Raw genomic sequence first — 60,948 nt, forward strand, 5'->3', positions numbered from 1 at the left:
AGCTACAGCTTATCTTACTTCAGGCTTTTTGGAACATGTTGCCATGTATGTATGTAGGCATTAATTGTGCACAATGTTGTTTGGTATTCAGACTTATCAGCAAGAACACAATCTGGTTCTTCTCCTTCCTCTCTCTTCCCATGTGTCCCCAGGGTTTCACACAGGGACCACCACTAACCTCACTACATATAAGTAATCTTTGTTTTTATCAAATACTATGTTCCATGCTGCCATGCAGATGAACAGATGGCAATTTTCAATGTCTCATCCCTTCATTTGAATCCCTGCTTGTCTTTACTGTGCTAGTGTCAGATTTAATTCAGTAAATGCAGACGAGGTCAAGTTCATGTCATTCTCAAATAGAAAGGGGTTAACATCTGTGAATGTTACATTTTTATTAATGAATTAACTGCCGCTAATAAAATCTGCTACCAGTATTTTAGCATTTCAGACAGAAATGATAAAATGACCATGGTAAATGTGGTCAGTAAATGCAACTGAGAATCATTTTAACCATTATATCAAACAAAAATCCAAAAATCAGTATCCCTTGGTTCTGGACTGTGGTTACTTTGAGTTTTCAACTACACTGCGGCCACCAAATCGATCAATCACCTGATGCCAGTAATCATTACCTGTAGCCTTTGTTGGCTCATTTGACACTTACTTGTTGGTCTCCTCCAACCGGTGGATCTTTCTCTGCAGCTCCAGGTTGTGAGCATTACATGCGGACATCCTACAGAACGAGACGAAGGACGGAGATAAATAGATATTGTGTTATGGTTTGCATTGCATCTCCTCTCTCCGCCAATATCCGTCCACTGGCTGTTATCTTGCTCCCTATTCTGTCGTCCAGGGACACCCCCCACCGTCACCCTTTCGTCTTCTGCTGATGCCTTTCTTGCTTCTCTGTGAGTCAGCCTCTATTATGGGCCTCAGCTGATAATGATACACAGTTGATATGCTCTCCTTACAGCCGGTTTAATTACCAACAAGTGCTGACTCCGCTCAATGGAGTCACACTTTCATCCCGTCGTGAAACTTTTATCTTCCAGAGGCAACAAAGCTCAAGCTCGAATGAGATGTGAACTCAGTGGCACATTATCAAGTGCTAATACATCGTTAAGGATCTTTTTAAATAACATGGGTATACACACATATGTTTGCCTAGTGGTGTTTTCGTCCTGTTGTGAAATACACAAACTGTTCAGAGATTTTCTGAAAATTAAAGTAAATTGATGTTTATCTGTATTTAAACCCCACAGCTTTTCACTTTAACCGCTTGATACACCTGCGGTTCACAACAACTCAGTGCTTTCTTACAACTCCTCTATTCTGAGTTGAATAACAAAGGAACCATCTGAAGGGCCGCCCGCATCAGATCTAAAATCCAACTAATGCACTGGGAAGGCTGATGAAAACTGAACCTGTCTGACAGAACAGAAGATTTTGGGAATACTGCTGCTGTGCCATTTTTGAAGAGATTTGATGTGACTCAAACTACACCCTCTCTCAGGCTGCATTGTTTGTGGATGTGCGATGGGATGGAGGAGCCAGGATGTGGGAGGCAGACAGGATTAATAAATTTGGTGACAAAGCCTCGCTGTGTGGTAACGCTCATTCTGTGCACGCCTGGAGGTAGAGGAGGAGGAGGAGGAAGACTAAGACAAGCTCCATCTCAGCAAAATCTCCTGCCACCCTATTGTCAGGTGCTGCACCGTCTTTAGGTTCTTTTTGGTCCATCCTCCAGCTGTGACACAGAACGATTCAGCTGTTCTTTTGTGCTGCAAGTTATCGCAGAGAAGTATGTTTTCTGTGCAACTGACCTCAGGTTAGAAACACAAAGAGCTGCTTGCACTGTTTGTGCAAAATACTCGATCGATGTGCTAGAAAGGCTTCTGACCAGTGGCTCTGCCGTAACATAATTATTTTTTTTTGAAATGTGTACTTCTTGTGTATCCTGTAGTTTTCTTTGTTGTAGAAAAGTGTTATGTTATAGCCACAATCATTTCTCTAAAAAAAGCTTTTTATAAAAGCCATTTCATCACGTACCCACTAGTACTATGTAGGAGTCATTTATAATCTGCATTTACAGTTCTATTAAGCAGCAGTTTGATCAAATTTTTAATTCTGTTTCTTCCGATGTTATTGGATATTATATATAAAGTAATAATCTCCAGGTTTTGTGTATTTTGACATCAGCGTTAACTATCCATTATATTTGTGGAGCTGTGACACTGAACTCTCTTGATGTCAAATCATTTTTCCACTTGAAAAAGTCTGTGCCTCTGTAAGTATCTGATCTTTCATTGTTTGGCCAGCCATGACAGATACTGCTGCTCAGATCTTTGACTCTTCACTCCAAACAAACAGCATACTGTGAATTTCCTGAACTGAGCCTCCTGTGACAAGGTCTTTCACAAAAATACCAGATAAATACCAGCTTTCAGCAGATGAAAATGCTTTCAGGAAACGCGTCAGTGTCGTGACATTTACTCCTTTAAAAAATGTTCGTTTCAATGTGTTTTATAAAGTGTTTCAGAGCATAAACAAATGAGAGCAGATAAAATTCCTTCTCCGTCGAATTGCAGAGATAGTGTAACGTTGAGTAAGAATGCCGTGTTGAGTGCTGCTGGCTCCTACCTTCCTTCCAGGCAATCAACATATTCCCTTTTCTTTTTCCGACTTTCTTGAGCTGAGCGCTTGTTGCGGATTTTCCGCCGGATCTTCTTTAAAACCCTCTCTTCAAACTTGTCAGGAAGATAAAACACATGGGAGGATAGGGACAAGAAAGAAGAAAGAAGAAAAGGGTAAGTAAGATGAAACTAGGCTGGGAGGTGTGGCAACAAGGTTGTGTAACTGGGGATACAGATTTAGATTTAGAAGCGTGCATGAGTGTGTGAGTGGATGTGTATGACACCTCTGGCCTACATATGTTGTGCATCGTGCTCATGTACCTTGGACAGGGGCAGTTTGTTGGGCAAGTTTACCCCTTCTTTAGCCAGAAGCTTCTTCTCATCCTCATTAAGGACAAGCTCCTGCAGGGAAAGCTGGGGGTCTCGCTGCGCCTGTGAACCAGATGGACAGAATATTCGAGTTACAGTGACTCTCTCTGCAGCTTCCTCGAAGAAGCCACTCAAGTGGACTAATAGTTCATAAAAGTTTATTTGGTGCAAAGTGTGCTCTCTTTCGACTCTTCTTACTTTCTGTCCAATGTTTGATAACAGCAGGTCCTTCACTGAGAGGCTATTGCCGGATGGTAGCAGAGAGTTTTGGTTTGGAGTGAGGTAGTATGCGATTCCAAGCTCCTCCTGGAAGCCACCAGACTCCCAGCCTGTACATCAAACCAGAAAGATGAGCAAACCAGCAGGCCATGATTCACAAAATGGGCTGTATATGCAATTCGAACAAAACCCACCACAATACCGTTGTGGCTGATGCATATGTCCGTGCTATATGGACACTCTACAAAAAAAAACATACTGTATTTTGTGTGGTCAGTCCCAGATTCATCCTGCAACAGGATGACAACCTTAAACATAAAGCCAGAGTCCTGCAGCAGGCGTGGTATCCCTTACAGGGCTCTAGTGTCAAAGTCACAACAACAGTTTGTGATTACATCAAGTGAAGCTGACGCATCCTAAATCTGCAGAAGAACTGGGGCAAGTTCTCAAAAATAGTCTGCACAACCAACCCGCCAAGTTCCTTGTAAAACTCTGAGTGTACATATAACAACTGTCATAAAGACAGTTATCACTCAAATTATGATTTGAGTGATAATTGATTTATATCATCACTTTAGTTTTACTACCTAAACCTTTTAAACAGTGATTTACATAACACTTTTCTCCATGTGTGACATCTTTGTGTTGTTTAAGATCTGGTTTACATTTGGTTTACAAGTGTTTTTTACACCCAAAGGTCACGATTTGGCATTGTGAAAAGGGACCATTATTCAAAAAAGACCATTTCTTCATGTGATGAATAACAATTGCTCAACCTCTTACCCTTACAAATGTTCAGAAATGGGGAAAACAAATTATTTGCACTCTGAAAGGGCCCACTGTCAGCATCCAGTCAGCCCACTCAACAGCAATCATTATTCCACAACAGAAAGTGCAAAATGATAATTTCATCTTCATTCATTTTTAACCTGGCTGTCCAGTGCCCTGGTTCACTTAGTTACTCTCATCTCTTAACCTGTCACTTCAGTTTGCTTCAACAGCAAGCACAGGCTTGATATTTATGGTAGACTCAGTAGCTGTAAGTTTCATAAATGTTTTCTTAGTGTTTCTTTTCAATGTTTCTCTAACGTGAGTTATTTGCCCCTTTCTTGTTTAAATCTAGTCTTACCTAGATCAATGGAAATGTCAGGCTTTTTCTCAGTTGCTGGTTGCTGGTAGTCCAGGGAGGGAAGCTGAGGGAAAGCCTGGATATCAAAGGCAGGAAAAGCAATGCAGGAGTTCTGGTGTAGGCTATCTGTGGGGTCTGACAGGGGGTCCTCGTTGATGCCACTGTCAGTGGTGCAGGGTGACCACAGAGGGGACGCTGGCAAAGATGAGGAGTCGCTCCCCTGTAGCAGGGCGTCCAAGAAGTCGTCTGCACCACTTGTGTCAGTGCTCTGCGTCTGAAGGAGAAGGAGGGTATGTATACATCTCAACTACACATCACCACCAGTGGATTGACTGACTTAATCAGATAATCATATTTCCACACACAAGCCCAGACAGGAACATAAACATCTTATTGCTGTGCAGCCATACAGCAGAATATAAAATTGAAACATACACTATACACATGAGATTAAGCTCAATCACACCTGACCCCACTTCAGAATGCACTAATTTGTTCTTAATGGGACTCAAAACATTTATGGTTCTGATTATATATAGTCCCATGAGCATCCCAGTTTAAGAGGAGACAATGCAGAAAGACTACGCATACATACATCATTAATTGTGATTGTCCACGGTTGGTTGCTATGGCAACTGATGGATTCATCGGTGTTGTGAAGCAGGTCAATTATATCCATCCCACCGTTCCCCTGAAACTAAGAGCAGTGGTTTTAAAACAGAGATTTTTCCTCAGTCTCTTTGTGGAGAAGCTGTTTTTCCAGCATGAGTTGTATTCCTGTTTGCTATTTTAAGAATATGGGTCCATGTGACAACTTTGGTTCATATTCAGAATTGTGAGCTAGAACGCAAACATGTCCACTCCGCTTTGTCTTCTTTTCCTGTTCCAAAAGGTGTGCCCATGGGTTCTACACTAGGGCCACTGTTTATCTCCATACATTTTTATTTTTTTGTTCAGAAGACACAGATATCTGTGGCTCATGCTCTTTATTTGTACAAACACTTGAATTCCTGTTTGGGTTTTGATGTCGTTTAGTCACATTTAACTCAACTAACGGTGTTAAATGCAGACAACTTCAGGCGGTAACATCTATTTTTCTGAAGATCTCAAGTGCTCAAGGAGTAGGAATTGAAATGATCATGACATACAAGTCAGATATAAGTGTTGGTTAAAAGTTATAATTTGAATCACAGAATAAAAACTAAGCTGTAACTTACATTTTCTTACATTTTCTGTTTAGGAATCTCCAGGCAAGGAAAAACTGTATTTTTATAACTCTCTTTCATTTATATCTATGGTGATATGCTCTGTATGAATGCACCTGATCAGTACCTAAAGAAGGTACATTGTTTTGCTATAATTTTTTTTAACTGACTTTAGAAATTCCTTACCACAGGACTAACAGCTGCTAAGTGACTCTATTTTTATGTCCACAGTCTTTCCTTGTTTGACTTTTATAAATAAATATTTTATATACATAAAGGTCTCTATCTAAGCTTAAGTATGTGTCAAATGTGTCTCCAGAGACAAACAAGAATGAGACAAAAAGATTCTTACACTCTGCCTTTTTCCTAAAATAATATATAAAGGGATCTGAATCTCATACTTCAATTGCCTTTGACATAATCAATTAAATTAAATCAATCACATCCACTTTTATCTTCTTTAAAACAAGTTAGCTTTCTTGCACACAATTTCTGAATGATTCTCTCACACAAAAAGCCACAGCTTGCACTCAGTGATCTTACCTTGTCTGTTGTCAGTGTCATAATTCGGACATTAAAGCAGCTGATGAAATATCGATGAAACTCTCCAACAAGGAGACAAACACAACTAAATCAATACGTTCCTGAGACACGGCTGAGTCTGTCTCAAGTGACAAAGTTGAAATTGCATATCACACAACAGCATTCCCCCAGCCCACCTTATCACTATCCAATCCAGTGTTCAGCACACGGCTGAGCGAGCCAATTGGCACAATATGAAGGCTGACTCATGGATTATTACTCTGAGTTAGTCACAGGTTACCTAGTGTGGCCTTTAATCTTTTATTTGTTGTGTGCTTTCACATTCAGTTTTAGCTGCACAGCCTTGATCGCTAGGGATCAGCTATAGGCAACGCCAGAATTAAAAGTTTTAAGGTGAATTTCAGTTCAGTCAGAGAACCTGATTAGTTGAGAAGTAGAGTAACGATGTGAATGAAAGTGAGACATGGTCCCAAGCCACTGAAGCACATTTAAACCTGCAGTAATACTTTAAACTCTATTATGTGAAACACTGGAAATCAATGCAGAGGGCAGCTCTGGCTTGTTTGGAGCACCTAAAGATGTTTGAAAGTTTTTTTTTTGTTTTTTTTTGTGAAACCAGGAAAGCTGAAAATGATCTCTAACTGAAGAACTTTCACTTCACTTTTTAAAGGAATAATGAAACAATGTAAATGTTAAACTGCAATGAACTGGCGATCTGTCCAGGGTGTACCCCCGCCTCTCGCCCGATAAGCAGGTATAGAAGATGAATGAATGAATGAATGTAAATGTTAAACAGAAGAGGACCAGGAACTGGTCTTAGGTGACCATATACACTTTGCTGGGTGTATTATATCAGATGCATAATTACCAGTTGAGACAGCACTGTTGTGAGCCTGAAATCCAGCATGAAACTTACTATAGTAAACACTTGCGGTTAAAACGTTATCCAGTTGCTTTTTCAGTACTTTTATTTACAAAGGTGGTATTGGTCTATAGTTGGTAATCACAGCCAAAATACTCTCTTGTAGGAGAGGCTTGATGATTACAGAAAATTACCCAGAGACTGATTCACTATCTGTAGCAATCAGCGAAATATAGTTTTGAAGAAGATGGTTGGTAAGACCATCAAGACAGCATGAGGCCCAATTTACATGCTGGACAGTTTCTTTCAGCGCTACTGGGATCACACATATCATTCATTGTTATAGTAAATGTGAATTTATTCTTCACATTTATTTATCAAAGGCCAGCAAACTCATCACAGTAACCAGTATTTTAAGAGCACTCAATAGTACTAACAATGAATCACTGCATTATTGGCACTGTTGGTGAGGATGTATTTGTATATAGATGTGTCAAGGTAAGGGAATCAAAGCAAAAGAAAAATACAATCAGTGTTTGTCAAACCAAACTTTTTTCTTAGCTTATTCTCGATTGATTTGCCGCTTCTTTTTTTTTGTTGTTTTTCATAAAATTGGTCAAACATTATTTGGAAAACTTTTCTTCAATGGCATAGTTTAATAACAGAACAAACTTGCTGCACCTCTTGCTGCACCTCTCATTATCTTTACTGCCCTAATAAGTAGCATCTGTTTAATGGTATTCCCAAGTATCCACACCATAAAGCAAAACACATTACATAATGTGTTCTCTGAGTAGTAGCACATGGAAAACATGCAGACTTGCCAAGACGCATGTACACCGTGAAACGTTACAACCCTGTTAAGTTATGTGAACGTTTTGCTTTCTCTTTATCTCCAGTAGTCATGACAAGTTTTTGATACTGACTCAACTTTATGAGTATTTAAAAATGAAACTTAAAGTAATCCAGTGACTGGAGTTTGTGTGAGTTTTGTCTGTTTGGATGATGTTCATTTAACTCATGTCTTTAAGTTTTGAGTTAAGAAAAGCAATAGGGGAGGAGGAGGGGTGATATGATATTAATACTCGGAGATATAAAGGATTAAATTTTAACGTCCTTCTCACTAAACGGCATTAAGTGAGGGCATTGTTTTAAATGCCAATACCAACCTTTGTATATCACAATATATTTTTAAAATAAATGTCCAATTTCTGAACAAACAGGATGTGAGTTCAATCTGTCTGAAGTTTGGGTAAACTTCAAAACTTGCAATTAGTCGTCAAGATGAGAAATCAAGTACAAACAAAAACATTAGGGCCCTCAGCTCAACAAGGCAATTGATATGTTAGTTTGTTTAGTTGAAACAGTGAGGAATGGTTGAATTCATTTGACAAAATAAAATGAGTTTTCTTCTGTGGATAAAAAAAATAAAAAAGTGGTTTTTAACTCATAGTATCAAGTTGAAACAAGAAATGATCATTAGTTATGACTTAGCTTTTTGAGTTTAGTCGCATTTTTAAGACAGCGGGTGAAGTTTTACCGACTTGAAATGTTTTACAGTGTAACTATTATCACGGTGGGGAAGAGATTATTTCAGAGCTATTACAGTCCTCTAGGTTCCAGCATGAATATCATCAACACAATCCTCCCGTCAGTGCCTCAACTTCAAAGCATTGTAACACCTCTGAGAAAAGAGAGAGCCTCAGCCTGGTAGCTCAAATAATTGAAAGCCATTTTCTTTTCTCTTCTGATGATTTCTTTTGACATTTTTAGCTTTATCAGACAGCACAAGGTAGGCGGAGATGTGAAATATTTTCTTTTGATTTTTTGGCAAGTTTCGTTTCTTCAGGACATTGTCAACTTCACTAAGTCGTTCAAAAGTTTCAAAGTGGCGAGGGACACGCATGTATGGGAAGAACAAAGATTGAACCCTCGCACCACAAAGGTTCTTGGGTTTATGTGGTGCATTGCTGAGACCGCAGTGAGTCATTTTTTTGTGGATAAAATATGAGGATAGGAAGGACCCAGTTCTTTCTAATCTTTTCTAGTTGTGTGCCAGGCCTGTCACATAATGTGAATAAATCAAATTCTCCGAAGCAGGTCTGAAGGGTTTGATTTCAACACATGGTGGAGACATGCATTAATTTTACAGTTCATGTTGGGTTTTCAAAGGGATTTTTAATAATAAAAATACAATTCATTTCAAATGTTCAAAAAGCCAGTATATATATACTGTATATAAGCTCAGACAAAGGTTCAAGATTACTTAAATTCATTCTTATGGTGCCATAGTTACTTATGGTTACATTAATATTTCTTGAAAGAATTATTATCACTACGCCTCAGTCTTTCAAGCACTTGCTTCTCAAGTGTATTTGTTGCATTAAACCCCACTTATCTATGACAGAGGACCCAGTATTATCAGCACTGCAATACGCCCAATTACATGACAGAGAAGCTTGGCTATCTTTATTGTTGTTCTAAGTGGAGATTATCAAGTATCAAAGTACATTCTGATATTATCTAACCAGGGCATTTTAAGCACATCTCCAGATACAAAATAGGTTGCGCCTCAGGACATATAATTGCTGTGCCTGAGCACATGATATTGCATTGAAAATCCATTACTATGTTAATTTAGATGCACACTGTAGAGGGTCACAAAGAGCTACACCCACTCATTAGCATGTTTTGGACTGAGGAAAATAACATATATGCGAGATCTTTGGAAGTGACTCACCAGATGATATTAAATGTGCCATTAAATCTCAGTCAAAATGATCAGTTCTCTTTCAGTGACATTATTACCCCTGCACGGGTTTTTACTTGAGTGTGACTCAAGTACACACAAAAAGGACCTTGCAGTTCAGTCTCATTTCTGGACAAGGCTGTATGAAATGAAAAAGACAAGCGTGTAAAATACATAGCTGGGCTGAGAAGAGCGAAAAGAGTTCTGGTAAGTAAACAACAAAATAAACTTTTTTCAGAAAAAGTGAGAAAGCTGAGAGCATGCTCTAAGCATACAGCCTTATCCCTTCACCAGTCATGAAATGCATGTTTAATGACTCTTATCTGGAGCTCACTGATAGCTCAGATGTACACAAACTGATTCTGTACCTACATGAGATAATAGCCTTCCTGCCTAGAAGTTTCTCAGTATCCTCATAGCTACAAGAATCACGTACGGTATTACTTGGTGTGCAGGCCTTAGGAATGTCAAGATACAACTGGGAATTTTTTGAGTCACTTAAGTTTTTAGTCAGCTCTCTCAGCTTGATCTCTGGTGACCCCATTATACAGTTTAGGTCTAAATCCAGATCGTTCCCTGCAGAGAAGAGGTGCAAAACACATCATTGGTACTGCTGGCACATATTCCATGAGTATATGTCCCATTACTATAATAACTGAGTGTTTGTATGTATAGGTATGAATTTCCTGTACGTATGTTTACTTAAAAAATCTTATCTTTTGGTTTTTGATTTATTTTTATTACTTAGTTTTAACACTCTCTTCGGTTTAATTTAGGAGCCAGATCCATGCATTTTTAAAATCCCTAATATTATGCCATAAATCATTACCTATGTTTGACGTGAAATAATATCTGCTTATCTCCTCGAGTGACTGCAGACACCTGGAAACAAATTGATTCTGCTCTGAGCATAATGGGTTTTAGTAGGTCAGCTCCACTGGAGGAAATATGACACACTACACAACTGTACTGCAATGAAATGAAAAATATCGTCTGTATGATTTGAAACGACCACAAAAAGGATTATTATTTCTCACCAGAAACTTATATCTCAACTCCCTTGTGTTTGTAAAGGCTGAAGTGATAAATAAACTTTATTTTTTTTTCCACTACTAAAATTTGATGTAGTTTTAATTGGCTGCACTTTGGAAATTAAAAAAATAAATAAAAACTAACATTTTCAAGTAAGAACTGTGAATTTTTACATTTAATCAGTTGTGATTTAATTGAGTTATGGATATTAATTGCAAATTTTAGGTTGCCAAGTAATAAAAAGCTGATTTTTCTGGTCAGCATTTCCACCATACATTGCTTTGTCTGCAACTTTATTCCAACAAAGCAAAATACCTTCCGTTATCATCTGCTCTTACGAGGGCCCATTATATGCCTATATGGTACATCCATGGAGACCAGAGAAAAAAAACCATCCTATTACGCTTTACACACTCGTACGCTCATATGTACACATACACACAACATGCACTCATTTGCTGTTTCCCTCATTCCATTTTCATTTCCAAGTCCTATTTCAGATTCTCCTTACCTGCCTGAGATTTTGTCCTGCTCTGCCCTCAGCTGGTGGACGACTGCTACAGCGTTCTAAAGCAGCACAGTCTGCTTTGACGGTAGAGGGACACAAACAGCAGCAATGTTAGTACTCTAAGCTGACTATCTTCAGCTACCCACTTACACAAAGTTGTTCTAATTCTCTCACTCAAATGTAGCCACAAAGTAAAATGTTCAACGTGTGCCTAACTTCGTTTTTACACTTAAAAAAACTGTTTAAGGTGCAAAATATGCACTAATGCATGCACATTTATATGCAGCTGCATCACTGAACCCTCATTCATGGTTTGAATTACAGTTTTATAGCTCGGATAAGACCAGAGCAATTCATTGTGCTTGTGATAAGCCTACTGAAAGGCTACTAATAAATAATTAATATTCTGTAAATAATACATAACTCAGTAAGTGAGTGAACCTTGGCCTTGTAGTTATGTGGACTGCCGTGATGTTCAGTAAGCACTGGTTGTTTTGAAGGTCTTATCCTGTTAATACAAACGTTTTTGCATGAAAAATATCTGCCTCTCAAGTAAAGTAAGATTTTAAAATTTCTTACTTTCTCACTGTATTTGAAATGCATTGTAGGTTTATATCATCCTGCTTGCTCTTGATTCACAGAACATATTTCAGGACATGGTAATATTTGCATTAAAGTGAAATTCATTTCATCCTTTACGTCTGGGAGAAGTTGATCTGAGGCGCCTGAGAAGCAAAATCTGACATGTACTAAGATAACCATTGTGTGTAGAGGGTCAATACACACAAAATTATCACAAAACCAAATGAGGAATATGTGTGCTATTTGTCTGAGTATATCTAGATTTATACCTGTCAGCTGAAGAGTCAAGACTGTATGTATCTGAACATTCACCGTCCGCTTGGCAGAGACTTTGGGCATCCCTATAGTTAACTTCTTAGCAGACAAGATAAATAGACAAGTTATACACTCTTCCTACATTTAGAAAAAAGACACATAAACATGTTAAAGCAAATTCAGAAGGCTTTATAGATACAGACAAAGCTAATATTATCTATTATGATAATAGATATTATTACATATATAACATACTAAATAGAGGAAGTGGAATTGGCTTAAAAACTATAGTTTTTGTGGGAACATAAAACTTAAACAGACTTTGAGGTAAAAAAAAATAAAATAAAAATAGTTGTATGAAGAGAAATTAGTCTCCAAATACACAGAATACTGTATATATGACTTTCAAAGCATTTACTAGATAACTAAAAAAAAGAAAACAAGAAAAGAAAAACATCATCATAATAAGATTCCACTCTATCAATCCGCTCATGGATAATGAAAACAGTTTAGCCAAGCCTTAGCCTACCAACTTAGTTTATGACACTAATAAAATGTGGTATGTTAGATTACCTTGTTTTACAGTTGATTACTTTGGACATGTAGCAATGCAAATAAAAATACATACTTAAAACATAATCAAAACAACATGTTAAAAGCGGCATTTAGTGACCACGATAAACTACGATGTTATTGACTCTTATTGATGTGGTAAGGACAGTTGCTTTAAAATCACATTTATAGGTGTATTAAAGCATTTATTCTTATCACTTTTTGTTATGTAATGAAATATTTAGGAGTCATGTGATTAAAAAAGACATAGGCTACTATGGCAAATTGATTAAAGCTACATTTAGCCTGACTGTGTTTTTCCTCTTAGGCGTTTGTTGAAATTTAATAATTTATTTTTGATAGACCAACATCTTGGTGACCTAGTTTGTTGTCCAGCAGGCAGTAACTTCATCCACATCACTCTGAATAAAAGCTGCTACATTTGTACAACTAAAGGAGCAGCTAGCCTGGCATATATCTAACAGAAGCTAGCATCTTAGCATTTGACTGTTGAAGTTACTTTAAAATCAAACTTATACATATTAAACCACTTATTTGCCAAATTTAGTTATTTTACAGGTATTAAATGTTATGCAATGAAAGTGGCAGGAGCTGTGTGATTAAGACACATTGTTGAGCCAAATGTAAAGGTCAGCTCAATATAGCCACTGCTAATTAGCTATTGACTAAAGCTATATTTAGCAGCACCTAATTCAGATGCTTGTTGTAATTAACAAACAATATCAATTTTATGGACATCCCGGCGGATGCAGGCGTCATATGACTAAACATACATGCTATATGTAAAGACATGTCTTTCTGTCTCTCACTGAGGACTTAGACCAGAGACTCGTCGACACTGTATTTAAGTATTAAGGCCACATGACATCAACAGAAACGTGATATGGGACAGGCTGCAGAGCGGCAGCGCCACCTGCTGGTGGATCCTCTGACCTACATCGCTACACGGCCGTCGCAGCAGCAGCAGCAGCAGCAGAGTCTCTCTCCTGTCACCGCCGGGACTGCCTGTCCTCAGAGGCAGTGTGTACAGCAATAAACCGTCACACGTACAGACCGACGACCCTCAGACAACATGGTGAGTCGATAACGGGCTTATGTGTGCTGATGATTTTGCATTTAATATATCAGTAGCAGCTAAAAAGCGCACTGTCGCTCCGCCTAATAACCTCCATGTCTGGTTATAACGGTTTCGGCGCAACAAGCTGCACGGGAGCCTGTCAGGTGTATCAAATGGAAGCCAATGCCCGGGGGGGTGTTATGTGATCAGATAAGGGCTCCGTGTGTGCGTTCAGTTATAACGTGCGCAAGAGCCAGCTGATAAAGCAGGGCTGTGGCCTTTACTGCGTGGCCCGCTCTGCCTCATCGTGACGTTCATAGCAAAGCCTTTAATATCAAGCTGCTGGGGCATGACTGCAGAGATATCATGTTATTATACTGAGAGAGGGAGAGCACATGGTGCCGACACGGTTAACGCAAACGTGGTGAATCCCGGTTTTAATAAACGACACGTTTAGATCTGATCATAAGTGACTGCGTCACTCTGTATAATATAAATTCCGACCAAATATATAATTTCATATAGGCCAACAGAAATACGTCACCGACAGGGATCTGCATTGCACTAGAACTTATAATTGTAAATGACTTAAAAATGAACTATTATCATCGTATAGGAGGCGTTCGCTGTGTCTGTGACTTTCTGGATATCCAATATTTGATATTTCTGTAATTATTATGTAGGCCAAATGCATATAATACTGGATCATGTTTTTTTATTTTATTTTATTTTTTGTTATTTTTCTTTCATATATATACTATATACTAAAAGTAATTTCATTATAAGCCTATAAAGGCTTATGGTGATGATTTTACATATTCATACCCCGCTGTAAGAGACTCCATCTCAAAATGGTTTCATTTATCTTATTTTGTGATCTTAGAGAACGGCTCCTCCTTATATATATATTGCAAAAATAAATAGCAAACTAAGAGGCTAAACCCTATGTGTATTGCTATAAAGGTGCATACGGTGCATATTTTAGTCTGTTCAGGGATTCGTGTCTTTCCTGTGCACTTATTAACATTTTAAGAGTAGTTATGTGGTCCGAAATATTCAGTTTTTTGGGTATTCTGACATGGCGTAGCTGGTCCCATTCAGCTACGCCATGTGATTGGTGACTCAGTAATTCCTGATCTGTTGCTTGTTTGGAACCAGAAGGTAAAGTCTTTATGCAGTACCCGCTCTCCTTCCTCCTAGATTCAGTTTCAAACATGTCTTTCTTTTTATAACCCTACTAGGAACAGCCACGGGGACATGGTAGTGGACACAAATAGACTCGTATGATTAAATAAAATGAACCTCTGATGGTTGAAGTTATATGAATGTAACCCTTCCAAAAACCCTCCCCAACAGGTGAACTTCACGGTGGATCAGATCCGTGCCATCATGGACAAAAAGTCCAACATCAGAAACATGTCTGTGATCGCCCACGTGGACCATGGGAAGTCCACGCTGACAGACTCGCTGGTGTCCAAGGCAGGGATCATTGCTTCATCCCGGGCCGGAGAGACCCGGTTCACAGACACCCGCAAAGATGAGCAGGAGCGCTGCATCACCATCAAATCAACGTATGTGCCTCAGAGATGTGGGTGTAGAAACAAGCTCTTTGCTTATGTGCAACCTACTGAAGACCCAGGAAGCTAGACATCTTGACTATTTCTCTGTAATAATGAATATGTGTGACAAAATAAGCAAATATAACATTTAAATTAGGGGAAAATCCTTCTAGAATTATTATTAACTTCAGTCTCCTTTAACTGGACTATATGGGCGTAATAGAAATAAGTGCAAGCAAGAAAAGCAACAAAAATATTACATTTGATGTGATCAAAATATTTTGAAATTTGGCAGGAAATGTCTCATGTAATAACTCATCGGTTATAAAAAAGATGCTAACTGAGAAAAAAAAAAAAATGGGGGTGCTTTAATTTCCCAATCTCATCGTTTAAGTCGACCGCAGCAAGAGTGGCTACAGCAGTTATAGTACAAAAATAACAAACATTCATCCATAATTACCTTATTATATTTGAACCTTGTGAATAATTTCTACTTTTTGATTTTTAGTCACTATTTATTTTGACTACAGGGCATAAATATTTGTTCAGTAATACATTTCATTCCAACCATGTCCTGTATTTTAGTAATGTCTAAAGGTATTTGCATTCCTCTCGTTTTATTCAGGGCCATCTCCTTGTATTACGAGCTTGAAGAGAATGACATGGCGTTCATCAAGCAGGGCAAAGACGGAAACGGCTTCCTCATCAACCTGATTGATTCTCCGGGTCACGTTGATTTCTCCTCCGAGGTCACCGCTGCCCTCAGAGTAACTGATGGAGCCCTGGTGGTGGTGGACTGTGTGTCAGGTAAAACAATGTTTTACTTTCCCTCCTTCTCATCAAGTCTCAAGCTGGTCACAGAGCCTCACCTGTCTGCGTCCTCTGACAGGTGTGTGTGTGCAGACTGAGACCGTGCTGCGGCAGGCCATCGCCGAGCGAATCAAGCCCGTTCTGATGATGAACAAGATGGACCGAGCCCTGCTGGAACTGCAGCTGGAGCCGGATGAGCTTTTTCAGACGTTTCAGCGCATTGTGGAGAATGTCAATGTCATTATCTCCACCTACGGAGAAGACGAGGGGGGACCCATGGGCAACATCATGGTGAGGCACAAGCACAAATTTATGCTTGCTAAAATGGCTTGACACACATTTAATACACCATGGTTTACCTGTGTCTACAATGAATACTGCACTGTTTTTCCTCAGATCGACCCTGTTATTGGTACAGTTGGCTTCGGCTCCGGCCTCCACGGCTGGGCTTTCACCTTGAAGCAGTTTGCTGAGATGTATGTGGCTAAGTTCACTGCTAAAGGAGATGCTCAGCTGGGACCAGCAGAGAGGTGTAAGAAAGTGGAGGACATGATGAAGAAACTGTGGGGAGACAGGTGATTATGAGCGCAGAAACACAGAGTGGTCCATGTACTTGACATAAAAAGTCCAGGCTAAAAAGCAATGACTCACTGCCCTCTGCTGTCCCTCTTTTAAGTGTGTTGCACACCCAACAATGAGATCAGTCCATACAGGCGTTTATCTAGGACGCAAACCTACGACTTGCATGCTTGGTAGTTCGGTTTGATGACGTTTCACATGAACTCAAGAACAATGAGATGCACGTTTAGACTCAAGTTCCTCAGGTATATTTTTGCATCACTGCAGTGACAGGTTTCACCACTAGATGTCAGCAAAAAGTACTGAAAAGATTTATTTTTTTTAAAATGTACTGCACATTTATTCAGTGATGTTTAATCTTGCAGGCACATATGAATTAATTAATAATAGGTGCCAACCCCTTGATATTTGAATACCATAATGTAAATCATATATTTATGCTTCTTTCAGATATTTTGATCCAAGTGCTGGCAAATTCAGTAAGACCGGCACTGGACCTGATGGTCAGAAATTTCCTCGAACCTTTTGCCAGCTTGTTTTGGATCCAATCTTCAAGGTGACGCTGCAATAAATGTACAATTTAATATATCTGATGAATGATGTAGATTTTCATTTGTGTCCATTTTCATGTAAAAAAATCAAAATAGAATTTAAAGGCTTGACTTTGGTGCCTCCAAGTGGAGCCTGATCAGATAATACGGACAACAACTGGACATGATTAGACTTAGTGATGACTGCACCAATATTCATTACCACTATCTAATTTCTCTGCAAACTGAAGCTTATGTTATTGAAACCTAAATAAAATCGTACTCACCAGGCTTTTAAATTTTTTTGCTGCCTTTGGGTTGGTGCCTTATCGCTGCCCTTTTTCGCTGCCCCCTCAGGTGTTTGATGCCATCATGAATTTCAAAAAGGAGGAGACAGCCAAACTAATTGAAAAGCTGGATGTCAAACTGGACTCAGAGGACAAGGAAAAGGAGGGGAAGCCCCTGCTGAAGGCCGTGATGCGTCGCTGGCTGCCTGCCGGAGAGGCCCTGCTCCAGATGATCACCATCCACCTGCCTTCCCCCGTCACTGCACAGAAATACCGCTGTGAGCTGCTCTACGAGGGGCCGGGAGACGACGAGGCTGCCATGGGTCAGTGGAAGACCTTCACTAAAGACCAAGTTTACTATCATGTGGTTTTGTAAAATAATACTAATCTAAACTCTTTTCTCAGGTATTAAGAGCTGCGATTCCAAGGCTCCTTTGATGATGTACATTTCAAAGATGGTCCCAACCACCGACAAGGGTCGTTTCTACGCCTTTGGCCGTGTGTTTTCTGGCTGTGTGTCCACAGGCTTGAAGGTGCGCATAATGGGGCCAAACTTTACCCCTGGCAAGAAGGAAGATCTCTACATCAAACCCATCCAGAGGTGAGCAAGTTCATGTATAAACTGTACAGGGGTCGCAGGTAGTGGGAGAAAGTAAAGACGGTGATCGTTTTTATCACCATGTTCATCTAGGACTATTCTGATGATGGGTCGGTACGTGGAGCCCATTGAAGATGTCCCATGTGGCAACATAGTGGGTCTTGTTGGAGTAGACCAGTTCCTGGTTAAGACGGGTACCATCACCACCTTCGAACAAGTAGAGTACTTTTATTTCTTTCCATGTAACACGTGCTGTAGTTTAAATGTCCACCAAACAGTACAAAAACAATCAAGTCTTACAGCTCATCAGTGACTCTGATCTGTAGGCCCACAACATGAGAGTGATGAAGTTCAGCGTGAGTCCTGTGGTCAGAGTTGCTGTGGAGGCCAAGAATCCTGCAGACTTGCCCAAGCTGGTGGAAGGCCTGAAGCGTCTGGCCAAGTCTGACCCCATGGTGCAGTGCATCATCGAAGAATCCGGGGAGCACATCATCGCTGGAGCCGGAGAGCTGCATCTGGAGATCTGCCTGAAGGACCTGGAGGAGGACCACGCCTGCATTCCACTGAAGGTGAGCTACTCGGGACAGATGTTTCTATGGGACGCTGGTTAGTTGCAGGGCAAGTTACAAAGGTATATTTAAGAGACATTAGAAAGGATGATCTGACGCTTTCCTTTACTTCTTTGCAGAAATCCGACCCAGTGGTTTCTTACAGAGAGACAGTGACGGAAGAATCAGACCAGATGTGTTTGTCCAAGTCCCCAAACAAGCACAATCGTCTCTTCATGAAGTCCCGCCCATTCCCCGATGGCCTGGCTGAAGATATCGAGAAGGGGGATGTCTCTGCTCGGCAGGAGCTCAAGGCCCGCGCACGTTACCTCGCTGACAAGTATGAGTGGGAGGTGACAGAAGCAAGGAAGATCTGGTGCTTCGGCCCAGATGGATCCGGGCCCAACCTGCTGATAGACATGACAAAGGGTGTTCAGTACCTCAACGAGATCAAGGACAGTGTCGTTGCTGGTTTTCAGTGGGCAACCAAGGAGGTGGGCAACTAATTCATTTTGACTCCGGTTACACTGCTTAATAAGAGGTGTTTGTGATGTTGTACAATGTGTAACTACTTGTTGTCTGTCTTCATCCTGCAGGGCGCTCTGTGTGAGGAGAACATGCGCGCAATTCGCTTTGACATCCACGACGTGACACTGCACGCAGATGCCATTCACCGCGGTGGAGGACAGATTATTCCCACAGCCCGCAGGGTCCTGTACGCCTGCCAGCTCACCGCCCAGCCACGACTCATGGAGCCGGTCTATCTTGTGGAAATACAGGTCAGTGTGTGGAGGCATATTACCTCCAAAATAAATCAGAAAACCAACATTGTCCACTTTCTAATCAAAGTTTGTAGCATGTAACAAGCAGGATCTTGAAGTAAAAAAAAGAGTGCACTAGACAAATCCAAGTTATGTTATCTTCAGAGAAACATCTGAAGACATTTCTACACAAAGCAAGAATTTTTCACTTTTAACTGCAGGTATGAGCAGCAAGGATGACAACAGCAAGAAAAGCTTGTTACAGTGCTGATATGGGCACCTGGAGTATTATGGGCTATCGTCTGATGTGAGAAACACATCACTGTATTTCTGTTGCTGTCCCTTTTGTCCATGCAGTGCCCAGAGCAGGTGGTCGGCGGGATCTACGGTGTGTTGAACAGGAAACGAGGCCATGTGTTTGAGGAAGCTCAGGTGATGGGTACTCCCATGTTTGTAGTGAAAGCCTACCTGCCAGTCAACGAATCCTTTGGTGAGTTGTTTCAGTCCGCGCTGCATCACCTGTTATGTGATGTTACCTGTCCGATGATTTTAAAACGGATGACAATGCTTTTCTGTTTATATTTCCTATTACAGGGTTCACGGCTGACCTGCGCAGTAATACTGGAGGCCAGGCCTTCCCTCAGTGTGTATTTGATCACTGGCAGATTCTCCAGGGAGACCCCAGCGACCCCGCCACCAGACCCTTCCAAGTCGTCGGTGAAATTAGGAAACGCAAAGGTCTGAAAGAGGGCATACCCGCCCTCGACAACTACTTGGACAAACTGTAAACACCGATCCCGGAATTTAAAATACCAAATCAATCTCTAAACCCTACCCCGTGGGCACTTTAAAATCTTTGCACAGGCTTAAAGATTCATCGCACAAATTGTTCTGAGTCTGGAGCAGAAACAAAGCTTAAGCTTTCTTTGTAGGCTAGTGGAGGCAACGATGTATTATTATTTTTTTTCATTTCACAGCTACAGTACACCAAGTGCCTAGGGCAAGGGTTTGGGGGAACAATTGGATCATAGTGGTTGTATTATCCTTGTTTCTTCTATTCCTTCACATCCTCCCCCTTTTACCTCCTACTTATCTACAAGGATGGGTGTGTACAGTGCACTGTGATACTGCTGCAATAATGCGTATTTAAATGGATCATGGCAAGAAAAAAAACATGGAAACCACATAAAGTGTTACAGAAGTCAGACTCACTGGATTGTTCAGTGGATGTAATAAATAAAAACATGATGAAAATGTGACCCCGGTTATTTCTCTCGCCACTTTTCTAGTCATATTTTATAAAATATGCTTCTTAGCTTTGTGGCTGTGATTTTTTTATTTTTTTAATTGGATGCTTCATCGACCCCTTTAAGGTAAACAAATGAAAACATTGCTGAAATAGTACCAGTCGGGCAATCTTCAAGATAAATCAACAGTTTATCTGACTGAATGTTGGCCTCTTGTCAACCATCTGATAACGAGACTGCCCCCACCCCGAGTCGAGCCTGAATCTATCTCTCCAGAACCAGCACCTGCTTCACGCTGCCAGCACTGAGAGCTTGACAGACACTTGACAGACATAAGGCCAGCTCGGCAGAAGCAGGTAAAAGGTCAACAAGTGTATTTACAGTCAGCTTTTTTTACACAGTTTTGAGGACTAAATAAACTAGCCATGTCCCTGTTAATTGAATTATTACAACTTAAATTCAGGAGACCACACCTCATGTCTCTCTCAAGACCAAGCGCAAAATCTTCAACTCCAGCCATACAGCCGTACTGCTGTATGGATCTGAAACATGGAAGAACACCACTACCCTCATAAACAAGCTGCAGACATTCATGAACCATCGCATCCTTGGGATCTTCTGGCCAAACACAATCAACAACATAACTCTGTGGGAAAACACACACCAAGAACTAATAGAAGTACAGATGAAAGGGAGAAAGTGGATCTGGATTGGTCACACACTGAGGAGAAACAACACAGCAATAACCAAACAGGCACTGACATGGAACCCACAGGGCAAACAAGGGAGAGGTCGTCCCAAGAACACCTGGAGAAGAAGCACAGAGCAAGAGTTTAAGAAGGAGGGGCTGACGTGGCAACAGCTGGAGAAGATGATGGCCCAAGACAGACATGGGTGGAGGCGATTCATCAATGGCCTATGTTCCAAAAGGAATTCAAAGGCCTAAGAAGAAGAAGAAGACACCTCATGTCATTTTATTTTATTATAAACGTGTGTCTAACCGCTCTCTATCCGTTAGTCTCAGCTCAAAAACCTAGCTCTCATCCAAGCCTTCATTTCAAGCTAGCCACAGATTCCTCTGAGTGCTTCTCCAGCAGTCATGTCTGATTCAGTCTTCTTCTACCATTTCCAGCAAAGCAAAATTGACCACATTTAAATCCTTCAACAATGGTTACAAGTCCACAATAGCTATACTCACTGACACCTAGGCATCAGGAGGGCACGCTTCTTCTCGCAAAACCCGAGGCCTTAGTGCTGGCTCTGGGGGTTTCAGGTTTCTTGAGACAGTTTGGTTTGCTATTTTCACTATATATAAAATTTAACTTAACTCTAAGGAGCCAACGACTCCTGAGACACATCCACACCCCGAACCTGTTTGTCTTAATTCTTCCATGGAAAAAGCAGCACGGCTCTGTCTAGATGTATCAAAACCAACTTTGCAACCCTAAAGGTCACCACATAAACAATATAATGAAATGGACTTTTTCCTGAAGTATGTGCAGTATTATGAGAACATGAAATCTGGCACTAGAACGAACATTTATAATATTCTTTCGCCATCTTCCTTTATTTTGAGGTCACTCTAGAAATTCAATATTCCTTGAATTGTTCTTAATTTTATTTTGAAGAGCAAAAACAGAACACCTGTATGTAAGTGAGTTTGGGAGATGCTGCCAGCATTAGCTTTAAACTAAATGGAAGAATGAAAGAACGAAAGAAAAGCTCACTCAATGTATGTTCGGTGTTACTTTGGGCAGGTTCTTTTCCCAAAATAAATAAATGAAAATAAAAGAATCATGTACCACAATACGGTTTCTTCACTCTTTAATTGATACTTATTTCGAGTTACATATATAATGTTAATAAATGCCACTTTAATATACAACCCTTTAACTTCCGCACCAAGAGGAAAAGCTCTTCCACCCACACTTTTTAAAACAAAGCTAAAAGGAAACATGTCTGAAGAGTTAGTGTGCATCCATAGAACAACCAAATCAACATATGCAAGGCCAAGAAGTGCAAGGTATCTTGGGTATAGGCAACTACCAAGCAAGGACACAAGATATCACAGATTTTACTGTATGTAGAAACCCAAAAATTGCTTACCATAATCATATCGTTAAGATTAATATGAAGTTTGGTTCAAATTCACCAAGATTTCATAAAGCCTATGAGGTCTGTCAGTCTATGGAGTTACAACTAATGTGGAACTGAGTGAAGATCTACTCTGTACTAAACAGTGATGAGGATTTTTGTCTTGGCAAATCTGAAGAACTGTACATTCATACAGTTGCAACTCTCCTTTGATGAGTAAAGGAAGGAGAATCATACAGCTTATGTAGAATTCAGTGTCAAACCGACAATCCACAGTAGTGACATCGATACTGTGAATAATCTGAGAGGCTCCTCCCTCCCTCCCTTTATCTCTTTCTCTCTCTCTTTCTTTCTTTCCCTTGTGGCGTCGGTTACAGTCATGTCTGTTTCAGGGGCTGGCATCACTACGACAGAAAGGGATAAAAGGAAGCCGCTGAAAAAGAGAAGCAGCATCTCAAATGACAAGCTACGCCCCACGTAGTGACCTACATCGGCTCCCGGCTATTTGTCTTCCCATGCAGCCAACAGTAGTGCACTAAATGGAGGGAACGGTATGAAGTCTGACAGATTAGTCCCCAGTATGGCTGCTGATGTGTGGCCCTGTGCTGGTTTCAGGTTGTCACATTTGATGGAAGATCGTTGTGATGTCTGTGATGACTATGTGTAGAAGATGACCTCGGGGATCTGTCCGTCCTCTACGGAAGTGCCATTGTTGTTGCCCGCTGCGTAGCAGAAAGTGAAACAGGTCTTTGTGCCAGTGGACGATGACTCGTGTGTTACCTTACGCATTCCCTTGGTCCCATAATGAGAGTCTGGGCCCTGTGAGACAGACAGAGAGCAGCGTGAGTGCGACAGAAAAAAGAAAACACACACACAATGATATCTACACGTCAAAGCAGAGCTAAGCGGTGAAGCACAGACCTTAAGTGTAGCACAGGCAGTGTAGTTGACGTTGGGTAGAATCTCCACTGGCTCTTTGAACATGACTCTGAAGGTGTTTGCTGACCCGTCACAGCTGAAGCCTGTATCATTCTGCCCCAGCACCGTGTTACTGTCAGTGTGAATGATCTGGAACACACACACACAAAAAACATGCAAAACATGTTAAAACCACATAAATTAAGAACAAATGCAATTAGTCCACAATGGTCAGAGCTAGAGACCATACCTGTATGTTGACTTGGTAGTCTGTTGGTCCGTGTATAGAACCATAGAGCCCAAACCCCACCACAAATATCCTTCTGTTTACTGAAAACCTGTGAATGGAAACAGACCAAAAAGAAACTTAACTGTCAGGACTGTACGTACAGACACCTCCAGTACTCTGCTCACTGTGTTCATTAGAACTTAAACTAGATGTTATTTATCACTATTAATCATATGAAAGTGTTTTTAAGTGACAGAAAGCGAAAACGTCAATTAATAGATTTACTGGTTTTATCTTGATCCATTACTTTTAACTTCTCCAGCTATTTACCCCATCTTTAAGGCACTTTATTTCAGTTTCAAATACTTTATGCCTTCCTTTTTAAAGTTCCAGTATGTAGGATTTAGCGGCATCTAGTGATGAAGTTGCAGACTGCAACCAACTGAATACCCGTTCCTTTCAACACATGTAGGTGAACCTACATCAAATGACACTTCATATATACAAAAAATGTGAAACTTCCTCCTCAGTGTTTGGTTTGTCTGCTCTGAGCTACTGAAAGATGATCTGCTCCCTATGTAGAAATGAGGGACTTATTTGACAGCAAAGAAAATACAATAATTCATAGTCAAAGATGACTATAGACTAATGACAACATAATTATGAAAATTATGTTGCATTTCTGCCAATACATCACCCCAGACCCTACACACTGGTACGGGTAATGACTGACAATCCTGCTCACTAGTTACTTCTTTAATGCACTCTCAACTGCAAATATTAGTGAATTAACTTGTTTGGTTTTTTTTTTAAATCATATTCATACTGATCATTTAGGTTTGTTAAGTTAATATTTTCCACATTCCACTTAGTCTCTGCACAAGCACCGCCAGTGATAGAAGCTGAGAATGCTGAGAATGAGAAGCTGCAGCGTAGGGGCTATTTAAATCTTTGTACACTCTTTTCACCTCAGACACTTTCGTGTGTCATTACAGAAACAAAAACCCACAATGTTAACAACATACACACAGCTGAAGCTGGTCATTTAAATGCAACAGACTCACTGTTAGCTGTACTAGTTACAAATCTGCTTGCTACAGGAAAAATATCTATCACCGATTGGAGAGCTACCAAATACTGGTTTGAGGCAGTTGTCAAACAAGTCTTTACTTTCATTTTAGCCTAAGGTCTAAGGCTTCACAGAGCAAGTCTGGAACAAATAATGACGGTGATGAAACTCAAATCATAAATGTTCAAGCTGGTTTTAGGAGTGATTCTTTATTAAATGGATGTGTTTCTCATTCTCACATTAAACAGTAATTGTTAATAAAGTTTTACTTAAGCCACTGCAATTATCTTGGCTATCTGAAATTACACACCTAACTTTAGTTCACATAACTGATTAAATATAATCAATATGCCATGGGGTCTAGTGACTAAAAAGTCAAAGGCTGTAGCTGCAACTCACCGTATGCGATCACTTGTCCCGCTGTAGCCCCAGCGGCTCTCCACCTGACCAAAACGTGTGATGCTGCACTCCTTCCCGCGGAGGCAGCAGCGAGGCCGGTCAATGAAATCTACACGAGGCTTTGGGTTTACGGTGAAGTGGAGGAAGAGACTCACCACCTCTCTGTCGGTCAGAATACTGGACTGGGCTGGACCTAAAGGGACGACGGCACAAGCCCAAGTCAAAGTCTGAATCACGGGATGCACATGTTCGTTTAAGAGAGTGGAACAACAACAGCAGTAGCAGGTTTAAAGTGTTCTTGGTCACCTGCAGCGAACTCCTCGATGGTCATGAGAGGGAAGCGAATGAGCGTGAGAGCTTTTCCTAGGACTTTACGTTTGTTCTCGGGGGTGGGCTGGAGTTGCTGCCTGTGAGCTTCAGCCTCAGCCCAACGCACCGCAGCTCCGAACAAACGCACCTCCCTCACTCCGAGAGTGTCCCTCTCCAAGACTGCCACCAATGTATCTAACAGAGGAAAGGACAAAAAAAATTAATAAAATCAACGGATCAGTCAGACTGTTTTTATGAAACACAACATGCTGCAATAATAATAATATTTCTCAGGGACACATTACCCAGATCTATATCCGTAAAGCCTTCAGCGGCGAGAGCATCTCCAGTGTTTTTATCAATGTTCTCTAAACAGAGGCTGGCAAGCTGTGGCTCATCAAACAACCGTGCCTGTAACGAGGAATCCAAAAAAAATAAAAAATTAAGGGACATATTCATTAACACACAGCCAGGATAAAATATCAGCACTAATGAGTGCACTTAAAAGGGTGACTCAAAACTCTGAGGTAAAAAAAAAACAAACACTACGCAGATCAGTTTAAGGGATTATTATAAAATCCTTCTACACTTGACAATTTTGGCACACAACAAATTTCAGCCTCCATAGCAGCGGAAGCAGGATGTCTTGTTGTTACGCTCAACCTGCAGTTTTCAATGAATTCAGAGCACTTATCGGTAATGTGACGCTCAAAAAACAATAGTGGTGACAGATCGGGGAAGCTGACCTGTGTGAGCAGCATGAAGGCGTTGTCTGCTCTGAGGTTCTTCTTGAGGAACTCCACACAGTGAGCCTCCAGGGCTGGAACTGCATACTTCTTTGCGGTATAGAGCGTGGTCATCACAGTCTCGGGGCCGATCTGCACTTCGTCAGAGTAGAGAAACCTGCAGGAGGTGCAGATAACACAAAAAATCATTGCAGTTTTATTATTATAGAGAGCACAGATGAGTATATGTTTACACTGTTAATTACTGTGCATCCCCCCAAAACCGTCACGTTAAATGCTGCTTACTTTAACAAGGCCAGAAAAGCAGCTGGTTCCACATCAGGAAGCTCGATCTCCGTTGAGGTGGTCGCCATCCCACCGTTGAACATCGCATCAAACACTGCGCTCCCCACAGCCAGAACAAACCTGACAGCGCCAGGAGAAAGCAACAAAGACAAAGTCTTCAGCAGATTTCAGGGTTAACTAACGTTTCGGGTGCCTTTAGTGCAGTTAATCCTCTTACCTGTGTGCTGGTATCCTCTGAACCCCCATTCCTTTGCCCACTAGAAAATGAACGTCACTGAGCACCTCGTTGTTGAAGAGGAAAGCAAACCTTTCTTTGACCGTGCTCTTCGTTGCCTGCCAGTTGTACACGGGCTCTCGGTACACCAGCACAGACGCAGCAGCGGGGGTGGCTGTCGGCGCAGCAGCCGAGGACGCGTTTGACGCTGCGGCGTTTGCCATGTTGGACGCCGGAGTGGCCATGGCTCCGGCTGCCGCAGCACCTGCCGCAGCGGGCTGCTGCAGGGAGTTCTGCGCAGTCGGCGGAGCTCCGGTCGAAACACCGTTGCTGTCTGCGCCGCCAGGCCCCAGCTGCGGGTTGGGACGCCTCGCTACTCCCTGCGCTCCCCCGGCCCCGCCGACCGCTCCGCCGTTGGATGCTGGCATAGAGAAAACGCTGTTGCTGGGCTGGCTGTTTCCCAAAGGACCCGGGCCGGAAAAACTAAGGCAAGGAGGCCTGCCGCTGTTGTCTCCAGCGGCCATCTTGAACCTGGCGTAGGCGTAAACAACACACTACATCGCTTGAGTATTTCTAGTAGTCTCGTCAATCATATCATCTCTTTGTTTCCACCTGGTGGTCAATGCTGGTATTATAATCTGCTCTCCATCTGCACAGCAGGTGTGCTTCATTTCTGACGCTAGTATTTAACCAACACAAGACAAACTCCTGAACACACGGTTACACATTTGTGGTAACAGACACACAGTTGTCATAAACAAACTTCTGGGCGTATACGAACGATGAGTAAATCTGTGACAAATGTAATAAATAAAATGTATAGATTTAAATTATAGGTTTTCTACTTTCCTTAACCAAAATCAAAACTGTGTATATCAGAAAATACTTCCAACTACTTTCCACCATGTTTTAAGAAATAAGATAAGTTATATAGATCAGAATGTTAAAAAGTGCCAAATATTAAAGAAAACAGTTTCCATTGTTGATGAAGCAGTGATTTCCATTCCCTAAACATTATAACATCCCTAAACATTTACAATAGCCAAAGCAGGAAATGAAACACCTAATTATGCACCTTGGACGATGCCTTTCCCGTGACTTGAGTGAATGCTGAATATTAGTCAACTTTTGCTGTTTAATGCGGCTGTATTGTTCTCTTTTAGTCTTCACTTGCAATATCATCTTTCTTCCTTGTCATACTTTGACAGACTCAGCACTGGGATGAATGTCTGACAGCTCCCATATCCCCCTGCAGAGCTCAGTTCCTTTCTCCATCTCAAGTCTGACGCTTTCTTTGTCAGTATGGCAAAGACAGACACGAAGTCATGCTCACATTTCCCGTAATCCTGGACTGTATCAAATTAAGTCCACCGTGAGACATGCTCATCGTGAATCCGGATACTGCAGACGCATTTGTGTCAATGAGCATCACCATAACAGGTAACGACTGAGCCATGATTCAGCACCAAAAACAGGCTTCATAATGTTCAGCTTATGTTTAGACAGTGTAATAAAAATGTCTATAATAGAACGATAGTTGGAAATATAAACAGCCTGCTACTTATTTACAGCCTTTTTTAAAAAAAAATAGTTCATTGATTTAAATGCAGTGCAAATAAACAGTTTTCTCATCATTAATAACAGGCTGTGGTTCAAGAAAGTGTTACTGAAGCTGGTGGTTGGGACGTGAGAAACGTGCAGGGTCGTGGTTCACTTTGGTGTTAAATCCAGCCTTGGGAAAATATGAAATAAAAACACTTTTCTGACATTCATTGAAACAATCGCTGAATGGAATTCCTCGTCGCCATGTTGTTCATTGAGTCCATCACACTGGTGAGGAAATATGAATTCAGCCCCATCCCATCTCCCCCGTTCACCCCCACCTCGAGGCGCGAGCCCCCCTCTCCGCCTGCTACTCATCAACCGTGACGTCAGGGCCGCGCGGCACGGGGGAGCTGTCCTCGCGCGGAGGTTGCTGCTGCTGCTGCTGCTGCTGCTGAAACAAGATGGCTGTGCGCGCAGGAGGAGCAGCGGAGGAGAGCTGAGGCAATGCAGAGGAGGAAGCAGAGGGGGGCGAGGAATTCACTCCAGCGAGTCTTCTTGTCCTGCCAAAAGAGCACCAACAGCCCAGCAGAGAAAGACACCGGCGCTTCTGACATGGTGCTTCCGTTACCATTTAGGGTAACGGGTTTTTGACGGTTTGAGTTTTTTTTTTTTTTCCTGTAGCCAGGAGACCAACGGACAGACCAAACAAATCACGGAGCACTCAGTAGAGGACAGCCGGGGACGCTCACACCGCTATTAGAGATGTCCCTGCTGTGTGTGGGAGGTAAGAGAAGAACATAAATGAAACCCTGTGTGTTTGATGTTATTGAAGTATCACTTGCTCCCCGTTTAGCTGCACCAGTTGTCTGACACAGCCTGCGGGCTATCAGCACCGTGGAAAAGTGTGTGTAGCCCGAGCAGCAGCAGCGGAGGGTTTGTGCTGAATAGTCATTAAATCACACGGTAGCCCCGCGCCTCGTTACAACAACACGTTTATAGTGGGGGATGCCGCTGGGATACTTTTAAGGGAACTGTTTCCGAGTGACACCCTTGTTTAATTTACTGTTTGACCTCAAATAACACCAAAAGAGAGACAGAATCGTGAGCTATAGCGACAGTCGTGACTGTTAGTTACAGCAAACATTCACGGGCTGTTACTATTAATGTGTTAATGGAAGGGCAGCACTGATGTTTCCCATCCTTGCTAGTAGTGTTGCGGTTGCTGTGTGTGTGTGTGTCATCCACTCTGTTCATTGATGCGTGGGCAGTCGGAGAAAGGAGGAGGACGAGGAAAAGCCCCTGCCCTGCCGCTTGCCGCTGCCGCGCCGCTTGCCGCTCAGCCCTGCCGCTCTGCCGCTCTGCCGTACCGTGAGGGAATACTGGCAGCCGGCTGGAGGTGCGCGTCACTTCTCCGCGTTTTCCCTGAAGCGATGCGTCACCTCCTCCCACCAGACTCCCCGAAAGCACCTGATGCTGACACTTGCCGCTCAGTGCGATGAATAAGCATCTGCTGGGATTGCTCATAAGCTAATACCACTTACAGCTTCACATCGAGGGCGCGGTAGGCAGGGGGGGACACGACTCAGGATGAGAGAGACACGCTCTGCTCCCGTCGTGTACATTTGCAGGTTTTTGTTGGACAGGCAGTGGCTGAATCAGCAAAACTGCAAAAAACGCTTTCTCCAAAGTTTAAATAGGTTTAAATATCCAAGTTGTGTTTCCTATTACCATTTTTGCCATGCAGGCTACTGTATATATGTATATGTACATACAAGGAATTAGCTTTCAACATTTCACCTGTCCAAGGGGAACAGTTTGTTGAGTTTTATGTCCTTGCTCAATACGTATTGGGAATTGAACCAGTGACCTCATGGTCCCAAAGAAGGTTTTCCAGTCACTTTTCCACAGCTCCCCAGAAACTCATGGGATATCTTATATTTCCTGCAGCTAACTTAATTATTAATTAATGTGCACATCAGTTGTCGGCCTTATGAGAAGTCAGGAGATGGTGCAACGTGCCAGTTAGAGCTTCAACTATTAGGATATTAGTCGATTAGTCAGTTGGAACAAAACAAATTGGCGGCTAATTTAATAACTGACAAACTGATTGCTGGCTTTCTCTGACACTAAACTGACCTTTGCACAGGTGGCAGGACACACAAGTCATTTGAAGGAAGTCACCTTGGGCTTCAGAATATATTATATTCCAACACATTATATGCTAGATAAAAAAGCCAATAGACCCTTTTCACCCAAGACATTTTTACTTGTCACATTAGGGAAAGTGCAGGACTTGAATGATCGCACAGTTCCATTAAGTGTCCCAGTAAGCCATTAAAGTGGACCAGCACGCACAAGAGTGGGAGTGGACTGCAGCCATTATTTCACCGGTGCTTTCCCAAGTCAAAATGTCTGCTGTGAAAAGGGTTTATCTCAGCAGCCTAAAGCTTAGGAGGACAGCTTTAAATTTCACCGTTTGTCCAGTATTCAGTTTTCAATCACTCATTAGAAGAGTCTCTCACTGTGGAGTGGATGAAACCACTGAGTATTTGCCGTGGCAGTGTCAGGACGAAAAGGAAGGTTAAAGGGGGTTTTAAAGTCACCGTTTATACGTCAAGCCTATTATGGATGCTAGACAACCTCATCCTGTCCCTCCAGGTCCCCTCGGCGCCTGTCCCTGCTCTGAGTCAGTCCAAGGCGTCATTAAGAAGCTGAGCGTTATTCATTCATAAACATCGGCTGCGGCTGACAGTGTTGTAGACTACGAGACTTGGCAGGGAGCCCTCTTTCTGTTCCGGTTACATCATTCATGCTTACCTGACTGGAGCTATTTCTGGCCTCCACAGTACTTTGTGCCTCTTGAATAGGCAGCATTTCTTTGGCGCATCTGCAGACAAAGCAGAATTAGACACAGATACAGATTAACTCTGAAAAACTTGGCTTGTTTTCCTGCAAATAGCTAACATACAGTACTTTGACGTCCAGTTCTCTTCCTGTCTTGATTTGGACGCTAAATCAGGGAGCGTATTGTCTTTGTCAGCAGTTGCAAGGACTACTGCAGATCTCCCCGTATATGTGATGCTTCAAAATAAGGCACTGTCTGTCTGAATCATGTCATCCCTCATTTTTTCGCTGGATGGCTGAACTCTGCTCACCCACTCACTGTTTCATATTCCCTGACAATTTGAGCTGAAGGGTTTGCTCGATTCCCTGTCAACCCTCTGCTTTCTTGGCAATCCGCTTAGGCCATAAGTCAGGCTCTGCTGTGTCAGATCTACTTTCTGAATGAAGTTTCTGCTCAAAGAAACTAGGCAGCTGCGCAGTCCTTCACATTGCGCAGCTGCATCGTCTGATAAATGAAAACACATTTTGATTAAATAACTTAATTAGATGGTGATAGATAGATATAGCCATGACCTCATTTCCTGAATCCCGGCTTCTCACCCGTAACCTATATTTCAACCAATTGATCCAATGTTACAATCAAAGGAGTTATAGGCATGTACCGTACATGTACAGTGAGTGTGTTGGGGATTGTCTTGTCTCGTCAAACGCATGCAGTTGTGATAAAATGTTTGTTTGTAGGGGCTGGGGTTATTTCGCATCATAACTCACCCTGTCAGAGAGATTTATGATTGTGTGCCATCATTAAGCTTCAGCTTTCTGCCACTGAAAATCCAATTCCCTTTTTATTGATCCTCCTCATGTACTGTTATATTTCCAGTAGTATTATATAGTGTTGACATTAAAACACAGCATGTGGCTAGCTCTGATTTGGATTTCCTAAACAATGTAAAAGAATGCTGAACGCATAGCTTCATTTCTTTTTGTTTTTTTTGTCTTTTCGACATAATATTGAATTGTTTGATTTGCTGTTCGTGTTGTCGAAATGGTAGCAGAGATAAATTTTGCTCTCACTCCTGGAGGTGTCTGTGAGTAAGCCACTGCATCTGAGCATGTGTGATGTAACAGCACGGCACTTAGCTCGAATTTGTGTGTGTGTGTGTGTGTGTGTGTTACATGAAAGAAATATCAAGTGGAAGGAGGGAAAATAGAAACAAGAAGTGTCTGCTGACTCAGGACAGTTTTGTGGTGGTTTCTATGGTGACTGGTTTCGGTGCGTGGAGAATATTGTGAGATAAGTCAATGAATTGGTCACGTTATATCTCTACAGAGGCGAGGAAAGGTACAGGTTTGGTTATGTAACGTTGTGATTGAGCTTGTGTTTGTGTTTTATTAACGGAAACATGTCGTAGTGTGGGGAGCGGTACGTGGTGGAGAGCGGTGGGTAGTGGAGCATTAAAAATGGATGTGTGAGTTACGTCAAAGCTGGTAAAAAAGGTGCTGCAGAGAGAGAGCCAGGGCTTTAAAAGTACACTGAAGGTCCACTGACAGATTGTGTTTGATAAAAGTGGGAATTTTTCCTTTAGATGCTTGTGCAAAAAAAAGAAGTTCCCCAATGTAATCCACATAATTCAGCTCATACACTGAATGTGTTATTAATGAATGTGGTCTTTTATTAACCGCATCTTACCACTAGTAGTGGATTTCCCGTTAATACATTTTTTTTATTAATACAAAAATATACAGTATTTAATAATAATATAAACAGTCTCATCTGTGTTATATGGCATCATAGCATTTCCATGTAGCTATTTTGTTATTGTTCTTTCTGTATATCAAACCGATGAAGGACATGGGCCATTCAAGTTTTTAAAGTGCTTCGCGTTCCTACGTTTTGGCACCTCACACCAATTTCTCTAGATCTTATAGCAAATAAAGCATGTAGTCCAAATACGTTTTTCGCTTATTGGATATTTACAAATGTGTCTATTCATTAAAATTCCCATGGTACATATTGATTTTTACATTGATTTAGTTTAAAATGAGCAAACTGTCTTAATGTGTCACATCTTCTTGCTGACCATTTTTAGCTAAAGTCCAAAATAGAATATGCATGATCATGAAAACAGATGGTGTTCCTGTGTGTGACTGTGTCCCTCTCTGTGTGTCCACAGTGAAGAAAGCCAAGCTGGATGGACCCCAAGGTAAGACCTGAGATCCTGGAAATACAGGGAGGTATAGGAGGAAGAGGAGAGACTAGTTGTTACGTGGCATAAATCTTTAAGCAGGCTGAGGACACGTTACATATTTCTCCCCTGAATGGATACGGAGAGATAGGAAGCCAGGCACTGTGCAGAAATAAATAATCTATATCTCACAAGATCTACAGTATTGTTCTCTAATGCAGAGGTCTTTCATCATAATCTCTCTATCTCTTTCTCCTTAACAGAGAAGTTCAACACTTATGTGACGCTAAAGGTACAAAATGTGAAGAGCACAACCATCGCTGTCAGGGGCAACTTGCCCAGCTGGGAGCAAGACTTCATGTTGTGAGTCCTTCGTCATCTTCTGACAGAGATTCTCTTTCTGTACTACCCTCTCTCTCGCCCTCGCTGCTTCCTCTGCATTCTCTTTTCATCCTCCCATCTCACTCTCCACTTCAGCTGCTTGAGTGCTTTGTATTTTTTTTATCTCTTGCTTTCTTTCGGCCTTCCTCTCTCACTTCCCTCTATTTCACTCCTCTTTCCCAAGTGCCCTTTATTCCTATATTGTTTCACATAGCTCTTCCTCTCTGCCTCCAACAACTGTCTCATCTTTTTCAGCTGCTCTCCCCCGACACTTCTACCCCTCTTGTCCTGATTCTCAACCTTGGCTCCCTCCCAGGCCTTCATCCTCTCTGCTGTCGCTTCCTCTAAACACAGCTCCTTGAGCTTCATCTGTTCAGCCTCTCCTCCTCTCCTCTCCTCTCCTTCCTTACCCCACCACCCCTCATGTTTAATCTTCCCCCTCTCTTCCTGTTTCTACTCTCTAGGCATCATTAGCAGTCTTTTTTAAATTAGTTTGTTTTTAGCTTTAGTTTAAATAAATATTAAATGATCGCTTGTTGTAATCACTAAAATATTACACAACACAGATCCAGTGTGGTACTGACAGTTTAGCAGCATATGGGCGATAAGTAGTGAGAATCATTTAGTATGTGGGATGCAGCAGGCAGGATTACTGCGGAGTCCTGAGCATCTGTATGATGTTCGGAGGCGTTGAGCATTGTACTGGGGTTGCATCAGTGAGGCTGCGTTATGTAATATTTTGGCTGCAGAATGCGCCTCATGCCCTCCTTCAAAATACCTTTAAATGACTGTGCCCCCTCAGTCACGGCCATGAATCAAACAGCCACTTCTTAAAAGGAGTCACCACTGAGATGGGAAATCCACTCCCTCTATTTCTTAATTAAAGTTCCCACTTTCTCCCTCCAGGCATGCGATACAATCACCTCCTCCACTGCCTTCATCACACTCTTCTCCTCCCTGCCCTTATTCATCCCTCACTCTCTCTTTCTTTCTCTCTGTCCTGCTTCCTGCTGTCTTGTAAATGCTTTATGTTAGACTCTCTTGTTCTTGCCCCCCTAGAGACATGCCTTATATTTGTCACAGTGAAGTAGTCACTGTGCGTCTTGTGTGTGTTAGGGAACTTATGTGTTTTTAGTGTGGAAAAAATACTCGAGTACTTCAGTAAAGTATCAGTAAAATACTGTATAAATAGTCAATGTACTTCATTCCTTAATTCAGTATCTCAAGTAATATTACTAAAATATTAACAGCAAAATAGAATTATAAAAGTATCCAAATTAAATAGCAGAAAAAGATTTTACTTTACTGTTGTATTTGATTAAAGTGGAAGTAGCTTACACTAATTTAGTGAAGACAAAAAGTTTTAATGGTGGCTAGGAGAAGACTTTTATCTGATCTTTTTTGTAAAATACTGGGTGCTTGGATGATCTTAGTTATTCCATGAGAAGTTATTTAAACCATTAACTTCACATAGACACCTGAAAAATATTGAACCCCAAATGGACACAGATTTGGTCACAAACCAAGAGGTTAACGAACCACTGGTTTTGTCTTTGACATTGTTCTGTATTTGATAAAGATAACATATTGTAGTATATGCTCTTTTTTGAATAATTTACTGTTTATTATCACTCCAAAATACATTTTGTGAATCAGAAAGTAAATTTTTTTCTTCAGGACTATAGCGGAGTTGAAATATAAAGTAGCATCAAATGTTAAGTCAGAGGAAATTAGCGTAGTCACTATTCTTCCCTGTCTGTAAATGTCTTTTTCTTACTAGGTTAGTCTCTTGACTTTGATCTGTTCTTTCATTCTTTTTCTCTGTAGTGAAATTAACCGCCTGGACCTGGGTCTGACAGTAGAGGTGTGGAACAAGGGGTTAATCTGGGACACCATGGTTGGCACTGTGTGGATTCCCCTCCATAGTATCCGGCAGTCAGATGAGGTTTGCCACCAATTACCACATTGACTTGAGAAACATTCAGCTGGTATTTGAGCGCTCATTAATAGTTGTGCTTACAGTGCAGAACGTTCAGTACAAGCAGTGTTGCTGGTTTGAGTTGTGTTCAGTGTGTCCTCCTCTCCCTGTTGTTTTTTGTCAGCTGCAAAATGTCTTTCTGTTCACAGGAAGGACCAGGCGAATGGCTCACACTGGACTCTCAGGTCATCATGGCTGATAATGAGATCTGTGGCACCAAAGATCCCACTCTGCACCTGGTGTTGCTTGATACGCGCTTTGAACTGCCGCTAGGTGAGAAATCAATATTCACACCCAAATCAGAAACATCAATAGGTGGAAGGAGATGAGAATATGGAGCGATAGGAAATCATCAGCCCTGTAGGCGAGAGTAAGAAGGAGCAAATAAATTATGTCTGTCAGTAAAAAATTCCGCAGCAAACAGTGATATATGAACACCAATAATCTCTGACTGATTAATTAACATGACCTACTTTTCAATGACATGTTGGCAAGACTGTGCGTGCTTATGTGTGTCAAGGAGACGAGTGTTAGTGTCCTTACCTTCCCTGTGTTCCTCTTAGCATTGATTAGGTGTCATTTTCATACTGTTTCCCCTTGCTGCAGTCAATAGTGTACATCTGACTCCTCAATTTGTGGATCTGACCTATTTATAGGGATTTGGCTTTAGGGCTGTAAGTGAAAAGGCTAATATTCAGTCTTGCTGTACTCTGACCCGACCACAGTATCTGCTGTTTTATGTATGGCCTATGTCTATGCCATTAAAAACGGACAGGTCTGGGTTTTACCATACTTTGTTGTCATTTTGCTGTTTATGACTTAAAACAAAAACATTTTTTATGCCAGTTTAATTGCTTAGGTAGGTTGAGCTGCATTCAGCCTGTTTTTGTTACCTGAGTTTGTCTGGCTGGTTGTTTTCAGATATCCCTGAGGATGAGGCACGCTACTGGGCTAAAAAACTGGAGCAGCTCAATGCCATGAGGGACCAAGATGTAAGCTGTCACCGTTATGATTTAATACCCCATCATATCCTTACATTTAGGAACAAGCCGACATGATTAATTGAGGGAAATATGTTGCGCATTACAAGATTAAATCCAGCAACATTTTCTCCGCCTCCTGTGTACAAGCATAACATTTCCCTGCTAATTACCAGCTAACCTTTTTCATCAGTGTACATTTTTCATTTGTCCTGCTCCTCTTGGCTCCAGTACTCGTACCAGGAGGAACAGGAGCGACCTCTCCGTGTACCAGGAACCCAGTGCTGTAAGTAACCAATCACTGTTTGTACAAACAAGTTTGTGCTGAACAAGGGAATTGTGTGTTTTGCTGCTGAGATGTAATTAGATTGTTTTAGCTCAGCATTTGCATTATTTGTATGTTGTGTTAGAAGGGAAAGGCATTTGGATCGCTGCACTGTAAGTGATCAATAGCGTTATCCTATCTCCAGAGGTGAGCTCCTCAAGATTGCCTCTGTGTTTCATCCGTTGGTCCAGTCTGCAGTGTTTGCTGAGCCAGCTGTCTAGGGCAGGTGGAAAGACTTGGAGGCTCAGCACTCCCTCTGCCTCTTGCTTTCCATTCACCGGCTCCATCTGGACACTTTGAAGCTTTAATGGTGTCAGTGTATGTTTATTCTTTTAGCACCAGTGCAATTCATAATCGATACTCACACCCTCTTGTTTCACTGCAGGTAACTGGAGTCTATGGGGAGACCAACAAAGTAAGTGTACATACTGTGCATAAGCTCTACTCTTTGGAGAGTCGCTCTTCAGTTGTTTTGGCTCACCAATCCATTATTAGATTTCAAATGAAACAATACATCTGAGGGAGTGCTGAGTTTGAGTTTCAGTTTGAGTTTGAGAGTATTTACTTGTATTGTAGGTGAAGAGTGTAGGACTGCTTACTCCTTATGTGACTAGTACTTTTGTACCAAATCTTAATGTCAGCTGCCACTTCTCACACCTTTGTGGAATCTGCTCATGCAGATAATTGGGTTAATATTTTCTGTGACTACCACAGTATTTAAAAATCACAAATTAAACAACAACATCTCAGTCCATTGGCAGTGTTGTTACTTTAGATAATAATCAGACAGCTTTCGGCATTCAATGGACAGCATGGTTTGAATTATCCAGAATAATTTGGGGGAACAGATCCTTTAATATCAGTCATTTTTGTTTAAGGACAGAAGCTTGTAGTCCATGCATATTAGATATAATATCTATGCGAAAAAAGCCTGCAATGTCTTCCTTCTCCAGTGCTTCTTGTTATGATTAGCAGACGGTCTTATGTAAGTGCCCGTCAGATTCACCCACACAACTGCAGCAATTTATCTTATCTCTGTTCACTCAGAGGAATGAGCACGGGGGGTAATGATAGATGGTGAGGTGATGAAGTGAGGGAAAGAGAGAGAGTAGGACATGCGGGGACACGGTTGAAGTGAGAAACAAAGTTCGAAGCCTTTAATTAGTGTTTACAAGCCCTGGGAGATGAAGATGAAGGTGTAAGCAGTGCAGCAGCCTCCTTCATCAGTGGGTTTTGGAGTGTGAAAGACGATGATGGATAATGATGAATGATTAATAGATAGCTGGTTTCACTTTTGACTGCTTCAGCACCGCTGAAGTCTGTCATCACTTCCCTCTGGGATGTAAATCTTTGATCTATGGACACCGCAGAAAAGTAAAGCATCTCCTCAGTGAAGCAGAGTGGATTTATGTTTAGTGATGATGATGAGAATGAGGAGGAAGGCATCAATGATGTTCATCGTGTGTTCCATGTATGAATGCACTCAGAATGAGCTATATGGGACTAATAGGGGTTCAGTAATGGAATGCTGCTAGCTCATCTGTATTATCTGTAATTGGTATAGTACTAAAAGACTAATGATGATTAGAGCCTGTTATTTCTCCACCACATGACAATTAGTTGATTGGGGTTACCACTTCCTTGATATGTTTTTGTCTCGTTCTCTTGCTTTTGTTCTGTTCTCAAAACTGTATGTGCTTCTGTGTAGATGAAGACCAAGATAGTGCCGTGGACGACAGAGACAGTGACTATCGCAGTGAAACCAGTAACAGCATCCCCCCTCCCTACTATAGCACATCCCAGCCCAACGCCTCTGTCCACCAGTATCCCATCAGCCACCAGCACCGTAGCTCCAGAAGCCTCTCTTATCCACGCTCTGGCGACAGTCAGGATCTTGACTACCAAAATCAGAGAACTGTCAGGTGTGTTCCTTCTTCAGTTTGTGTTCCTTATCTGTTCATTTCTTGATTATTAATATATTTGTCAGTTGTTAAGAAGTTTAATGTGGTGAAGAATGCACATCACATGTTCTCAGAGCCCGGGGTGACTTCAAATATCTTTATACACTAATAGTTCGTATTCAGTTCACAATTCAAGCAAATTCTCCATAATTTTCCATTAGAGTTGATGAATAGCTTAAAACCTGGCTCTGGCTGAAAACGTTCATGTTTAGGGTTTTGTTGCTTTAAGTGTCTGAATCAGATCTACAGTAGATAAATCTGGCAGCGTAGCCCACCATGACACAGGCTCTGTGTAGATCCCCTGTGGGAATATAAACCAAGGTTTAGCCTTACTCACTGGGAAATGGGCCATAGTAGCTTATGGTGGGAAATGTTTTTTTTTTTAGGTAGATTTTGCAGTTAATTTACTGATGTCCTGGCTCCTGTTAATTTATTTACTTTAATTTTCTGACAGTTGTCTAATAAATTCAACATCTAACTGCTGCAACACTCACAATAGTGGTGATAACTTAGGGTTAGTGTTAAACTTTGTGAGCTAACTTAGAGGTGAGGTTTAGCTTAACTTTAGCCCTTTTTCACAACACAAGCGTCAGATCAATGATAGTCCAGTGAGTCATGACAGTGTGACACTGAGCCAACATTCACAGTACTAGGAATCGAATTTAGCATTGGTTAAAGGCATTTTCTGATCTTTTATTCAGGTAAAGGTGCAAGTAAATACTCCTCACTACTTAAGTTTTTTATATGATTTACAGCTGTGCTTTTCCTACTGTAACGAGTCAAAATGGCCTCTGTTAAAAAGACATGTTAATGAATGAATAAAGTTAATGATATTCTGCCATTCTGCAATTTGTGCATCTACAAACCCTTTATTGGGTTGTTCCTACAAAATGCTTTTTCTCTTTCACAGGTGTTTACAATATTGTTACATTTCTCTGAATTTATTGACATATTTTTCACAATCTGGGCATGAAAATATGCATCCACCCACGTCTTTCTTCATGAATTATTCAGCTGACAATCTAATGGTCAATACTGCACATAAGATTAGCTGCTTCTGAGAGTGTATTGGACACGGCAACCTCCTCACACCCCTGCCCATTTTTCTTCATCTCCTCCTCTCAGCTCTCTACACTCCCTCCCTCTCTGCACTCTCTTCTATTTTTTGTCTGTGCTCACCACTCCCTTCCTGTCTTTACTATCTCTCTCATCCATCCTCCGTTCTCTCTGTGCCTCTTTTCTGTTTTTAATAACCTCATTCATCAAGTAGTATAAATACTCTTTCCCTGTTTGTTGCATTTTGGGATCCTTGTTCTTTTTCTTTTGTCAGCTTTCTGGAGGCTGCTACCCTTTCTGTTCTGCTCTATTTCTTGCTACTTGTCTGGCACTCTTGTATCACCACTGCAATTCATTGATTAGCCATCAGCACTATTTCTGGCCATCACAAGGCATGTAGAAAAGGTTTCTAGCAGGCTTGTCCAATAGAGTACAGGATGCACAAGCCATAATGTGCTCTAATAATATAATGCTCGATAAACATTGTTCATGAAGGCCTTTATTTCACACAATGTATGTGATCATTAAAATACATACATAAAATTTTAACCCTTTTCTGTACTTTGATACTCTCCTGGGCATTTCGCTGGCTTACATTGTAACACTGACATCTTCTCTCCTCTCTCCAGTCCCACTGGGAGCTATGCATCCTCTGCAGAGCTCAGTCGGTGCAGCAGTCAGCTGAGTGAGGAAGACTATGGTGGTGAGTATGGAGAGAGGGACCCGTATGATGAAAATGACTCCTACCACTCCTGCCACTCCTCAGTTAGCTACAGTAAAGGCTCTCCAGACTGGGACCCTGATGAGACCCAGGGGGGGTACAGTGATGAGGGCGGCTACAGCAAAGATGGAGGAGAAGAGGTGGCTTTGTATGAGGAGGATGACGGAGGATTGTATGAGGGAGAAGAGGAAGGCCTCTATGAGGATGATGAGATAATGTATGATGATGAAGATTTGTACAATTTGGATGGGACCCTCAGTGAGGACATGGAGCCTCCATTCACTCCTACTCCGACGTCAACTGCCCCCCCAACGCTTGATGTGCCGAACTCCAGGCCTCCACTAGAGAAACAGCCCTCCCTACACCAACAGCAGCCTCCTTCTCAGCCCCCTAACCAGACATCCAACCAGACTCATCTCCCTGGGACGGCGCCAACAACACAGCCCCCTTCTGGTCAGCAGACAGTCCAACCACCTAAGCAGCCCCAAACACAACCTCAGCCACAACCAGCACCATCTGCCACTTCCTTCTTCTCAATGGCCAAACCTCTAACCGCTGCAGTAACTGGCTTAGCTTCTAGTTTCCTGTCTTCCGTTCCCACTGCCCAGCCTGCCCAGCCTCATCCTCAAACATCAGCTGTATCTCAACAACACCCAGCTGCTGCTGTCAACAATGTCCCTCCATCTCACCCGTCCACCACGGCTAACTCAGCCTCCCAGCCTCCGTCCACTGCCACTGGCCCTTCCTCACAGCAGACCCCAACCTCTGCATCCCATCAGTCCCATCTCAACGATTCTGCCACCACACAGCCAGCTGTTCTTGAAGACCAAGCTCCCATGCTGGAGGAAGAGCCTTGGCTAGAAGAGGAAATGATGTTGGAGGAGGAGGCCAGGACACCCCCTGCTCAACCTGAGGAGAAACTTCCAGTGGAGCAGAAAGTGGAGAACTTTGAAGAGAGCAGACCGCCGACGCCAGAAGAGGAACAAGAGATGCCACCTGAGAGGTAGGAGTGACGGTTGAAATGGAATGAGATCGATGAACTCAATCAACAACAAAAATAGACTAGAACAGAATCAATAACCCACAGTTGCTAGAAGTATATCAGATAAACACAGTCTTGATAAAAATCAAAATATGTGGTTTTTCTTTTAGTCCTCCAGTTATAGAGGAGCCCAAGGAGCCAGTCGATCCAGCGGTCCGAGCCAAAGAGAACTGGTTAAGGCTCTACAACAAAGTCTTAGAGCAGCTTCGAGAGGTAAGTGCACCAAATAATCCCAGTCCCAAATCTAGATTGACTGCCACCCTCTCCAGTTCTCCACAACCATCCAGTCCAGTCTGTAGGCCTGATTCAGCTCCACCCTGTAATCTCAAAGACACCTGAGTTCAAGAGACTCTAAAAGCGTCTACCAAGTTTTTGAAATATATATGTGTCGTGCATTATTAATGTGCAGAGACAGGGTACATACACTAATGTCTTGGGTTCTATTTTGATAGCAATTTTTGCAAGACACCAGAAAGCAGACTTAATGTGTTTCATATTCTATAATTGATATCGTTTGGATTTCTTAAAATAGCACATTTTTTAAGTTTGGATGCAGCACCACACCACTGCTTGACAGAACTGCTTGGTTTAGTTGATTTAGTTTTGCTTGGTCAGTTTTCACTTTGCATATTTTATTTGCATATTATGTTGCTGTTCATTACATTTGAATTCAGTTTTGCAAGTAATTAATCACTGGCTTCAATGTTTATGTTGATGTATGTCACGTTACGTTTTCGGACATCTGGCTTCCTTTCCCTTGTCTTTATTTTTTGTTTGTTTGTGGCGATCCAATTTGTTTTCTTTCCAGTTTCATGTCATTGCCATAGTGACACTCACATGCACTTTGCTCGGCCATCATTGGAGCATGCTGACAGGTAGGTACAATCCGAATGATTGCTTGAAAGAGAGAGAGAGAGAGAGAGAGAGAGAAGAAATTACATGTGGTCAAAGTCATCGCTGTCTATAAATATACACTTTCACTTTGTTCATTCACATCCTCCACAATTTGATCTTTTCTGTTGTATCTCGCAAATGCTGTCCTCTAGTCTGTTTATAACCACAGTTTTTTGAAAGTTTAAGCAAATAGTTATTTACATGGTTACATATCAATTTTATCATCAAATTATGTTTTTCCCCACTGTGGGATAAATGAAATGATTATTATAGCTTTTTGGTTCTGCATTATTTTTGCCAATATATGCATCTTGTACATAAAACACAAAAACTCGTTTTTAAACTCACACTAACACTTTCTGTGTTGATACAATGACACACAAATGGAGTGGGATTTTTGATGTGAAAGCCTAGAAAAGCTGAAGGGACATAGTTAAGATGGGTTTTCTCTTATTTTGACCTTTCTTGTCTGCCTCAGGCTCGAGGAGAGACCTCCAGCTCGCTGTGGTTTGGTAAAGGAGGGTGAGTGTCCTCCTGTAATTTCCTTTTTCTTATATGAATCCCACAATATATCACACTGTATAAGTTAAGCAATATCTCCTGAAATAAAATGAAATTGAAGTTATTTTTAGCTCATTGGGGAAATCTGCCAGCATTGCTTATGATTAAAGATATCCATCTTTACTCTGGGAATCCTCCGTTCTATTTCATTCTGATCCACAGCCTCATCCAGCTTGTGGCATTTGGCCAGTGAGCACTGAACAGTGCTGGGCTGCCCTGACTTAGCTGGCAGGTCATTTGTAGATGAGGCAGACCTCAGAGTGGAACTAGGCCTGCATACTGAATAAGTGCTAAGTTAGCCAAATAGAAGCCCGGCAATTATACCCTGGTGTGTGGAGTGTCATGCCCACTATTTGAGAGGAGGCAGCCTGTGTAATTAAACTCTCTAGTGAAGTCCTTGAGAAGTCCTTGACTGGCTTAACATTGGAAACGGTGTTTGAGAAAAATACATCGGTCCCTTGGTAGCAAACCACGATTTCACTGTAAGATATTTTGATGATAGAATTGTTTAATCAGCTAAAGATACTGATGAGAAGATGAACTAATGTACAATCTTTCATGGTTTTCCTGTTCAGAATGGGAGGAGCACTCTACAGTATTGACAGCATGCCTGACCTTCGCAAGAGGAAAGCCATTCCTCTAGTCAGAGATCTGGTGAGAAATACACATATACACAAACAATTCTGACTTTCACTCCTTAGACAACTGCATTTGATTTGTTGATGTATGTAAACACACAAGTCTTTAAGACGTGTACATCTCATTGATTGAGATTCCGACAATATGGTCACATCTGTTTCTTATACTTTTTTTGTCTGCTTTAACTCTTCTCCTGTGTTCCATCATTACCTGGCCTCATTAGGCGATGGTGAGTATTTGGTTCATCCACAAAAATATCAGTCAAATAAAACTTAGAACTGTAGCTCAAAAACAAATACTTTTCTGTTTGCCCTCTCAGTCTCTGGTGCAGAACTCACGTAAAGCTGGAATCACCTCAGCCATGGCTTCCACGACCCTCGGCAATGAAGAGCTGGTGGGTTTTTTTCCTTACAGTTCTTTCACATTCTTTTCAGGAGCTTCAGATATTTAATCACTTCTTGAATCAAACTTTTATGTTTTTTTCTCCTTGGCACTTGCAGAAGAGCCATGTTTATAAAAAGACCCTGCAGGCTCTCATCTACCCCATCTCATCCACTACGCCACACAACTTTGAGGTGTGGACAGCCACCACCCCCACCTACTGCTACGAATGCGAGGGACTGCTGTGGGGAATCGCACGCCAAGGCATGCGCTGCTCCGAGTGTGGCGTCAAATGCCACGACAAATGCCAGGATCTGCTCAATGCTGACTGTCTGCAGAGTAAGGTCACACTAATCTTTGCACACATAAATATAAGCTGTTAAATGTATGTATCTGTCTTGACTTAGGTACACATGCACCTGGCCCTCCTCACAAACCTAAAACTATTTTAGCTCCTTCTCTGTATCCTTCTGCCCGATTGACATCCCATTATTCTTGTCCTCTATCCACTCTCACATTCTCCTCCCTCTTCCTGTCCAATTTATCTCCTGAGTAATGTGCTGTCATACCCCTGCTTCTTTTCTCTCTCTCTTCTCGCCATAGCCTTGCATCCATACTGCTTTGGCTAATTCAGCTCATCAAGGGGTGACTTCTTCAATTCCTGATTTTAGAGTCAGTCAGTCTGTGCAATGCTTAATTTATCTCTCCTGGGTCCAAAGCTGTTGACCCCATGAACATCTGTTGGTCTTCAACACTCACTTGACTATTCACATTATCCTGACCAGACCAGTGGTTGCATGGTTAGTTTCAGCCACAATATCGGGAGGTTTTTGATTTGATCCCAGCCAGGCCAAGAAGTGTACAAGACTTTCGAAACTGATGTGATTTTTATATCAACTTTGCACTGAGCCTTAAATAGATGAAATGCAAGGAAACAACGAGCATACAGCGCCCTCCATAATTATTGGCACCCCTGATTAAGATGTGTTCTTTAGCTTCTAATAAATTCATTTTTTTATAAATAATAAGGGGACCACAATGAAAAAAAGAGTAAAATCCAACCTTCAATTCAAGTGCATTTATTCAGAAGGAAAAAAATCCCACATTAAGAAATAATTATTTTACATCAAATCATGTGTGCCACAATTATTAGCACCCCTGATGTTAATACTTTGTACAACCCCCTTTTGCCAACAAAACAGCACCTAATCTTCTCCTATAATGTTTCACAAGATTGGAGAAAGCAGAAAGAGGGATCTTCGACCATTCCTCTTTGCACAATCTCTCTAAATCATCCAGCGACCTGGGTCCTCTCCTCTGCACTCTCCTCTTCAGCTCACCCCACAGGTTTTCAATGGGGTTGAGGTCTGGGGACTGAGATGGCCATGGGAGGAGCTTGATTCGGTGTCTGGTGAACCATTTCTGTGTAGATTTGGCCATATGTTTAGGGTCATTATCTTGCTGAAAGACCCAGTGATGACCCATCTTCAGCTTTCGGGCAGAGGCCACCAGATTTTGATTTAAAATGTCCTGGTATTTCAAAGCATTCATGATGCCATGCACCCTAACAAGGTTCCCAGGGCCTTTAGCAGAGAAACAGGCCCACAGCATCACCGATCCTCCCCCATACTTCACAGTGGGCATGAGGTTCTTTTCTGCATACTCATCTTTTTTGTTACGCCAGACCCACTTAGAGTGTTTGTTGCCAAAAAGCTCTATCTTTGTCTCATCTGACCAAAGCACACGGTCCCAGTTGAAGGCCCAGTACCGCTTAGCGAACTCCAGACGTTTGCGCTTATGATTTTGAGTGAGAAAAGGTTTTTTCCGTGCATGCCTCCCAAACAACTTGTTGGCATGTAGATAGCGCCTGATGATTGTTTTGGAGACTTTGTGACCCCAAGATGCAACCATTTGATGCAATTCTGTAACAGTGAGCTTTGGAGATTTTTTTATTTCTCTTACCATCCTCCTCACTGTGCGTGGTGGCAAAATAAACTTGTGTCCTCTTCCAGGCTTGTTTACCACTGTTCCAGTTGTTTTAAACTTCTTAACGATTCCTCTGACAGTAGATATGGGCAGGTGTAGGCGAGTGGCTATTTTCTTGTAGCCATTGCCTGACTTGTGAAGGTCGACACACATCTGCCTTACTTGAACGGTGTGTTCCTTTGTCTTTCCCATGTTGAAGAGAAATGGCCTCTGTGTCACGTCATATTTATACCCCAGGGAAACAGGATGTTTCTAATTACTAATTAAATGTTCCTACATACTCTGATCAACTTTGTAAACTACTGTAGAAATGACAGAAATACTTTAATTACATGTATTTCCTAGGAATTGTTAGGGGTGCCAATAATTGTGGAACAGGTGATTTTATGAAGAATAATTATTTCTTAGTCAGGGTTTTTTTTCCCCCCTTAAAAATTCACTTGAGTTGAAGGTTACATTTTTCTACAATTTTCAGTGTGAGAGTATGTTTCTACAATAAAAACTGAATTTATTTTAAGGCTTTTAACACATATTAACCAGGGGTGCCAATAATTATGGAGGGCACTGTACATATATACTGTCAACTGTTCTTTCTACATCCCGCATTTATCTTTCTGTCTCGTCAGGAGCTGCAGAGAAGAGCTCCAAGCATGGGGCAGAGGACCGGACCCAGAGCATCATCATGGTTTTGAAGGACCGCATGAAGATCAGAGAGAGGAACAAGCCGGAGATCTTTGAGCAGATCCAGGAAGTGTTCGCCCTGGACAAAGCAACACATGCGACTCACATGAAACAGATCAAGCAGAGCGTGCTAGATGGGACCTCCAAATGGTCTGCCAAGATCAGCATCACAGGTGAACTTAAGTTTATGGTTTTTTTTTTCATATCTGGATGAAAGATAGAGGGTCACACTTTTTCATTACTGAGTAAAAGATTACATTTATTTGGAAGCATTACAAGATAAAAAATGCTTCATTGTAGACTTGTGCAATAAAAGCATTATGTCAGACAGCTGGTAAGGTCTTTGTTTAAATGTCTTTGTTTCTTTACTCTTCTTTAGTGGTGTGTGCTCAGGGCCTTCAGGCTAAAGACAAAACCGGCTCCAGTGACCCATATGTAACTGTTCAAGTTGGGAAAACCAAGAAGAGGACCAAGACCATCTATGGCAACCTCAACCCTGTCTGGGAAGAGAACTTTCATTTGTGAGTACAGTGCTAAGCTGTCTCAAATGATGATGTTATTTTATGTTACTTTGATTGATTTAATGTTTGGTTGTATCTCAGAAGGATTATTGTTAGACTCACCATTTTTAATGTTTTTGTATCACTCAAAGGCCATACAGTCCATGGTAAAGGTGTTTTTTTTTTTTTCCACCGTTGCGATTTGCTCTTTGGCAAATAGCGGCCCATTTCTGAAATCTGTCTCTGCCTTATCCAGTGAATGCCACAACTCGTCTGACCGCATCAAGGTCCGTGTGTGGGACGAGGACGACGACATCAAGTCTCGTGTGAAGCAGAGGTTCAAGCGTGAGAGTGACGACTTCCTGGGTCAAACCATTATTGAAGTCCGCACTCTGAGCGGGGAGATGGACGTGTGGTACAACTTGGGTAAGTTTTGTGAGATATGGAAAACGGCCATGGAGAATAGAAAATGGATAGGAGGAGCCCATATAACAGACATTACAGTATGTGAACTGTAGTGTTTGTCTGTTAGATTGAACTGGTTTTAGTTTACTAAGGAGGCTTGTATATCTTTCACGTGCCAGACAAGAGAACGGATAAGTCTGCTGTGTCAGGAGCCATTCGGATGCACATAAGTGTGGAGATCAAAGGAGAAGAGACAGTGGCTCCTTACCATGTCCAGTACACATGTCTGCATGAGGTCAGTCTGACTGGAAACCCTCAATATGTCTTTGTGATTATTTGCACTTAGTCTTGGATAAAACATTAAATATGCAAGCTCAAATGGCTATCCCAACTCACAAACTATTTTCAGTTTATTACTGGGTCTCACATTACCATTATGAGTTTCCTTCTTTGTAAGAAATCAAATGGCCAGTATAAGTTGTGTTAGAACAGGTTAACAAAATCATCTGGAATTATTGGAAAGTCATATTCTGATAAGAACTGAGTCTTGCCACTCAATGATGACATTATTATTAAGTACTATAAGTGATTTAAGCTACTACTAATACAACAGCATCTACTGCTTGTTATAATAATGACTCAAAATCACATGTACCTGTCCTTTGTTGTGTTCAGCATCTGTTCCAGTACACCACTGAGGAACAAAATGGCGGTGTAGTAAAGATTCCTGATGCCAAAGGAGATGATGCCTGGAAGGTCTACTTTGAGGAGACGGCTCAGGAGATTGTGGATGAGTTTGCCATGAGATACGGAGTAGAGTCCATCTACCAGGCCATGACGTCAGTACCTCTAGCATTACTCTGAATGTTGAACTTGCTGTAGATTAAATAGAAGGCAGCTGAATAATGACTATATAATATGTATGATAATATCTATCAATATAAGGGTTTGAGAAGCAAATGTTGTTCTTAATGTTTGTTTTTCCATTTTTTACCACACAGACACTTTGCCTGCTTATCATCTAAGTACATGTGCCCAGGAGTGCCAGCCGTGATGAGCACCCTACTTGCTAACATCAACGCTTACTACGCACACACCACCCAGTCCTCCAATAATGTTTCTGCGTCTGATAGATTTGCTGCATCCAACTTTGGCGTGAGTCCCTGAAAAATGTTTTGTAATGTTACTATATTGTATACTACAGAGGAGGTATACGCTATAGTACAATAGAAAATATCTGGTTCTCAGCAGTCCCAGGTCATGATATATTAAAAAAAAATAATAATAATAAAAACAACTGGACTTGTTGAGTTTTCAAAGTAGCTGAAGATTCTGACCATCAATGGTAAAAAAACAGGATAGCACCCAAATTAATCTGAACAGATTCCTCCAGGAGAGTATTGGGATGGTAACAGACCCTAGTCATGTGAATTACAGGTGGGCAAACCTTAACTCCCCAAATGTATTTTAGATATGAAGAAGTCAGATGGATGAGTTGTGAAACATCTTCAAGAAGACTCAAACAAGTTGACTTTGTGTTGGCTCGTAAAAAAAACTTGCTCTAGATCCCTTCAGGGCTCTGAGTGTTTAATGTTCTACTTTACCAAACCTCCAATCAGCTGAGCCTCATGAGATCTTTTGGGTTTACATAGGAAAATAGTAGCTGTCAGCTGTGCTGTGTTTCTGAGCAGTTTGTTCTTTCCCTGTTTAGAAGGAGAGGTTTGTCAAACTGCTGGATCAGCTGCACAACTCCCTGAGGATTGACCTATCCATGTATCGGGTACTTACCGCTTCTCTCTGTTATAGAAAGTCTTGAACAATTTGATTCTACATTAAATGCTTGCTTCTCGTCAGTCGTGGGACTGTGATGAAAATAGTGTAATTTTTTATGTAGCTTCTTTTAATATGTATTATCTATTATTATCTCACTATTCCAACAACAGACATGCTTTTAAGCTGAGTTGACATTTTTTAATGAATTTCTGTACTTGATTGTGCTCTCAGAACAACTTCCCTGCGAGCAGTCCTGAAAGACTACAGGACCTCAAGTCTACTGTTGACCTGCTGACTAGCATCACATTCTTCAGGATGAAGGTAGGATTACATTTCTTTTCTTTTTTCTTTTCTTTCTTTTTTCTTTTCTTTTCTTTGAAAACTAAACTAAATTTCCAGTATTTTCTGTAATGTAGCTTAAGGCATATATTGAGAATTATCTTAACATTACCCTATCTAAACAGACACTATTTGCAATTAGTGGGTGTGCGTGTCCATGTATATGTGAGGATATTAATGTATTTTGGTGCGATGTGTGCTTCTCTTTGACTTTATCGTTAAATTCCCAGTGAGATAACTTCCTGCTGAGACGGTCCATGTCTTACAGAGACTCTGAAGTGTTTTCCATTCACCTATATGCTTTGGTATGTTTATGATCAGGTTCAGGAGCTGCAAAGTCCCCCCAGAGCAAGTCAGGTGGTGAAGGATTGTGTAAAAGCCTGTCTCAACTCCACCTACGAGTACATTTTCAACAACTGCCACGACCTCTACAACAGGGAATACCAAACAGACCCTGTAGGTTTGTGTGTATGTGTGTGTGAAGCTTACGTATGAAATGTGTCTGTGTGTACCGATGTCTACTGTATATCAAATAATTTCTAGATAGAGACAGCTGTTAGGATATAAATCAACAACCTCTTTCTCTTTCCAGTCGAAAGCAGTCCCTCCAGATGAGCAGGGTCCCAGCGTCAAAAACCTGGACTTCTGGTCGAAACTCATCACCCTCATTGTCTCCATCATAGAAGAGGACAAAAACTCATACACTCCTTGCCTTAATCAGTGAGTGTGTGCTCAAAACATGGGCCTAGCTGCTCAGCTGTACCATGCACAGGCAATATTTGACATGTTATAGGAGAACTGTGTGTGATTTATTGGAAAAAATATGAAGAGGGATAGAGAGATATGAGACGGGGAGTTTCAGAGCAATAAGGAAAACAAAAACAGGCCGAACAATCTCGTTTGGTGGGTGGGAGTAGTTTGAATTAAGTGCAAAACGGAGTCGAGTTTGACTTGTTAAATATTACAAGTAGCATTACTGGATATAGAGCTGGATTAAGTGTACTCATTTCTCTTGTAGGTTTCCTCAGGAACTTAATGTCGGCAAGATCAGTGCGGAGGTCATGTGGAACATGTTTGCACAAGATATGAAATATGCCATGGAGGGTAAGTTTTAGTGTGTTTAGTTTGTTTGTGTGTTGCTGAGATCAGATGGAGAAATAAGCATCTGTTTTTAAATTTTGTAGAAAGAGAGAGTGAAGCATCGAACTCTCCCAATTCTTTCTTTCTCTTTAATATTCAGAGCATGAGAAGCAACGCCTGTGTAAAAGTGCAGATTATATGAATTTGCACTTCAAGGTGAAGTGGCTCTATAATGAGTACTGCAAGGAGCTGGCCACCTTCCAGAAGCACGTACCTGAATACCCTGCGTGAGTGTTTTCTATTTAGCTGCGCACCATAGCTGATATTTTTACCACTGTGGAGATTTATGTTGCTCCCTCTCATTTTTTGTTATACAGCTGGTTTGAGCCATTTGTTATTATGTGGTTGGACGAGAATGAGGAAGTGTCCAGGGATTTTCTGCATGGAGCCCTGGAGAGGGACAAAAAAGACGGGGTAACTATTTTGATCTGCAATCTTAACATGGAAAATGCATGTTATCATATTTTCAGGTGTTGTTACAAGAGAGAAAGGAATAGTTGTTATTATTTTAGGAACGAGAAAAGATAGAAACAAAAGAAAATAACCTATTAAAAAAAACAGAAGGAGTTATGGAAGACCAAAGTTTAACTACAATTCAACAATTGAATTCTGCTGAGACAGCAATGAATACATTATGAAAGCTTAAACGTGACCTGTACCCGCAGCGCCCCACCCCACCACGTATTCATGCATTTCTCATGCAAGTTCATAATGTTCTCATCATCTCTCCAACTCAGCACATTCCAAGCTGAGAAGAGCAGGTTGAGGGCCTCAGGGCAATCAATACTGACTCGATACCAAATGCAAGTGAAGAAAAAAAAACTCCACTGCAGAATAGAGCAGATGTACAAGTCGATGTACACACACATACCACGCAGTGTCTCACACTCGGTCTCGCTCACGCCTACACATCCACACAGCAAGAATGTCAATACAAAGCAGCTGAAGATTCTCCCAGCTCATATGTCAGGGATCCTTTGGGTCCAATTACTGTCGCCCAAGGCAGTTTCCGCTTTCCTGTGTCAGCGAAACAGCAGTCCCAAGGCTCCGTCACATACCATAACACTGTTAACTTCTGGGCTAATGGCTGGGCTGTTAACGAGGGCCCGGTTTCCCATCATAACACTCTGATCACCTCCATCACTCTGGTACGAATCACTTCACGAATCATTTGATTACAGTCACATGCAGCTGAAGTGGGGTCAGTTTTGTTGTCTCTGGTGTGTTTCTGTTCTGTGAACTTCTCCCATGGATGGCCTTTCTAGTATGTTGAATCCTGCCAGTGTTAGTTGATGTTGTAGCGTCTCGCCACGAAACAGCTTCTTACACTTTCCCCTCTTGTCCCGTTCTTTCTTCTCGTTCTCCAGTTCCAGGTTACGTCAGAGCACGCTTTGTTCTCGTGCTCAGTGGTGGACGTGTTCTCTCAGCTCAATCAGAGCTTTGAAATCATCCGCAAGCTGGAGTGCCCCGACCCTCAGATAGTTGGCAACTACATGAAGAGATTCGCCAAGGTGACTCTCAACTCCTTATTCTCTCCCAGAACTTCTTAGTCACAGTAATGCTAAATATTTCTTATGGCAATTTTTCACCTTTCATTGTTTATGGTTCTGTCTTTTAGACTATTGGCAATGTCCTGCTGTCTTACGCTGACATCATAGCGAAGGACTTTCCAAATCATGTCAAGAAAGAGAAAGTGGTAGGTATTATTTCAAAGTGGAATACAGCGTCCAATAAATAGATACGTCTGAGTTTAGTGCATGTGGCCATGTTAACAGTAATCTGCTCTTCAGTGTAATAGCTGTGTCCAGGTTGAAGAGTTCAACATGAGTTAGGGCTGTGTGATTAGCTGAATGTGGTATAGGCTTGGTGAGAAGTGGAGTGCACTCGAATAGAGAGCAGGATCCCAGAGGAGCAATAATTACTGAAAACTCCAGCTTCTCCTGTCCTACGTCACCAAGAGTGTGCCAAAGAAGCAATAAAAAAAAGTTAAGAGGACTAACCTTGATTGATGACAATAAGAAACCGGGAGCAGATAGGGGAAAATGGAGGGAGAGAGTGTGAAAGAGACAGAAGTGTGTGTGTCATGATGTTCTCTTTCTCCCCTCAGCCATGTATCATAATCAATAACATCCAGCAGCTCAGAGTTCAGTTGGAGAAGATGTTTGAGGCCATGGGAGGCAAAGATGTGAGTTTCCATACATGTTGTCTTTTGTTATGGTTGTCCTGACATGACATGGTTATTCTACTAATCACTTGTGTCTTCTTCCAGCTCAATGTGGAGGCTAGCGACTTCCTGAAGGAGCTGCAGAACAAACTGAACAGTGTGATGGACGACCTCAGCCGCATCTTTGCTGTCAGGTGGGTGTGTTTGTTGGATTTCTGCCCAAAACCTTCAACAAGCTGCAACCAGTTTCTGTGGCTGATTTCATAATCTCTTTTTATGTTTGTTTTTTTTGTTATAGTTTCCAGCCCCAGATTGAGGATAACGTGAGGCAAATGGGGGACATCTTAGCCCAAGTCAAAGGCCAGACCGTCCCAGCCAATGGTAGCGTAGTGCAGGAGGCTGACAACGTCCTGCAGCCTATCATGGACTTCCTGGACAGCAAGTATGTCTGGATACTTGATATCATACTTGATATCATTCACATTTAAGAATTGACTGCTTGTCTCAAAAGCTTGCATCAAATATGTGATCGTCTTCTTAGTCTTGGGTTTCTTTTTCCTTTTTATGGCACTATTTTATTGAATTATTGCTTTTACTAAAAACATTTGAACATCTTTTGAAATAAATAAATAATGTAGTAATAAGTAATGTAGAAAATAAATTATTGTTTCCTTTATCTCTGTCAGTTGATATGTTATCTGTTTTGGGTTTCAGCTTGTCGCTGTTTGCCAAGATCTGTGAGAAGACAGTCCTGAAGAGAGTACTGAAGGAACTGTGGAAACTGGTGATGAACACCATGGAGAAAACAATTGTGCTTCCAACACTTACTGACCAGACGGTATGTAATAAAAAAAGACAATCACTCGTCTGGTCTTCACCATTTTCTTCTTCTCTGCCTCTAACATTTTTTTGCTAAAGTGCTTTTCATTGCTGTCTTGTGATTGAACATTAACCCATCTATCCTGCCATTTCCCCATTCTCGCTCTTGTTCTTTCTTTCTTAGGTTATTGTAAGTATGTGCCTGTAGCTTTTGTAAGCATGAAGAAACACTGTATTTTACCAGGGACCTTAACATCACTGTAGCCTCTCAGCAATACTGACTGTACACTGAAGCACTTACACCTTATTCCTATCCCTCCTTGAAAAATACCCTCAGGAAAATACCCTTGTTCATTCTGTTTGTTGAAAATATATTTTTCACTCAGACCTACGTAGTGGATAAATCAATATAACGTTTGGACTTCAACTCTTTTGCCCTTCACCCACCTCTCACTGTGCAAATCTTTCTCACCTGCACATCTCTGAAACACCACTGCTTTGTTTCTCTTCACTCTGTCCTCACATGTGTGTGTGTGTGTGTCTGTCTCTCCTTGACAGGGTACTCAGATGATCTTCAATGCTGCTAAGGAGTTGGGTCAGCTTTCCAAGCTTAAGGTGATCAAAACACAACAGAGAGAATTCAATAGATATTAAATGTCAACAGACGGTGTTGTGCAGACTGACTGACTGACTGTTATGTTCTCCAGGAGCACATGGGCCGAGAGGAAGCCAAAGCTCTGACTCCTAAACAGTGTGCAGTCATAGAACTAGCTCTGGACACTATTAAGGTAAGATGGTGTGTGTTTGGTGCTGTTACAATAGTGCTCACATACTCACTGAGGAGAAAGGAGAAAAAATGCACTTTGATTTAATATTAAAAAGATATAAAAAAACAGGAATGATCACATGTTGCCAGTCATTTGACACACACACACTTTCATTGATACCTTTGACTTACTAGTTAAACTATAGGATCAAAACAACACCACATAGCTATTTCTATATGCAAATGTGGCAGCTTCAGACACGTTTGAATTTACAACCTTCAGACTGCATCCTGCTTTGTTGCTTGACAGCCCTGATGCACACTACAAGGCAGTTTTGTCACGCCCACTTGGAGCTCACTGTGTCTTCTGCCTGTCTGCTTGCCACTCAGTTATCTTCAATACGCGTGTCCTATCATATCTGTCACACAGCAATACTTCCATGCGGGCGGCGTGGGCCTGAAGAAGACGTTCTTGGAAAAGAGCCCAGATCTGGCGTCTCTGCGCTACGCCCTGTCTCTGTACACGCAGGCCACGGACAAGCTGATCAGGAAGTTTGTCCTCTCACAGAATGCTCAGGGTGCGACTTCAAAGAATTACAGTACACACACACACACACACACACACACACACACACACACACACACACACACACACACACACACATCATGTCACGAGGCTGGTTCAGACAATTTCACACAAAAATGCTTTCAGCTGTCCTCAAAGACCTCCACTGCTTAGTTTTTCTGTTTCTGTGACTTATGGAGTTAAATGGGATTATGGGATTAAATAGAATAAGTTGCTTACAGAGTTGTGTGAGTGTGTTTAATTCATTGCTTCAGAGAGTTACAGTAACAATACTGAGCTAACTTCTGTTTAAATTCTCTGGTTGTACAGATGGATTTTGGATCAGAAATATTTTTAAATATCTTGCTCAAGGATACCAAGTGTTGAATTCATCAGCCGTGTTCACTTGTGTTAATGGAACTACTAAAAATGTATTTGTTATCGCTCTGCACTCATGAACATCTTCTCTGCTGTCTTTTAGTGCTAACTTTCTTCTGTTTCTCCTCAGTCCATGGAGGGAAAGGAATCAGGTACACAGCAAATGAAGACACACCACCAGAGAAAGGTACGTGTCTGCGGTGGTAAAATCTGCATGTTCTCAGAGACAGGCCACAGCACCCACACTTGAGCTCAGACCCCTTTTTGTACCAAAGATAACTTGAGCAGTGTTGGTACTCCCCAGAACTCCTGCTCCCATGGCTTTGTCCTCCTTTTTACTTTCTCACTTGAACTCCTTTTAGTATCTGAGTATGACAAGGTATGATTAATGCAAAGGACTATTTATGGCAGATAAAACATGTCGTATAAACTGTGAGGACACAGAAAGTCTAAAACAACAAACCAGCTGAGTGATTAAATGTGGACACATCAGTGACTTGATTTCAGGTTGAATTTACGATTTTCCAGACACAGTGCTTTAAAGAACTAATCACACATATATTGTATAAGCTAATGGAAAGGAGTTTGGTTTTTTTTTTTTTGGTGTCTGTAATGAATTATAAGCTATTAGTGCACCACAGTCTGCTATACTCTAAGTATCAGAACTGGCACGAACGCTGCTTAATCAAGCCAAGTCTTCCTCATCTGATAATCACAAAGAACCTATGTGTTCGTTGTGCGTGCGCGTGTGTGTGTCTGTGGCATCTGCGTGTTTAAATTTAGTTCACAATGTGCTGATGCATCATAACTCTGCAAGTCGTATATCTCAGCTGTGCTGCATCGAGGACTGCAAAAAACTCCGTTAATGGCCATGAAAGGATAAAGTGGAACACAGCACACACAAATACAGCTGACCAACTAACAACCGGGTGTTTCTTCACAGCGTCTGGCGTGGATGCAGTCGGCGAGGTGATCATGCACGTGGACATTCTACCCCAGCCGAACGGAGAGCACAAGATCAGTGTCAAAGGTAAAGAGGCAGGGCAGACCGCACTGTTGTGTCCTTTGTGGTCTACTCTCCTTCCACCTCCTGTCTTTGTTAACCTACTTTCTGCTTTCAGTGGTTGCTGCTAATGACCTGAAATGGAAAGCACAGGGCTTCAGGCCTTTTGTGGAAGTCTACATCATCGGCCCTCACCTCAGTGACAAGAAAAGGAAATTTGCCACCAAGTCTAAGAATAACGCCTGGTCACCAAAGTTCAGTGAGAGCTTCCAGTAGTGAGTATTTAATTTGATCGTCTTGACCCTCAGTGCGATCTTTAATTTAATAAATGATACCAATATCTTCTATCCTGTTTCAGCTCGCTGGGCACTGAGGTCGGTCCAGAAAGCTATGAGCTGCAGGTGTGTGTGAAGGACTACTGCTTTGCCAGGGAAGATCGCACCGTGGGGATGGCCGTGCTGCAGGTGAAGGACATAGCCAACAAGAACAGCGTCACCTGCTGGCTCCCCCTCGGCAGACGTGTCCACATGGACGAGACAGGCCTGACGGTGCTGCGCATCCTCTCTCAGCGCAACAACGACGACGTGGCGAAGGAGTTTGTCAAGCTCAAGTCGGACCAGCGCTCAGCTGAAGAGGGCCGCAGCTGAGTGGGGAGGAGAGCGAGGAAGAAACACGTGTGCACAAAAACGACCGAGAGATTCCTGACAGACATAATACTCAACACCGACATAGACAGACGTGCAATACACAAGCACACACAGAAAAATGCTCTATTGTACATAAATCTGCATACATTATGCAACATTTACATTGCAATGTTATCAATGCAAACATGGAAGAATATGTTTATAAAAATCTGATTTAATTTAGAGTATCTCAACAGCTGCACCATTCGAAACTCATTTTAGGGTTAGCTCATGTTAGCACTCACTCACTCACTCTTTCCTAGAACACATCACCTTTTATATGCTGTCCATTTAGATGTGATATAATGCATCGCAGAACAACAACAACAACAACAAAACCATGTGAATAGTTCGAGAACGACCACTTTGCACTTTTGCTTCTCAGCGTCTTCAGGAGAGCCGTCCTCGCCTGCTACGCTCTGTCCGTCCGTCAGTCTGTCCGCTTGCCTGCCTGACTGTGTGTCGTTCTTCCAGTCCGCCCCCCCTCCGCCCCCCCCGCCGCGCCCATCCCTGTCGTTTGCTCTGCGTATTCTCCCCACGTTGTGATGTGTCGTGTGCGTTCAGACACAGATCTAAGATCAGATTCCTTTTGCCCAAAAATTCAAAAACACACAACACTGACCTTAGATCAGTGTCCAGGGGCAACATCACTGCTAGTCCGTCCTGTAATGTACTAACGTCCTGCATGTTGACCCCAGGAACACTGTGATTCACTTTGTTATAACCATGGCAACCATTCCCCTTCCACATAAAAAGATGGGTGCCTCCAATATTTTATCTGTGTGAGCATGGTGCATATAACCCTGTTACAATAAGGTTTTATAAACATGATATCTTTGTTATTGTGGAGGAGACACACCGACGGTGGATCACTGCTGAGCCTGACACGTGACATGCTGATAGTGGGAAAGCTTGTGGCCACAATTTGCATTTTTAAAATGTTTCTTGCTTCACGTCACGACAAACGGAGCAATACCCCAGCGTCTTACACCCCTAGAGTGCACATTAACTCCAAAAAGGGCTACAGGATCAATGGACTGGGATGTCACCTTACTGATTCACACTGTCCATGCTTGTGTTAGCCACTGAAACACACCACGCCACCATCCAGAAAGCCTTTCACGAGTGACACTGTTTGGGAACTGGAAATAAATCCACACAAAGGCTAAAAGGACGCTGGGTGGAACACTTTCCTCCCGATCGCCTGCACACGTATCTAAACCCATCTACTTAAGGCAATAGCGGTTTGTTTGTATGTTCACTGAACCTCGCGGACAAACCCTGTGTGAGCACTCCTGTGTCTTTTCTTAATGTGTGTGAAGGTGTGAGTGTGATTGCGCGCGTGTGTGTGTGTGTGTGTGTGGGCCGATTGTGACACCTGCAAAATGGGCTTTGAGATTGTGAGCAATACATTGAAACGTACACTCCCAACATGTAAGCGCTGTCAGTACACCTACAGGAGCACCTCCTGCACCGATCAGAGGAATGGGAAACTTATGACCACATTGTTTTGTAATTCACTAAGACATTTTATTTATGGACTCATAAAATTCCCATTCCTTTTGGAAGCGTGCGATCCTTTTCTCACGTACTTTGCATAAGAGGGAAGAAAAGTCCTTGACTTGCCTTTGGTAGGACCAAATTTGCACGAAGCAGAGCTCATCTTTATTTGATTTTTTTTTTCTAAGAATGAAGCCATCAGAGTCACCGCCAAGCATTAATGATGTTCAAGTGTTGGTTTCAGTCATGTGCGTTAATAAACCCCTTCACCTGTCCCTGTAAAGACGGTGAGCAGGCACTCGCGGTCCTAGTCCAGCTCGTCTCTTTGTGAAACGACGTCGGCGACGGTGAGCTGCAGGAAGTCTTCCTGTCGCTGCGTAGAGTCACCCCCGGCATCACTGCTGGCCTGTCACGTGTTGTCTTTACTTAACACTGCTGAATGCTACCAAAAACACATCTTCTGAATGTTCCTTATCCTCAGCAGAGCCTTCTGTCTATGATCAAGGTGATAGCTGAATCCAAAACCACGACCAGTTTGGAGGACACCAACTCATGCCTTTGATTTAGGCGTAATAATAATAATAATAAATGGATCATGCTTGTGATGTTTGAGTGAATAAGTCTAATTGTTGGTGACATTTAAAGGGGAACTCCACTGATTTAACACATCGAAGTCTGTATCCAGATCCTCTACTGCATATGGGAATAAATAAACTTGTGTGAAGTCTGCAGCCTTCTCCTTATAATACCTTAACTAGCTTAAATCTTGGTGGTTGCATTGTGGGTAATGTAGGAGCCAAAGACAGAGAATGTGTGGAATAAAGAAGACAGATCTCTGATTGTATTGACTGAGCTTTGATCCTTTTTTTTTTTGTTGTTGTTTTATTTCCATCATTTCCAGAGGTGCGATGCTAAATCGGTGGAGCGCTCCTTTAACGCACAGTTACAGTCCTCGTGTGTTGTCATGGTAATCCCAGGGCTCAAGACAAACTCTGACATGTCAGGTTGTAGCTGAAAAAGCAACAAAAAAATAACGATCATCCAGTCTGGGGCTCGTTGGCTGACTGCTTCACATACGTATGGACACATGCAGACACCACCACACACACACACACACACACACACACACACACACACACACACACACATCCACACACAAACCAATGCTCAAGCACAAAAGGGGCACATGTAAGATGACACACATGCATGCATGCACGCCGACACGACTCCGTGGAGACCAATGACGCCCACCCTGTGAATAGAAATCAACTACAAAATGCATGATGGGAAACTTAATTGTGCCAGCACGTGTCTCTTTGATGTGACTCTTCCGTTGACTCGTTTTTACTTTCCAAAGCTATGTGATGATAACTCAGTGTTTTTATTTCTTTCTCCTGTTTTTCAAAAAGGCTTGTGAATACGTCATCTGTAACCAATATGAATGTAGTGTGAACACAGAACTCGCATGAGAGAATTATTTTCTACCGAGGATGTTTCTTAATTTGTTTCTTATCATTATTGATCGTTCTTTAATGAGGATGAAGTGGAACTGGAATGCAGCCTGATTGTGATCTGCTTCCTATTAAAAGGACATTTGTGTCACAACCTAAACGTCTTACTGAGAATCCCATCACTGCTGAATCCCAGAACATGTCTTATTCTTTTACACCTACAGAAAATGTGTCTTTGAAGCAACAAGGCAAAAACAATATTGAATTTTCACCAAGTGTTTCGACACACGCTGTGGACGGAGACAGCCGGGTGTTGTGTTGACACAGATCTTCAGCTGGAACAACCGGCTTCCACTTCAGCGAGCGCTCCGTGACCTCTGACCTCTGCGTGGAGGGG

The 60,948-nt window shown here is 41.8% G+C and overlaps 6 protein-coding genes across 7 annotated transcripts in view; 4 read left to right on the forward strand and 2 right to left on the reverse strand.

The window, feature by feature from the left end:
• The window catches only part of LOC311489403 (cyclic AMP-responsive element-binding protein 3-like protein 3-B), a gene marked incomplete at both ends in the record, with an annotated part of 7,878 nt that extends 1,756 nt beyond the window's left edge, over nucleotides 1-6,122 (reverse strand). Inside the window, 7 exons of the mRNA XM_084546473.1 lie at nucleotides 668-736; nucleotides 2,644-2,750; nucleotides 2,958-3,068; nucleotides 3,204-3,334; nucleotides 4,354-4,627; nucleotides 4,949-5,050; nucleotides 6,102-6,122. Coding sequence (XP_084402599.1) covers nucleotides 668-736; nucleotides 2,644-2,750; nucleotides 2,958-3,068; nucleotides 3,204-3,334; nucleotides 4,354-4,627; nucleotides 4,949-5,050; nucleotides 6,102-6,122 — 815 coding nt within the window. The remainder of the gene's footprint in view (nucleotides 1-667; nucleotides 737-2,643; nucleotides 2,751-2,957; nucleotides 3,069-3,203; nucleotides 3,335-4,353; nucleotides 4,628-4,948; nucleotides 5,051-6,101) is intronic.
• Nucleotides 6,123-13,583: 7,461 nt separating this feature from the next.
• On the forward strand, nucleotides 13,584-20,650 carry LOC311489487 (elongation factor 2b). Its single transcript, XM_084546592.1, has 14 exons — nucleotides 13,584-13,737; nucleotides 15,076-15,290; nucleotides 15,904-16,085; nucleotides 16,168-16,379; nucleotides 16,485-16,663; nucleotides 17,118-17,223; nucleotides 17,555-17,807; nucleotides 17,890-18,085; nucleotides 18,176-18,299; nucleotides 18,409-18,651; nucleotides 18,771-19,124; nucleotides 19,227-19,409; nucleotides 19,749-19,881; nucleotides 19,986-20,650. The coding sequence occupies exons 1-14, from the start codon at nucleotides 13,735-13,737 to the stop codon at nucleotides 20,177-20,179; spliced, it is 2,577 nt and encodes an 858-aa protein (XP_084402718.1). The 5' UTR covers nucleotides 13,584-13,734; the 3' UTR covers nucleotides 20,180-20,650.
• Nucleotides 20,651-22,451: 1,801 nt separating this feature from the next.
• Nucleotides 22,452-27,537, reverse strand: btbd2b (BTB (POZ) domain containing 2b). Its single transcript, XM_084546721.1, has 9 exons — nucleotides 26,905-27,537; nucleotides 26,688-26,807; nucleotides 26,403-26,559; nucleotides 25,962-26,067; nucleotides 25,654-25,851; nucleotides 25,348-25,540; nucleotides 23,901-23,988; nucleotides 23,654-23,800; nucleotides 22,452-23,551 (listed from the first exon to the last, which is right to left on the reverse strand). Exons 1-9 carry the CDS (start codon nucleotides 27,423-27,425, stop codon nucleotides 23,390-23,392), a joined length of 1,692 nt encoding a protein of 563 aa, XP_084402847.1. The 5' UTR covers nucleotides 27,426-27,537; the 3' UTR covers nucleotides 22,452-23,389.
• A 633-nt stretch (nucleotides 27,538-28,170) lies between these two features.
• Nucleotides 28,171-39,151, forward strand: LOC311489256 (protein unc-13 homolog A-like). 2 transcript variants are annotated; one of them, XM_084546252.1, is made up of 10 exons: nucleotides 28,171-28,341; nucleotides 29,128-29,230; nucleotides 33,465-33,494; nucleotides 33,740-33,839; nucleotides 35,685-35,802; nucleotides 35,985-36,108; nucleotides 36,757-36,827; nucleotides 37,047-37,101; nucleotides 37,526-37,555; nucleotides 38,849-39,151. In XM_084546252.1, the coding sequence occupies exons 2-10, from the start codon at nucleotides 29,209-29,211 to the stop codon at nucleotides 39,106-39,108; spliced, it is 810 nt and encodes a 269-aa protein (XP_084402378.1). In that variant the 5' UTR covers nucleotides 28,171-28,341; nucleotides 29,128-29,208; the 3' UTR covers nucleotides 39,109-39,151. The 2 variants fall into 2 exon arrangements, with proteins under 2 accessions (XP_084402378.1, XP_084402377.1); XM_084546251.1 differs by lacking the exon at nucleotides 28,171-28,341 and having other exon boundaries at nucleotides 29,018-29,230.
• Nucleotides 39,152-39,698: 547 nt separating this feature from the next.
• On the forward strand, nucleotides 39,699-43,981 carry LOC311489883 (uncharacterized protein; the record flags this gene model as incomplete). Its single annotated transcript, XM_084547193.1, has 6 exons — nucleotides 39,699-39,709; nucleotides 40,787-41,881; nucleotides 42,031-42,133; nucleotides 42,729-42,795; nucleotides 43,293-43,336; nucleotides 43,951-43,981. 5 exons carry the CDS (start codon nucleotides 39,699-39,701, stop codon nucleotides 43,328-43,330), a joined length of 1,314 nt encoding a protein of 437 aa, XP_084403319.1. The 3' UTR covers nucleotides 43,331-43,336; nucleotides 43,951-43,981.
• Nucleotides 43,982-44,338: 357 nt separating this feature from the next.
• On the forward strand, nucleotides 44,339-59,918 carry LOC311489255 (protein unc-13 homolog A-like). The gene is made up of 28 exons (XM_084546250.1): nucleotides 44,339-44,408; nucleotides 44,515-44,734; nucleotides 47,008-47,235; nucleotides 47,442-47,583; nucleotides 47,819-47,988; nucleotides 48,147-48,262; nucleotides 48,643-48,806; nucleotides 48,969-49,122; nucleotides 49,679-49,747; nucleotides 49,972-50,061; nucleotides 50,401-50,535; nucleotides 50,672-50,799; nucleotides 51,098-51,183; nucleotides 51,320-51,446; nucleotides 51,537-51,633; nucleotides 52,587-52,730; nucleotides 52,838-52,915; nucleotides 53,327-53,404; nucleotides 53,489-53,577; nucleotides 53,682-53,825; nucleotides 54,098-54,221; nucleotides 54,761-54,817; nucleotides 54,910-54,990; nucleotides 55,399-55,546; nucleotides 56,042-56,098; nucleotides 56,855-56,941; nucleotides 57,033-57,189; nucleotides 57,273-59,918. Exons 1-28 carry the CDS (start codon nucleotides 44,376-44,378, stop codon nucleotides 57,559-57,561), a joined length of 3,492 nt encoding a protein of 1,163 aa, XP_084402376.1. The 5' UTR covers nucleotides 44,339-44,375; the 3' UTR covers nucleotides 57,562-59,918.
• The last annotated feature ends 1,030 nt before the right edge of the window (nucleotides 59,919-60,948 follow it).

This window comes from Chelon labrosus (genome assembly GCF_963514085.1).
Source record: "Chelon labrosus genome assembly, chromosome: 6".
NCBI classification, from domain to species: Eukaryota; Metazoa; Chordata; class Actinopteri; order Mugiliformes; family Mugilidae; genus Chelon; species Chelon labrosus.

Coding starts and splice junctions, on each gene's coding strand:
- LOC311489255 (XM_084546250.1), top strand. CDS start 44,376: ATGGCTTCCACGACCCTCGGCAATGAAGAGCTG. Junction 50,800..51,097: donor TACACTCCTTGCCTTAATCA/GTGAGTGTGTGC, acceptor TTTCTCTTGTAG/GTTTCCTCAGGAACTTAATG. Junction 56,942..57,032: donor GCACAAGATCAGTGTCAAAG/GTAAAGAGGCAG, acceptor TTCTGCTTTCAG/TGGTTGCTGCTAATGACCTG.
- LOC311489487 (XM_084546592.1), top strand. Junction 16,380..16,484: donor GACCCATGGGCAACATCATG/GTGAGGCACAAG, acceptor GTTTTTCCTCAG/ATCGACCCTGTTATTGGTAC. Junction 18,652..18,770: donor ACGCCTGCATTCCACTGAAG/GTGAGCTACTCG, acceptor ACTTCTTTGCAG/AAATCCGACCCAGTGGTTTC.
- btbd2b (XM_084546721.1), bottom strand. CDS start 27,425: ATGGCCGCTGGAGACAACAGCGGCAGGCCTCCTTGCCTTAGTTTTTCC. Junction 23,989..25,347: donor GGGACAAGTGATCGCATACG/GTGAGTTGCAGC, acceptor TTCCATTCACAG/GTTTTCAGTAAACAGAAGGA. Junction 23,801..23,900: donor ACTACCAAGTCAACATACAG/GTATGGTCTCTA, acceptor TGTGTGTTCCAG/ATCATTCACACTGACAGTAA.
- LOC311489256 (XM_084546252.1), top strand. CDS start 29,209: ATGTCCCTGCTGTGTGTGGGAG. Junction 33,495..33,739: donor CAAGCTGGATGGACCCCAAG/GTAAGACCTGAG, acceptor TCTCCTTAACAG/AGAAGTTCAACACTTATGTG. Junction 36,109..36,756: donor GCGCTTTGAACTGCCGCTAG/GTGAGAAATCAA, acceptor GGTTGTTTTCAG/ATATCCCTGAGGATGAGGCA.